This window comes from Halichoeres trimaculatus, unplaced genomic scaffold, assembly GCF_033239565.1.
Source record: "Halichoeres trimaculatus isolate MK-OKI-2021-1 unplaced genomic scaffold, fHalTri1.1 fHalTri1_scaffold_12, whole genome shotgun sequence".
NCBI lineage: Eukaryota > Metazoa > Chordata > Actinopteri > Labriformes > Labridae > Halichoeres > Halichoeres trimaculatus.
The window spans coordinates 4,366,542-4,427,489 of record NW_027437190.1 but is presented as its reverse complement, the minus strand read 5'-3'; the positions used below and the strand labels follow the sequence as shown (position 1 = coordinate 4,427,489).

Below are 60,948 nucleotides of genomic sequence, written 5' to 3'. Positions count from 1 at the left end.
TTTTCTTCCTTTTAGCTTCATGTTTTTTGAGTGACTGATGCACTGATTGGTTGGCACTTTTAATCTCGTTGTACATGTGACAATGACAATAAAGATCTATCTATCTATCTATGGTGCTGTAAAACAACAACGACCAGAAGCCTGTCTCAAGAAGGATACCCCCGGACACAATTAGCGATGTACATGTTCTGCAAGTTGACATCAGTGTAGACTCACTGATGGGGGGTTTTACAGCCCACAGCCACTCCCCACTGATCAGTTTGGGATGGAATTCAAGTGTGTAGTGGCCTTGTTGAAACAGACCCTCACTGTTACCTGCTGTTTGACCTTTGACCTCTGATGGACAAATTACACACTGCAGTTTCAAAAGCATCTTTGCTTAAAAAAAATTATTATTATTATTGTTGTTGTTGTTTTTATAGTTGTTGTTGTGGTCACGTGACTGTGATCGTGACCTTCTATGTTTTCCTGTAAAACGAGCCCATCCCATTCACACAGAGGGTGTACGCGGCGGGCTTTAGGACCTGCTCTCTGACTCACTCCGGTCCACTTTCCGCTGCTGCTCGGTCCCGCAGAGAGCTGCTGTTTACCACGAAGTGCCTAATCAAGTCCGAGTCCCCCCACACACTCACACACAGTCTGAGGATCGCAGGGCTGTGTGGAGGGGTGCCTCAGTTTTCAGTCCTGTGAAATCCACTCGACTTTACTGTCCGCCCTCACTCGCTCAGCCGAACCAAGCCGAGCCGCGCCGTGCTGGATGGGGTGAGGGAGAAGGGTCGTATGAGGAAGACTCCGAACTGCTTCTGTTTGAGGAAGGGTTTACATCGAGGATTCACCCCGAGCGGAGCCTAACCCGGTTTATACGCGTCCGGATCAGCCCCGACTGAAGTTAAGCGCTTGATCAAAGTTTTTTAACCCGCTCTTGGATCGGTCTAGGGGATTTATTCATGGATAAAATGTATTAAGACGACAGGCTGTGGCAGACCCGAGCCCAGACTGGGTTGTTTTCTCCTGGTTCATCCTCGGAACGTCTGATGCCCGCGCGCTTCGCTCTTCTGCACCTTTACGCAGCGGGAGTGGGCACGTCACCCGGACCGGGTAGCGGGTCTTTGTGAGACTCGGACTTAGATGGATTTTCAGGCTCACCTCATCAAGACTGGAGGATCGGGGCTAACGGATTTTGGGGGTTGTTTGGCTCGTAAGCGTAAATGCTCCCTGCTCTAATTTTTACGCATACTTGCCTCTGCAGCTGATTTCTGGGTCACCTTGGTGAGCCAGGTTTATTTCTCACACCAGTCCCGCCTCGGCAGCAGAAGATGAACCCGTGCCTCCTCTCTCTGCTCCTCGCGCTGGACCTGGCTGCTGTGGCGGTCAGTCTGTCCACGTGCAGCACGCTGGACATGGAGCAGTTCAGGCAGAAGCGGATAGAGGCGATCCGGGGTCAGATCCTGAGCAAGCTGAAGCTCAGCAGCCCTCCGCAGGACTATCCGGAGCCCGAGGAGGTGTCCCGGGATGTGGTGGCTATCTACAACAGCACGCGGGACCTCCTGCAGGAGAAGGCCAACGAGCGCGCGGCGACGTGCGAGCGGCAGCGCAGCGAAGAGGAGTACTACGCCAAGGAGGTGTACAAGGTGGACATGCAGCCTTTCTACCCCGCAGAGAGTAAGTGTGTGTGTGTGTGTGTGTGTGTGTGTGTGTGTGTGTGTGTGTGTGTGTGTGTGTGTGTGTGTGTGTGTGTGTGTGTGTGTGTGTGTTTCCTTTCCTGAAATTATTATTATGCTCTCATGTCTCATGTATGGGAACACTGTGCAGTCCGCTGAAGCCTCTCACCCTGAACACCTCTCCGTCTCTCTGCTGCTGGTTCACACCTACCTGTCTACAACAAACACCCCTCTGTCTCAGCTCTGCTCTGTGTGTTTCCTCTCATGACTTCAGAGATTACCCGAGCTCTGTTTGTGGAGCTGGATGAGCAGTCATTCATGATGAACAGCTAATCTGCTCCAAACAGGTTTCTGTCCAGGATCAGCAAGAAGTTTCAGGTCCGTCTGCAGAGCGGTCAGAGACCAGATCCCAGAGCTGCGTGACTGGGTAGAAATATGAAAACAAGCAGGGAGAGGTCTGCTACATACACTGAGTCATTAAGAGAAAGTAATCTGATCCACAACAGGTCGAGATCTGGATCTTACCTGGTCTATAAACCAGTCTGGTCTAATGCTATGACTACACAATAACTGAACCATCAAGAGGTCAAGAACTGGATCGTAAAGAGGTCTATAACTGAAAATAAAGAGGTCTTTAACTGAACCATAAAGTGGTCTATAACTGGTCCATAAAGTGGTCTATAACTGGACCATAAAGTGGTCTATAACTGGACCATAAAGTGGTCTATAAGCCCTCCATGAAACGGTTTTGGTCTTATGAAGTGGTGATATTGTCCAGGTCCTCAGAGTTGCTGATAAACCTGTTAACCCCTCACTGCAGCTCTGTTTATTTATACACACACACACACACACACACACACACACACACACAAATCTTATTTGGTGGGGCGCCAGGAAGTCCTGAGAGCCGTTGATGTGGGGCAAAGAGGCTGGCAGCAGAGTGGGGAGGGGGTGTCCCACGACTTACAGTGGTCTATTTGAGCCCAGTCAGCAGTGATGTGTGTGTGTGTGTGTGTGTGTGTGTGTGTGTGTGTGTGTGTGTGTGTGTGTGTGTGTGTGTGTGTGTGTGTGTGGGTGTGTGTGTGCTGCCTTCATGGAAAATTCCAGCAGCAGAGACATTCATACACTTCGGAAGGGAGGAAGGCCTCCCCCCCCCTTAAAAAAATCCCCCTACACACACACACACACACACACACACACACACACACACACACACACACACACACACACACACACACACACACACACACACACACAGCCTCAGTGTGTTGGCATGGTGCTGGCCTCTGAAAAGTTCAACATGTCAGGTCAGAGAGGAATTTGGACGATGTGACACACACACGTTACTGTGAGATCTGCTAACACTGCGGGGTTGTGATGATGTCATAGTGATGTCATCAGGGTGATCACCAGAGTCTGAACAATCAGGATGTTAAATAAGACATGAGAAGGATCAAACAGCATTTATTATAAGTGTCCACTAGAGAACAGATTATCAGGAAGCCAACACAAAGGTGAAACACATGAGGTCATCAGACACAGGTGAAGGTTTCGGCGGTGCAATCAAAAGGATATGAAGTAAAACTAAACCATACACACAAAGAGAAGAACAAGATATAACAGGAAACAGGGTGAATTGATGAAGGAGGTCAGAGGAAGAAGTTAGTAGCAGTGAGGAGGTAGATAATAAGCAGAAGGGGCCAAGGTACGAGCCCTGGGGGATACCCATGCTTACAGAAAGTGGCTGGGTTTGAAGTGAAGGACTGGAGTGCAGCAGAGAGTTAAACCTTTCAAGAAGTGTGCTTAGAGAGATGGTGTCAAAGGTCACATTATTTTTAAAGGTCAGCTTAAGACTCACTTATTTCATTTGGCTTATAACTAATGTCTTGTTTTTATTTTATTTCATTCTATTTTACTATATATTTAATTTCTCTGTTTATTTATTTATTCAATCCAAATTTTAGCCCTTTACCAATCTATTTATTTTCTTAGCCTATTTAGTTTCATGTTTTTATTTTATGTCTCTGGTGTTCCCTTAGCGGGGGGCCCTGCATGCTGGGGGCTGGGATTGGCTCTTGCTGGGAGTTCTTTGTCTGATGGCCAGGTGGGGGGTCTGTGGTAGTGCCGTGGGCCCCTGGGTAGTCTGTAGCATGGTGGGTGCCCGAGTGGAGGCGTCCTGGCCTTTGGGCTGTAAGCAGCGTCCATTGCAGATGGCCTCCTGTGAGTGTGTTTCATGACCTGGCTCCTCTGTATTCAGACACACATTTCTAAAAACATGTTATCTCTGTGATTTTTTTCCTTGATATTGTGATTCAGAGGGGATGTGAGGAGTTTCAAAGTGATCTTACAAAAGTCTCTCTTCTGGATATATGCCTGATCGTAATCCACACTTTATTATTATTACTGGTATTACAGGTTGCAGGTTATCTAAAAATCCTACTTCATAGCTTCCCAATCAGGTTGAGCAGGACCGGGTTAATTTATGGCACATCAAAATCTCTATGACAACATCACACCAGCTGACAAAGCTTCGTAGAGAGAAGAGGGATCTGTGTTTTTCTCTGCTGAAAATGATTTCTGTGATTAATTTAGTAGTGATGGTGGACACCAGAGCCTAACTGCCAGACAGAAAAAGGACAGAAGAGCAGAAGAAAGAGGCTAGGCTAAAGGCTAGAATACGGGCTAAGCTGTTTGTGCTAATGTTGATTCCAACCAGAAACTTAAAAAAAAAAAAGGACCTCATCTTGCTTGGCTTGACGTGAGGTCACCACAAAAACTGCTCCCCCTGTTGGCTGGCTGCAATAAAGGTAAAAAAAAATCTGGCTCTCCAGTCATCCCAGATGAGCTGTGGTCAAACTTAAAAAAATTCATACACCTCGTAGAAAAGTTTCTCACGTCTGATTGTTTTGGTGATTTGAAGATATCATTGGGCTGCTTTGTATACAGCTCCTCTTTTTTTCTAAAAAGTTTCTTTTTCATTAGTTATTAGAGGTTAAAAACAAGGTTTTACTTCATGTTTGAAAATGATTGATAGCTGCCGTTCTTGTGTATTTTTTTGGGATTGTAAAATATGTCGGGAGGGAGAACTCAAAAGAGATCAGACTCTCAAAAGAAAATAAGATTATCATTTTGTCACCCAGCTCCACTCAGATTCTCTCTCAGTCACTCGTGGCCTCCACTGCGCAGACTCTGCCTGCATAACAGCTATCAATGACGTGTCTGTGACAGGGGCACGCCATTGGTATTTGGGCTTCAAATCCGTACAATGGTAAATGGCGTAGCCACGCTGTCCACTCTATATACAGTCAATCATTCCAACCCACAGTCAGCAGTTATTCTGCAGTGGTCTGTTCAGACTTGAGAGTCTATCAATAAAATGAAGAGTGAGGTTATGTTAGCTCTGCTTGGATTTCCTAACGTTGCACATTAGGGACATGTCTTAGAGCACCGAGCTGTGAGTAGAGCTAAATATAGTCAGCTACTCAACTACATACAACCTTACAGTGTTAACTTGTTGTCACATTAGCCTACAGATACATTGGAGCACCGGCCTGCCGGTAGCACTACATATAGCAGCTACTACAATGTTTGCTTATTGTCATGTTTCAAACCACAGCGCTAAGTAACTGTACTGATAAATACCTTATCTACCTTAGCATGTTGTATCCAGTAAAAAGTTGACTTGAACACAGAAAATTTGTTTTGATCTTATCTCCATTTAAATCCAAAACAAACTGGATCACACCTTGCTGAAAGTAATTTACGACAATGTGTGGAGGCCTCAGGCCACAAGATAGCAAGGGAGTGCAATTCATATCATCTTTAAGATGATTATTTTTTTGAGATCCTCTTCCAATGTCTTTTTCAACAAACACAAGCAATAAATCAAACTGTATTGAAATAAAAACAAATATATAAAACATAAATTTATTTTTCTCATAGGTTGGGCTTATGTAAAGAATAAGGCAAATAAAGCATGAATAAATATGAAAGATGGTTTATTTATCTACTTCAGTTACAGTTTGAAACTTTCAAAATACTTTCATCTGCAGTCTTGCAATTGATCACCACAACAACTTAACAAAATTCTGCCAAACAAGTGTCATGTAAACCTAGGTATCTAGGGTGGCAGATACTAAATAGATATAAATGTGTAAAAATAGCATGTCACATGAAATTAATGTACTTTTTTGTCATATGTTATGAACTGAAGTAGACCAGCTGGTGTCTTGAAGTGGTTATAGCAATGCTTGGAGATGTTTGGAACCTTGCAGTAGTTATAAAGTCAGCAATGAGCCTGCACAAAGCTTTTCTTTTGTCTTCCTGTTTGGAAAAATTTGATATTTTTACATTTGGAGTTTTCAGTATTGTTTACAAAGACTAACTGTGATACGTTGTTGTGATGACAGTTTACATTCTGTTTTAAAAAACAAAGTTATATTGATAGATGCTAACTGTTAGCATATCAATGAAAATTCCCTAATATGTTAGCATCAAGAATAGGAATCTCTTGTGAGAGGGAAATATACATTTCTTTGTGAGTTCAGTTCTTCAGTAAAACTTCAAGCAGAAAATCCTGAATCAGAGTTTTATTGGGAAACTGTTATTATCTACTAAGCTAAGACAGGTGGGGCGAATAGGCCCAGTAAGGTGCAGCGTGATGCACAGAGTGGACAAGGATGTAGTTTAGCATAAGGGCTAATGATGATAATGATTCTTAACAGGAACCAGCCATCCATGCCCAGCCCTGGTTGTACAACTGGTTAAGTAGAGCATTGACTTATTTCCCTGCATGCCCTGCTCCACTCACTAGCTAGTCACATGATCAGATCATGTGACTAGTCAAATAACAGCTTTTATGGTGAGAAAATCTTGTTTTTATCATATCACGATTTTATCGCAGCAGTTCATCGTTCAGCCCTAATGAGTATGGTGGGAAGTCCTCTGGCATGAAGAGCACGTCTGTCATTTGTACCAAGCGTGTCTCTGTTGACAAGGTAGAAACCAGATTGGGATTATTCATGGAGGTTAATGTTTGAGGTGAGCATGAACCTGAGCTGCAACGGTTTGATTTGAGATAGGACTGATGTTATGTGATGAGGTACCAACACCAGAGGTAAGGAGGAATGTTGGGTTGTAGGAAAAACGGTTTAACAGAGAGGAGTATTATTGAGATTTCCAAATGAGGTCAGACGCTTCACCAACAGAAGGTTTGAAACTTGACAGTGTGTGTGTGTGTGTGTGTGTGTGTGTGTGTGTGTGTGTGTGTGTGTGTGTGTGTGTGTGTGTGTGTGTGTGTGTGTGTGTGAGAGAGAGAGAACTGGAAATGACGAGCAGTGAAAGGTGCAAGGGAATATTTTCTTCACTTTAGTGTTAAAAAACTACATTCAAAAGACAGTGCACAGTGGAGTCTGCTGTGTGTTGTGTGCTGTGTACAATGAAAAACAGAGACCTCTGTTTAACTGAACTTATTTTTTAATTTCTGAAGGAGACTTTCCCTAAATAGTGTAATTTCTTTACAAAACATCTAGTCCAGTTTTCTCACAAAGATGTTCCATTAGGGCTGGGCGATGTGGCATTTTATTTATATCTCAAAATATTTAGGCCATATCACGATATACAATATATATCTGGATATTTAGCCTTGAGATGTGGCTTTGATGCAAACAATTGAACCAGAATGGCAATACAAGAAATGTATGGATATTTTTTGTGACATGATTGGGGTTTCCCTCTAAAGCACAACAGCATTGTATTCACGTTGGTTCCTTTTATTTCAGAGGCAAACCCCTAAAGTAAAACAGTCAGTTATGGGTGTACTCCATGTGCCAGTTGTCACATAGGCTTTTGACCTTGATATTTTACCTCAAAAACAGTACTTCTTCCTAAGTACTCACAGATACAGAATACCAACCCTTACGAAAAAGAAAAATATATGTACCAATATATTCTTTTAAATGTACTGTAATTGTTGTAATATATTATTTTTCCAATACATTTTTCAATATATAATATATTTGATATACATGGAATAATATATTGAGGGCACATATACAATATATTATATATTCATGAAATATTTCACAATATATTGCAAAATATACAAACGATTGCAGCTTTCCATATATTGCAATATATTGGAAAATATAAATATCATAAATGGGAATATGTTACCTAATATATGACATGATATTTTCCAATATGCGGCAATATATTTTTTTTATTTTTCTTTTGTAAGGGAATACCACGTATACTTTTGATAGATCAAATTTAAATGAACTGTGACAGATCATTTTGAACAAAGGCAGCACAGTCACTCTGCCATTAAGCCCAAAACATAACACAAACAAGTCTTTCAGAGTTTAAGATTGTTTTTTGTAAATTAACAAAATTGCAAAAGAAAAAAAAACAACTGACAGAGTTTTACTGGTTTTCTTTTTAATAAACCAAAGTCCAAAATAAAACAGTTTAACTGTTAAAGGATAAGTTTGGTTAATACAGCTTTCACATTGTTTATAGCATGAAGTAGAACAAAATACTCACCAAGAAGGCTTTCCTGATCCAAGCAGTGCTTCGGGAGATATTTAGATCCAAAATCGTGCAGCGGACGTCCGTATAATGGGATCCATCAGGGCATAGACAGCGCCACTGCTAAAACTGCAATCGACCAAAACCTCATGTTTTTCACCAATATTCCATCATGGTCCACTCCGGGTAAGTCCTCTGCTGCAGTCTGTGTCACTCCAGACAGCGCTGTGTGGCTGTAATGACCTCTGAACTGACGAAGACTTTGTTTACCTTTGCCTCTCCGTGCATGCACAGTACTCTCTGGAGAGCCGACTCCTTTCTTTGAGGGGCAAACGTAACCAAAGTCTTTGTCAGTTCAGAGGTCAGTACACCCGCACAGCGCTGTCTGGAGTGACACAGACTGCAGCAGAGGACTAACCCGGAGCGGACCATGATGGAATATTGGTAAAGAAACACAAGTTTTTTGGACATTTAATGCAGTTTTAGGAGCGGCAGTGTCTATGCCTCGATGGATCCCATTATACGGAAGTCCGCTGCACGATTTTGGATCTAGATATCTCCCGAAGCACTGCTTGGATCAGAATACCTTCTGGGTGAGTATTTTGTTCTACTTCATTCTATAAACAATGTAAAAGCTGTATAAACCAAACTTATCCTTTAACTCTCTCTGGTTCATTCATGTTGTCTGAACAGGACCTGATGCACATTTGTTATGGTGTTAAACTGCAGCAATGTAGCGCCAACCACTGGTGAGGAGGACTTAGTGGTGGTAAGATTATTTCACCTTGAGTATCAGCTGCTGGTATCTCGCCCATCTGCAGATTATTCCACAGGAGCCCTGGCATAAAGGGGAGACTATCCCTATGCTTGTCCTTTGGTCATGTTGAGAGAAAGTTACCATTGATCATATTTAAAGGAGTGACCCAGAGAGGGGCATACTACATCCTTTACTGGTCTGTAGAGACCTCAGTGCTAGACCTGGTACAGAACCAGACTTTATAAATCCTCAAGAAGACAAACATTGACCTGGCTTAGTCAGCCTTCCCCCTTCACTCCCCCACAGAAAACAACTTTGATAAAACGGTCTACAAAGGTGGGCCCTGTTCGATGCTCTGCTGAAACGCTCTGTTTGATGTTTATGCTTTCCCATAAGTGAAACCATTTTCTATTTGAATATGAGATGAAGAAAGATACAGTGGGAGAAAGATAGAACAATGCAGAGAGAGAGAGAAAGAAAAAGAAAGAGGTTACAAGAAAGAGCGTGATAGAGAGAGACCTCCTCTAAGAGACCAGTGTAGAGCCGTTTGCTGGAACCCCCCTTGCCTATGTTTAGGAAAGAAGATAAAACAGTGTGTGAGTCTGTGTGTGAGTCTGTGTGTGTGTGTGTGTGTGTGTGAGTGTGTGTGTGTGTGTGTGTGTGTGTGTGTGTGTGTGTGTGTGTGTGTGTGTGTGTGTGTGTGTGTGTGTGAGTCTGTGTGTGTGTGTGTGAGTGTGTGTGTGTGTGTGTGTGTGTGTGTGTGTGTGTGTGTGTGTGTGTGTGTGTGTGTGTGTGTGTGTGTGTTATGGATGGTGTTTGGTCAGCACAGTGAATCTCTGGATAATCTCCTCTGCTCCATAAATAAACCCAGGCGTGTGTCGGCTGTTGGTTTATGCAGAGAAGCTTGTAAAAACACAAACACTTGAACACAAACACACACACACAGAGCTTAGCTGTGAGCAGCAGGAGTAGGAGAAGGTCCTGTCTGATGGACCATAGTACACAGTCCTGATTTCTCCTAGCTCCTCTCAGCTGTTTGTGTAAGTGAAGTACACAGGGAAAGTGCAAATAAACAATAAATTCTTCAGACACTACACAACACCAGTGCTGCAGACTGATGAAAGTATCATTTATTTCTCTCTATAAAGTCAAATCAGTCAACATGTCAGCGCGAAGAATCACAACAGAGCATGTCCCAGTGTTCATGCTACTACAGAGGAGTTTAAAACACTGTAAGCTCAGCAAATATCAAACAAACAGATGAATACTGTATCCAGCACAGATTAAAAAAAGAGCAGCAGCTGTTTGATCCTCTGTGGATTCTTCTCAAAGTGCACTCCATACAGTTGTTTCATATGAACCTGATGTCAGGATGTGTGCCAGTGTTGACTGAGACCTGATGGACAATATTGTTACTGATGATGTTGGCTTTAAGTCTCCGAGCCTGATAGCATCTTTGGCCAAAACCATGTTTATGATGTCTCTTGTTCTCATTGGTCCCCTTTTGCCTTCTGGTTCTCACCTCTGGCTGAAACGATTTGTTGAATAATTCAAGTACTTCGATTACAAAAAATGATCCTTCCCCTGATCCTTACTGGTCAGACCGGTGCAGTGTGAGCTTAAATGAGCACCATTTAAAAAGCGTTGTCACTTTTAGAAAGTTACTCGAGTTTTGACTCTAGCATGTGACTCAACTCCTGAACAACTGTTTACAACAGAGAGCGAAGAAGATGCGAGTGAACTTCTATGTCTCTAAATCACGTTATCAGGCTCTAAACACCTGGAGCTGTCAGGCTGTCCAAGTCAGGGATGGAGAGCCTTGTCAGTGCACAGTGACACCAGGGCAGTGGAGATATTTCCTCATTAATATTTCTCATGTATGATGTTGAAATCTTTTTCCATAGAAGTAAAACAGCACCTCATTTATTTGATGTAAAAGTTGTACCTGACTCTAAGTCGTAGGACCGGCCAAACAAAAAACCTATAGTTGCACAGAAAATACAGTAGGCTACTTGTCTCATTTGGGGTCAGTTTTGCTGGTCACAAGCCTCGATAAAGGCAAAGTATTTATATTTGTCATTAAAAAAATCAACCAAAAAAGGTTCATTTACAGTGTGTTATTACACCCTTTCTGTCCCTGCTACAGTGTTATTCCTCTCTCCTTCAATGACAATTACATGCAAATGACTTGCTGTGCAAATTAGGTGATTACATCATTTAGTGACTTGTTAAAACTGTAAAAAAAAAAAAAAAAAAAAAAGCTGGCTGGGCTGTTGTCAAATTAAGCTCACAAGTTAATGATGGATAAAGTATGAAGAAGCACTGGTGCATGATGTGCTCCAATACAGCAGGGCTCATCATTTTAGTCTGAACACTGCAAAGACTCAAATTCTTGTCAAGAGTGTGTCTTATTCCATGTTAGAATGTCTAATTTCTATTCAGATCTCATTAAACATAAAATATATCACCTAAAGTCACTTGTTTGTCCACTTGTTTCAAACAATTTTTTATTTGAGAAATAATTTCTGTTTCACTCAAACCTCAGTACTTCATAGAAAAAATACATGTAATTTCCTGTAAATGTCATATGAAAGGGTATCAACAGTGTGGAAATGGTGTTGATTCCTAAGTTTAGCAAGATTTTTTTTTTTTACCTGTTTTCTTGTTGAAAGGTCCCAAAGACAGATCCTGCAGCAAATCTGCTCAGAGTTGTCTGAACTTGTAGTCCAGCTTCCATCAGTGTCAATGCCTGGTTCACATTATGGTCAACTAATGTTGTACAAGTTACAGTTTTTCTCGACTGTATACACACACACACACACACACACACACACACACACACACACACACACACACACACACACACACACACACTTGGCTGCACGGTGGCGCAACGGTTAGTGCTGCAGGCCCACAGTAAGAAGGTCACCAGTGCCATTCCCAGCTTGGCCTGTGGGCCTTTCTGTGTGTAGTTTGCATGTTCTCCACGTGCATGAGTGGGTTCTCTCTGGGTCCTCCAGCTTCCTAATTGAACACTCTAAATTGTCCCTAGGTGTGAGTGTGTGAGTGAATGGTCGTCTGTCTCTGTGTCAGCCTTGTGATTGACTGGCGACCAGTCCAGGGTGTACCCGCCTCTCACCCAATGACAGCTGGGATAGGCTCCAGACACCCGTGACCCTGAACAGGATAAGGGGTTTAGAAAATGAATGAATGAATGAAAAAAAACTATGCTGTATCCTCTCTTCTGTTTCGGTCTGGCCACAGCACCTCATCCACATCACCACATGACCACATGGTCAACCAGAGTGGCTTGGATCTCATCAGAGATTACAGTCCTTGGCTTTCCTCGCCCTCTTCTTCTCACTCCTCTGACTCTCCCTCTGTTTCCAGTGTCGACATCCATTGCTCTAACACAGAAGAGCTCACCTGTTGCCCTTTAATGCTAAAGCTCTGATTGCTAATTGTAAAATGTGTAGCAGGTGTTTGCCTATGATGAGTTAGTACCCCTGACAGTGTGTTCTTTGTGAAGAAAGAGATTTTCCCCATGAAAATTCATCCAAATGCAGAAAATTTTCTATAGTGTTTTGAAAAAAAGTGATGTAATAATTATCCACCACAGATAGATTGTCCTCCCTGCACCGCGCCTTCCTCCAACGCTAAACTTGCGGACATGAGCTCAGAGCTGGCGTGAGATTTCAGCATACTCCCACCTGAGTTCAGACTGATAAATGCCGATCTGTGCTTGGAGATGAGCCCACATACATTTTTCATTCCACATATTTAATAAATGAGGGCTATAATGCATAATGAGGATCCAGGCCTGAACAAATTCATGTGGTAATTGTTTATCACAGTCAAACCATCAAACATTTCTGCATCATTGGGATCATAAAATCTACTAGATTTGTTGGTTGTGTTTTGTGAGAGGACGTGGTCTGTACAGTGCGCTGAACAACAAATATGTTATCATGTCAAAACATGGAATTTAAACTGTTCTTCTTACAAAGTCATTGCGCTGATGAGGGGCCCTAGCCTGAACATGTTCATCTTTTGAAATATTTAAAAACCAGAGGGCAGCAGACTTCAACAAAGTTTATTCTTTTTCAAGTTTGTGTAGACCTTTCTTCATGTTTCATTTTTGGCTTTTTATGTCTTGACGTCAAAGAGGTATCAACACAAAAGAATGCATTCCCCTTTTGTGCTGAGTTTGGATGCAATTTCAAGCAAGGAATTGACCTCTGGCTAAGCCGCACCCCCCTCCACTTACTCAGACTAACAGTGAACATTTAGTAACAGGAGCTATGGCAGGTGTCACACTAGGAGACATGTCACAGGATGCTGTTGTTGATTTTTGGAGACAGAAAGATCACAGATCATCTTTCAGTCACCAAAAGTCTCTAAAGTCCACATTGGAGGGAAATATGAATCATTTTATTGTTGAGAAGGTTGATAAAAAGCTTCAGTTACAGACTAAATGTACAGCTCCCAGAGCAAACCTGATAAACAGCATCTGGTTAGCATCAGCATCTCAGACAACAAGACAGAGGATCAGCATTGGTCAGGACAAAAATATAACCTCCTTTTTACCATCTTTACCAAGAGTGTGTCTCTGTTAGTTTGGAGCTACAGGATTTACACTGAATCATTCAGCACAACGTTTGACAACCTTTGTTATCTCAGCTATTACAGATAAGCTAATGAAGCTAAGCTCCAGAAGCTAACGTTAGTTTAACTAGAGCCCTTTGGACAACAGCTAACAATGATGTACGATCACCAAAGAACAAAAACTAGAACAAAACAGGCCAATGAACTCCCAACAAACAAAGAGACATGATGAACAACACAGCTAGGAGCTAACATTAGGCTAACTTTAGCTAAAGAAGACACTTTTTTTCTGTTCAGATGTGGCTTTGGAAGGAGATAATAATACACCCTGTCACCCAGACTCTCAGGATACTTTGTGTCAGAGTTGCCTGTACCCCATGAACACTGTTTGAACATTTTTGAACTTAAAATCTCAGAAAAACTTAATGAAACTCAACGAAAACCGACCCTCTCCAATGTATTTCAATGGATATGGGCAGAAAATGTCAGGGTGTATTTTAAGGCAAAACACACCGTGATTGGATCATCATATTTGTGGGCGGGGCTTAGCCATAGGTCATTTGGTCATCACACACACGGTGACCTCACTGGCAGTTTTCTCTCTGAGTTCTGTCTCCTTAAGAATTGAGTTTGGCTGAGATTTGATGAGTCTGTACCTGTGTCTCATGTTTTTTAATGAGACGTCTTTAGCAGCACGTTTTTTTAATCTCTAATATTTGATTCTCTGTCGGTTGCAGAGCAGTAGTGGTTTTAGTTTTCACTTCACACTTTTCTGCTTCACACTGTACAAATCCATCCCACCTGACGATTTTCAGTGCAAGCGTCCGTGTTTGTCTGGCTTCAGCTCAGATGTTGTCACTGATGACGTGCTGTCAGTCTTCACTCCATGTCTGCGTGATGACTATCGCTGATGTCTGTAGACAGCCAACATCTGACTGCAGCCTGCTTCTCTCTCTAGAGCCCAGCATCGCTCCTCATGAGCTGAGTGGTCACTGAGAAATCAGGTGAATCACGGATCAATCACAGACTGATCCCAGATGAATCCCTGGTTAATTAAAGAGGAAACAGCAGCTGCAGAGAGCCACTTATTTCCATCTAGATCTCAGTGTATTAGCAGAGTGACAGACCTCCTCACAGGGTTCAAGCTGCTGCTTTCTGTTTACTTACGCAAGACCTGGACCAGGCCGACTCTGAAGCAGTCAGCTGTAGTCCAACAGGATTACATAACACAGAGAAAGAGGGAGAGGGAGAAGGAAAGGGTGTGAGAGAGATCTCCCCTCTCTGTTGTTGACAGTTTGTAAGGTGATCGTTTGAGAAGGACGGAGCTGAGCAGAGGCTGATGTTTGGTTAATCTGGTTACTAAACTCCTGTCCTGGATACTAACTCTAAAGATTAGGGCTGGCAGTAGATATTAATTATTTTTACATGAACCTTTTTTTCTATAAATCCTTATAATTATTCATAATTCATAATGGACCTAAGTGTCTGAAATAAAGTATAAAATAAATCTGTTTTTTTACCTTCTACACTTATTTTACCACCATAGCACCTGTGTTTTATGGGTAAATCCTTTTATTTATTGATATAAAGCCGCATTGCATAATTTTGCCCAGTGTTTTGAGTCAATACATAAAAATGTCAAAGCGCTGATGGCCTAGTGGTTTTAGTTGCCATCCGTGAGATTCACCCTCGCGCAGGTGGCCCGGGTTTGGATCCAACCTGTGGACTCTTTCCCTCCTGTCACTCCCCACTCTCACCATGTTTCCTGCTCTATTCACTGTCCTCTCCTATCCAATTAAAGACATAATTATGGTGGACGGTAAATGTCCAATGGCAAAAGCAACAACATGAATGCAAGAGCAAAAACACAAATGCAAAAGCCACAACAATGGAAGTTAAGGGGACAGTTCAGTTTTTTTGAAGTGGGGTAGTATGAGCTCGATGTGACCACTAAGGACATTAGATATAGTAGAAAGTTGTCTCCCCTCCCTCAGTAAGAGACAATCTGTAATCGATGGTGACGAGGAAATAGACGCTGACAGGGAAAGACGGTACCAAATTCAAAGGCTATTTTCTCTGCCTACAAGAACTCAAATCAAAAAGTAATACCACAGTTCAAGAGTACGCTACATAGAATATTTTTTAAGTGCATTAAGTCTTCAGAAATATAAATATTTATCCAGGCCTAACTAACTGCTCATGTATCCTTCCGCGCAGCGCTACTGCGCTCCGTCCCCCCTCCTCCTTTCAGCTGTAGGGAATGTAAACAAGCTGTGCTTCGGGCGCCGGTTGTAGCCTCGTGTAAGTTTGATCAAGTGTCGTAATTCTTTTGTTTGTACTCTAAGGATTGTGAGGCAGCGTAGGAAATTCAAAATGAGTGACTATGACGCTGCACGAAATTAGCACTGCGTGGGCTGCGCCAGGCTTGCACCCCCTGCTCTGTGCCACAAAATTAGAGCCCAAAGGGTGACATAAGACAATGAACTGACAAGGAACTCAAGAAACACTGAGACACAGGCCTTGTCCACACATAGCCAGGTATCCACCACATATACCACATATATTTTTACACATCGAGGCCTGTCATCCACACAAAACTGCTGCTTTACATCACTGAAAATGATGTTTTCTGAAAACTCCGGTCAAAGTGAAGATTTTGGAAAACTCTGGTCTCATGGTTTCATGCAGACGCTGGTAAACAGAGTTTTCACTTCTCAGACGTCGCAGCTGAATGACGGGGTTCATTCTGGTTGGGTGGCATGGGTCTGACAAACACTGCCAAATATGGGTTTAGCATGCCTCCAGCTGCACATATCAGCAGATTTGCCTGCAGCGTGTGGACAAAAGTATTTTTACAGATAAATAAGGAAGGTATTTTTTTTTTATCCCTAGCTACATGTGTGAAACAAGACACAGGTGAAACACATGAAGGCCAATCAAACTGGTGGGAAACACATGAGGGCCAGAAGGGAAACTAGAGACAGAGGCTAGAAAAATTTAAAACACAGAAACACTAAAAATAAACATGACAAAAAGACTTACTCGTGACAAGAACCACACCAGAATCACAAGGAACAAGAACAAAAAACAAAAACAGGAAACAAAGAACACACAACAAGAATAACTAAGATTAACACAAAAAAACACAAGACATTAATCACAAAGAATAACCAAGAAACTCAAGAGTAAATCAAAAACCCAGAGAAACACCAACTCAACTGAAAAACCAAACCATCACCCCCATACCACCAGAGGCGCTAGCTTTGAACAGAACTGATAACAGCTGGATGGTCCCTCTCCTCTTTAGTCCAAAGGACCAATTCAGACATGGGTTAGACCAGTGGTTTTCAAAGTGGGGGCCGCCAGGAGGCACTAGGTGGATCTCAGACAGCTGGAGGAAAGGGGAAAAAAAAAAAATATGTATATATATATATTTTTTTTTTTTTGACAAAATTTGTCCAGAACATGTAATATATAAAGGGCCATAATTTTTGGATTCTCAAGTTTCTGATAGTACCTGACCGCACCTTATATGACAGCTGCAACTTTGGCGTGATGATGTCATGATCAGTATTGACTTGGCAGTTTGTGCCTTGTGAAAGTATCTAAAAACTGAACTGAACTTTGAGGCTCTTCTCCTGTCTAACTACTGACTACATGTGAGAAAGGAGAATCCCACCTTAACTGACAGAGCTCTGAAAAGCCTTCTCCTTCTGTGAGTCTGGCTTCTGTCTGTTAATAATTTCCTGTTCTATACAAATGTAACAGTTATTGAAAAGTAAATACACGTTAGAAAAACATTCTTAAAGTAGATATTTCTTTACATATTTTGAAGCATAGTCATTGGTAGGGCTGGGCGATTATGGTAAAAATAAGAATCCCGATTGTTTTAAGTGATATTGAAATCACAATTAATATACACAATTATTTATTTATTCAAAAACTTAAGTACTGATTTAAACACAGCTTTAAAGAACCAGCAAGTGGCACATACAGTATTGTTGATTCACATAAGTCACACACACACTCGCTGTGGCTGCACATGGATCACAGAAGAGCTATGAAGCACAGGAACTTGCATACATCTACACTGTGTGGCATATTAATTGTTTTTCTTCGAATATAATGTTTTTATGATTGTCAGATGGCAAAATTGAAATCACGATTAAAATCCGATTAATTGTCCAACCCTAGTCATTGGTTTTCAAAGGGGGTCCCGGGCCAGAGGCAAATGCTGTTGTTGGTGCTTTGGCAGAGAAAGGTTTGGGAACCCTTGGGTTAGACTGTGAAATCCAAAGTCAACTCAAATAATTGACCATCAAAGATAGTTTCTATCATTAAAGATAGTTCTCATCACAATTTCTGCCTTATTGTTACGTTTTCTGACTAAACTAATTGAAAGTTGCAGTTTCATGCTCTAAAAAGCATTTAAACACAGTGAATAAGTTTAAATGAATTGAATGAATGAGTTGAATGAATGAGGCTCCTGCGCAGATTATCAGAGAAGAGGAGGAAACGTAACAAACACTGGTCACAAGAACAAAACTGGGATAGTGTTTAAAAGAAGTCTGAGTTCAGGATCAGTCAGGTCTGACTGTGAGATCACTTTTAAAGTGTGTGTGTGTGTGTGTGTGTGTTTAAGCGCGCTTGTGTGTAAATCTGTGACTACCTGATGTGTGTATGTATTGCCAAGCTGTGTCTCTGCAGACAGCAGGCTGTGTGGATGGTCTGGGTGTATTTTTAGTGGTGTGGATTATATATGTGTGTGTGTGTGTGTGTGTGTGTGTGTGTGTGTGTGTGTTTGTGTGTGTGTGTGTGTGTGTGTGTGTGTGTGTGTGTGTGTGTGTGTGGAGTAGTGTTCAGTTTGTTGGCAGGTGATGTGCAGGGCGGAGGCAGACATACCCAGGCTCACATTTCTCTCCACAGATCCTTTTCTTCTCTCCCCTCTCTGTCTCTCCTCCATCTCTCCCCCGCTCCGTCTCTCTGTCTGTGACTCCCAGACTTCACTTTATTTCTGACCCTCCCTCCCTCTCTCCCCCTCAGCTCCTCGTCCCCTCCTTCCTTCCCCCGTCCTCTAGCTGTTTCCTTCATTTCCTCTTTAGCTGCTGAACGTCTGCAGCTGTCTGTTTCTATCTGCTGCTCTCTTTGTCATACTTTCTCTCTTTTTCATCCTCTCATCCCATCACTCTTTCACTTTGCATTTTTTTCCCCATAAACTGTTATCAAGAAATGAAACATTCATTCACTGCACACATTTCTTCAATCTTGAGCTGTGAAGCTGCCACCTTCTGTTGTTGAACCCACCTTGGTCTGAAAATATGATTTTAAAGCTGACAGCTCGGCAGGTGAGAGTCATGGAGCTGAAGAAAAACCTGCAGATTTTCATCCACAACCTGTGTATTAAACACAAAGTCAGAGTGAGGATCCTATTAAAATTCAAAGATTTAGTCTGAATCCACAGTCCGTTAAAAATAAGAATGTAAGACCATGATAAAAGCTATTCATTGAAACAAAGACAACATGTTAAATGATCTGATGTCAGAAACGCATTTCAGGCAGTCCCCACTCTGCAGCTCTGTGGATCAGATGTGGTCAGAGTCAAAAAATCAACGTGTCAAACTGTCAGGAGAGGTGGGAAAGGTTTAGTGTAGAGCAGACAGCTGCTGCTGTGTCAGGTTCAACCCCCTGATCACCCCCAGTTTTGTATTAGGCCCCCCTTCTGAACCATCCATTTTGATACGGCGCCTCCTGCTGGTAACTATCTGTAAGTCAAAGTCTAAACTCAGAGAGAGGTCCTGTACTTTTGCCATTGAGGTTTCACAATACCAGTGTCCTTGTTAATATGATTTATCTTCAATAATTACACTGCCAGTCATCATTAGTAAAGTTACGTTCATGAACGATTCATTAAAAACAAACAGATCATCTGGTGTATGAACTGAACAGAATCACTTACTGAAAAGAGTTGCTCATTTCTCATCCTCTGTTGCTCTCCTCTCTCCTGTGTGTTTCTCTCTGTAAGGGTTGCCCAAGCCTTCCCTCCCTCTCCCTCTTATGTCAGTGATATTTAACGACTGAACCTAGAGGACAGCGCTGGGAGCCCTGTGTCACTCAAACCTTCAGCTTCCTCACATGTCTCCAAAATGTAGTTAGAAGCAAATACATAGATTAAAATTTAAATGTGCTTTTTATAGCTGCTGTCAGTTTTCACACAGCTAATATAGCCTATACAGCTCAACTGAGTATCGTGTTTGTGTGTGACAGAGGCTGGGGTCTCACAGTCTCACACATCAAAGCTCAGTCAGTCGACCATTCAGTGAACGCGCTGAATGGGAGCTCCAACAGAATCACTCAGTGACTGTTGATCAGTGACTGAGTGAACTGAACGACAGCTCTGCCTCTGAGGGGCCGTTTACCAACAACGGTTTTAGGGTGAAACGCAAAAGTTTTGTTGCGGGTAGTGGGATTTTTCTGTAATGCTCTCGACAGCGTTGCCATGTGAACAGTAAGCCGGCGTTTTCAGTGGAAACGATGACTTCACAGTCTGCCTTGCGTGCGCGCATACAACAGGACAACAGTACCGTTGGTACGATCGTCACAGACTATCGTGTTGTGCTTGTGCTGCTCAATCTGCTGCATCTGCTGACTGTCTTTCAACAAAATGAGCATCTGTTGCTCCACTTTTTGACTTAGTATTCCCCAATACACCAGATGATCGGCTCAACTCTACTTCGGTGGAGAACCCACCAAAGCGGCTTCTGGACAAGACAGTTATAGCACCACCTATAGGCCTGGGGTTCTCACTACAGTGTTTTCAGTCCATCAGCGCTTCCGTGTAAACACAGATTTTTTTCACTGAGTTTTTACTGCGTTTTAGCGTTTTCAGATGAAACGTTGTCGTGTAAACAGGGCCTGAATCTCTCTCCTCCTCTGAGTCACACAGACAGTGAATGATTTATGTACTCAATGTAATGTAACAGTCAGAGAAAATATGTTTTATCAGCTTTCAGTTTTCTAACTCTAGTTTCATCCAAATAAAATCTCAGCTCATTGGCTTATTACAACATTATTGTTACTGGTGCAGTAAGTTAACACTATGCAGTCTCTCAGTTCATGATCCTGTACGTCATCAAACCATTCAAGATTAATTTGTAGGGAAGTGTTTAGTGCTTTCCTGATGAAAATCAAGGTTAATAACTATAAGGTTACTGAAGAATTAGGCCTGATAGTTGCTTTATTGTCAAAATTCTGTGCAAAGTACACAAAATGCAAAGTCCGCTACAAACAAAGCCTCAGTTGATTTCAGTGCCTTGTTAAAATCAGTTTACTCAAGTGATATGATGATCTGTTCCTGGACATGTTCACCTTAGATTATCTCCCACCTCAGGTTCTGTTCCCCGAAGCCTCTTTCTGACGATGTCAGTAACAGAGGATTAGAGGACAGACAGATTTCATACCGGGCCCTTCTGCATATCTTTTGGTTCACACATGGTGTAGTGTGTGCTACCCATTACAAGAATTAAACAATGATACAGAGAGAGAAAGAGACACAGACTGAGCAGCAGAGAGGGGTCATTCAATCAGTTGATTGGTAAGTTGGTCAGTTGGTTGGTGGATTGATAGGTTTGTAGGTAGATAGGTAGGTAGGGAGGTTGGTTGGCTGATTGTTTGGTTGGTTGATGGATTGTTGTACCAATGGTTGTTTGATTGGCAGGTTGATAAGTTGGTTTGTGGCTTAGTTGACTGGCTGATCAGTTAATTGATTTTTTGGTGGGTTGGCCAGTTAGTTGATTAGTTGATTGGTGGGTTAACCAGTTGGTTGAGGGGCTGGTTGATGGTGGTTTAGCCAGTTGGTTTTCTGGTTGGTTTGTGGGTGGGTTGATGGGTTTGCCAGATGGTTTTTTAGCTGCTTGGTTGGTTTGTTAGCCAATTGGTTGATTAGTAGGTTGGTGGGTTAGCCAGTTGGTTGGTGGGTTAGTCAGTTTTTTGATTAACTGCTTGGTTGGTGGGTTGGTCAATTGGTAAATGAGTTGGTTGGTTGGTTGGTTGGTTAGCCAACTGCCTGATCAGTTGGTTGGTTAGCCAACTGGTTGATCAGTTGATTGGCTGGTGGATCAGTTTACTGGTGGGCCAGTGTTTGTTGGTCAGAAGTGAGGGTCATTAGTTGTTAATAAATTGACTGAGTTTGGATGGTCAGTGGGCTCATCAGTCAGCTGGTCAGTTTGTGTGTCAGTCAGTCTCCTCTCCTCCTACTCCTCTTCTCTCGGTCCTCTTCCCTGTCCTCGGAGGAGCCTCTCATTCAGGAGTGAGCAATCTGAAAGTAGGTCAAATATTTTCCCTGCAATGGCTCCAGCTTTTAGTCTGAGTTTCCATTCTCACATGGTCAGAGGGATTCTGCCGTCAGCTCCAAATCTGAGTCGGAATCCTCCAGAGACACTCTGAGAAAATACATATGTTCATGTATTTAAAGTATTACACATCTTTTCTTTCCCATTCTATTCTATGCCATTCTAATCTATTCTATTCCATTCTATTCTATATACAATTATTATAGATCTTAATTCATGCAGAGTCCATGTCTGAAAAACCACAGTCACTTGTCTTTATCTCTGAGAAGCTATCTGCAGTGAGAAGCTGAGATAAAGACACAAACACAGACAGTACTGTGTTTGATGAACAGGGCGTAACGTAATAACCCATCTACGGTGAAGGAGGTAACCATGCTCAGGCCCAGATGGGACCAGAGGGAGGTGAGTGCAGGCTGGCAGGGAACGGTTACGCTGCAGCATGGATCAGGGTTCCTGGCTCAGTGCGAGGGCACCTGAATCAGGTTCATCTCTGACTGTTTACTTCTTTGATGGTCCTCTCTCTGATGCATGCACACCCATTAACACATACACACACACACAAGCGCCCTGCAAAAAAAACTGGCCAATTTTCTAGACTACCACTTATCACGTCAACTTGCTGCTAGGAGTCATTAGTACAGGTTGTTGTGTCACTGTCAGAAGAGAAAGCAAGGAGGAGCGGGGCGACTTGCCACTTCAGAGATTGTGTGTGTGTGAGTGAAGAGCTGTCAGAAGATTCATCCAGCTACATAAATAAAGCAGTGAAAAAAACTCTATGTTTACACAGAAATGCTGGGGGTCTGAAAACACTGTAGTATGCAAGCAAGTGGTCTCTGGTTGGTGATAATTGGACAGACACACCCCACATGACCACTGTTGGTTTCTCCATAGATAAGCCAGCTGCTAATAACCAAAACAGAGGAAGAGGAAAGAAGAAACTGAATATAATGGACGCTGAACGAGTGAGACTCAAGAACTTGTCTGGACAGACAATGAAGTAGAGTCACTTCTCCGGGCTTTACAAAACAGGGAAATAACAAGATACATGGTAGTCCACTGTTGTTAATGTTGTTGTGATCCGACTCAGGCATGGCAATTTAAGTTGCCACAATGAAAGTGTGATGTATGTGCACTGAAAGCTTTAGCTTGCTGTTTACATGGCAATGGTGGCTGCGGGATTTCACAAAAAATTAAGATTATGGGTCGGCTAAATAACTGGCCAAAACGCAACGATACCTTTGCATTTCATCCTAAAACTGCTGTTGATAAACGGCCCCTGAGTCTTGGAGAAAAAGCAAGGGGGGGTACACTGACATCTGGGTGATGGATCCCTGTTTATACAGGGGCAGAGCCACAGACACCACAAGAAAAACAGAAAAATCTCTGCCTTTTCAAACCCCTCCCAGGGCATCTCTGTGAAGATGAACACACCTGCCCTTGGTGCTATGCACTCGTCAACTCCGTTTTTCTGGTCCTGGCTGGTATTCAAGGGGCCCAGAGGGATGGTACCCCCAAGTGACACTAGCCAGGACCATCTCTGTGTTGTCCCATTCTTACCTGATTGAAGATTTCAGTTACTCTTCACTTCAGTGTTTATTCATGGCACTACAAATGCTTCAGTGGGTTAAAAGTCAGGACTGCAGACAGCTCAGTTTATCACCTGGACTCTTCTGCTACAGAGCCATGCTGTTGTAATCACAGCAGAGTGAGGTTTATCATTGTGTTGCTCAAGTAAGTAATGTCTCCTCAAATGTGGGCTCACGTGTCAGTCTTAAGCTTGATTAGTTTCACCTGGGGACCTGTAATAATTTGTTATAATTACAAAGGATGTCTGTGTTTTTAATCTGTGTAATTTGTACAGTAAAAACTCCAGGGTAAATCACGGACCATATTTCAGACACACACTGGTCCCACAATAATACTAATCCAGCCCAAATCAGCATCTCTGTAGTTTTGGGTGGTAAAATGTTTTTAAGGCGGCCTTAGTGGTTTTTTTTCTTATCATTTTCTGCTCAATAAATAATCAAGGCTGTATTGGCAGTATTTATAAACGAAGGTATTAACAGCACTTTGGGTAAAAATTAGATGGAAGGGTATTCACTACATACCCCTATGTCATTGATAAATAGGCTATAAATAGTCTCATTTATGAACCTAAATTTATCGATGAAAGAAAAAACATGTAACTGGTTTAATGTCACTCACAGGATCTTAGGCTGACTCAACCATGAAAATAACAAATAAAGAGAGAGGTCTGACAACACAGAGTATAAAATCTGATCTGGAGTCTCTCTGCACAGCAGGTTGGTGCTGATCGCTGTCTCAGAGCTAATGATCATATGATTGACAAAAATCTATTGGGGATGCACCTCAATAAGAACAGATTTTTTTGTGTTGTAGCTTTTAAGTTTTGGGAAAATTAAATGTATTCTGCACATCCAGATTTTTTTTTTTTTTTAATGCAGATTGTTTGACTGAAGCTGGATGTGGACGTCTTCTTTTATCAGAATGTACGGCTGAATGTGTAGAGTGAGTTGCTGTTTTCAAGGCTTCACTTATCTTGTGCGAATGTGCCAAACCATTAACTGCCGTCAGGAGGTGGTTTTGAAAGTACCACAGTTTCCTGTGAAATACTAATATTGTGCCAAAAGTACTATTTTTGCGGTCAAATGTTTGTTTGTTTTTTCTGTGTTATCTTAAAGTGTATACAGCAATACAGTTTGTAATACCTTGATCTCTTCTATGTTCAGTAGGTCAAGATAGAGAAAAAAACTACTTAACAAGTACATATTCCTCAGTCCAGTTAGTCCTTAGCTGCTGCAGCCGCAGGTTTGAATTTTCTTCTGACCAACCCGAGCAATTTTGCTACAGATTTCCTCCGTGTTTCTTGATGCTGTTGTTTTCTTTCATGCGCTTCTGAAGATTTTGCTGTAGTTGCCGCTGTTGCTGCTGCTGTTGTGTTTGTAGTTGTTGCTCTCACTGTGGGTTTTTACTGTACTTGTGGTTGTATTATTAGTTGCTAGCTGTTGTGTTGTTATTGTTGTTGTTGTTGTAGTTGTTGTAGTTAATTGTTGGTGCTGTCTCTGAGGTTTCTGCGTGTTGGTTCTCAGATACTGAATACATTGATAACTCCCTCCCCTGGTGAGCCCAGAGAAGGGTCTTTTTCCAGTTGCTTCTCAATTGATTAAAATTTGATGGAACAGTCCATTTTTGATACTCATGTAGGATATATTTTCAAAACAAATAGAGTGAAATATTTCCAGCAATTATTTCTTTTAATTGTGCTGATAATAGCTCACAGTTAATGAAAACCCAAATTTCAGTTCCTCATAAACACCTGCAAAGGTTTCCTTAAAGGTTCAGTGTGACAGTCGTCCAGAAGACAGTCACTGACCCCCTCCACAAGGTGGGTTAGACACTGAAGGTTACTGCTGCAGCAGCTGGCTGTTCACAGAGCTGGATCCAAACAGGTTACTAGAAAGAGAAGTGAAAGGAGAACATGTGGAAGAGTGGACTGCACACTCTACTTTTAAGATGATATTTGATCAAAGCTCATTTTCAGCTGTACTCTAACTTGTATCTGGATAGAGGTTAGTTAAACTGTCAAACTGATTCATTCAGTTACATGCTGCTCTGTGGCCTTGTAGTTATTTTCTTTTCTGACACCATCGCCAGTTTGTATTCAGGTGAAATTATCTCTATGTTTTTTCTTTCTCTCTCCCTCATACATGCCTCATCTCTCTCTCAAACATACCCCAAGTTCAAGAGTTCAAAGTTCATTTTGGAGTTCAGCTACATCCATCCTTTTTGACTAAGTTCACATTGTACTGAGTGCTACTCTTGGAAGAGTTAACATCTGATCCATTATTTATCATCTCTAGTCTTTCTCGTTTCTTTTTCCCTGAAACACAAAAGCTGACCCAACAGGATGAGTGCTGCTTTAAGATTCATTACTGTGATGGAGTGGAGTATACATTTCAGTAGTGTTAATAAACGTTTGTGTCCACTCTCACTGATTCCTGTTAACTCATTGTATGTGTATGGCGTAAGGTCTTTTTCAATGCCAAATAAAATTTGGCTGTGTGACCTTTCAGATGCACTGTACCTGTTCTCTGTTCTCAAACTGTACATTACTCATCTAACACTCCAACTCTTCTCTTGTCCCCACAGACATGATCCCTCCGACCCACTTTAACCCGTATTATCGCAGGTTAACGTTCGACGTGTCCTCCATGGAGAAGAACGCCTCCAACCTGGTGAAGGCGGAGTTAAGGATTTTCCGTCTTCAGAACCCAGGAGCTCGAGTGTCTGAGCAGAGGATCGAGCTGTACCAGGTACACATCTCACCTATGCAACACACAGAAGCTGTAAACACTGAGTACACTTAATCTATGTTTATATCCCTGTTCACATCTAAAACTTACTCACTGGAGCAGAGTCAACCCAAGCTGAACCTGAAATAATCAACCCTCGAAACACTGAGCACTGATCCTGAAAACAGAACAGACAGGTTCATAGAGCTGGTAGCATTAAGCTTCTCTAGTTTATAAGATATCTTAGAGGTAGGGCTGGGGGATATGACAGATGTACTGAAGAACATTATGATCTACTTTAGAGAAATAAAACAGGAACAGGAAACAGGAACATCTACTTTACTTTGTTAGTGGGCGTGTTACAGCTGATCTACTCAGACAGCATGCTCAGTTGATAACAGGAGAAAGCGCCCTCTTTAAATGAGGATTTAGTGTGTGCTACCTGCTGTCACCATGGGGGGTTTGGAGAGAAGGGGAAGGAAAAATGAAGTTTGAAGCCATGGAGGTTGAGAAATCAGACGAATGGTTTACAGGCAGCTGCAAAGGAGGTGAGAGCTGTTTCCTATGTGGCGTGCCCTCCGCTGTGACACTCAGGCCATCACTGGTCACTGTGCACACAAAGCAGCTGGTTGGTGCTGTGTCTGGGCTGACGTTGATCGTAAAGGCCCTGGTAACAGCCCAGAGGTCATTCAGTGGCAGTAGTCCTTCAACTGAGCTGCCAGTTGATGAAGAGGGAGGTTCATCTCCTGTGCTCTCCAGAGATTGCAGGAGATGAACGTTCATTAAGTAGTTTTGAGACCAGTGCAACTGGAGAAAACAGTTAAAACTCTAAACTCAGAAATGGCGTTGGATGGACAATATGTCTCCACTATTTTTATTCCTGACAGTCCAAATATTGATTAGCACACAGAAGATTCTCTCTCCCTCATCTGTCATTGCACCTCCACGCCACAATGACCTCAGCCATTTCAGTGTAACACTGTGCCAGTTTGCACCTGCCTTTCAAATGTGCTAAATATAGACACAAAAACAGTGGCTGCTAACAGTTTCAGGTTTGATAAATCACTCTGTGAGCGCTAAATGATTATATTTGCATCTCCTCCTTGGCTAATCATATGTCTGTCAAAACATCAACAAATGAATTCTATCAAGATGCAACATGTCTCATATTTATTTATTTATATATTTATTATATTTATTATTTACTTATTTCACTAATATATCTTTATCGTTATATCGCCCCAACTCTTCATTTCCTCTGATGTCACACCATCTCCTGCTTTCTGATGGATTTTCTCACTGGCAGTAAGTCAGTACACAGAAAACACACTCCCTGGTGTTTCCTGCACAGAGCCCTCCATGAGCCGCCTTCTGGGAATGAGACCCCGCAGAATCATAGGTCTCGGTCACTTTAAGTGGATCACCCTGCCCCACATGAAGACCCACCAACTGACACTGTGTAGCACTCTATTCTGACTTTGAAGACTTGTTTTAAATTTCTGGGTGAGATGCTAACATTGAGCTGGGTTCCTGTTCAGCCTGGGATTTGCTCCTTCCTGTGGGACCATCTTACTCCAGAGACACTCCCAGAGGCCTCAGCAGTTCACCATCATAGAGGTCACACAGACTAAGACAGTGTGAAACTTTTTGAACTTTTAGGCCCCATTTACACAACCTTTCACCCAAAAACGCAAAAAAAAAAAAAAAAAGGTAAAGAAAAAAAATCTGTTTCACAGAAATGCTAAGGGACTAAAAATGCTGGAGGAAGCATTAGAGCTGGGACAATACACTTTTCTTCAGATTTGATTCTTTTACAATTTTTGGGGAGCCAGTTCAGTTTAATTCGTGATTTTTTGATGTTTCAGGTTTTTGCACGTCACATGTAAGTCAGTTTTGGGGATTTATTAGGGGATCTGACATCTGAACTTTTTTCCAACCCAGCTTAAAAACAAAGACCAAAATTAAGGATTTAAATTTGAAAAAAAAAAAAAAGATTTTTGAACGAAACAAATCACAATGTTGTTAAAGAAAATATCCTGATTCCTCAATGTATCTGCTTTTTAACTACCACAGCTAGTAAGCATGCCAGGCCTGTAGGTGGTGCTATAACTGTCTTGACCAGAAGCCTCTTTTGGTAGATCTCCACTGTAGTAGCGTTGGGCTGATCATCTGGTGTATTGGAGTGCTAAGAGCAGAAGTGGAGCAACAGATGCTCATTTTGTTGAAAGACAGTCACAGATTCAGCAGATTCAGCAGATACAGTGGATTGAGCAGCACAAGCTCAACAGTTATGGTAGGCTGCCGGGATTGTAACAGCACTACTGCTGTATGCACAAAGTGAAGCGTGATGTCAGTGTTTCCACTGAAAACGCAGGCTTACTGTTGACACGGCAACGATGCAGTGTTTCAGAAAAAATCCACTCTGTAGGCTGCATTCTAAAGTTTGCATTTTAGGTCTGCTAAAATGCATTTTCTGAGTAAACGAGAGGTCGAAATGCAGACACTTTTTCGTTTCTTCTTATGACTGTTGTCGTGTCCAGAGCTTCTCAGAGAGCCGTGGTCTATCAGAGCTCTGGTCACAGTGCCTTCACTTAAGCTGCATTCACACCAGAGCTGTTTGGTCCACTTTAAACAAACTGTGCTCTGATTCTTCTGTTGGTCTAGAACGTTTTTCCTGGTGTTGAGGCTCACTCAAACAGATCAAGGCACGCAGATCAAACATGTAAACCCAGTGGTCTTGGTTTGCTTCTAAACAATCCTTTGTTTAGTTTGTTTAGTTTGTTTGAGGCGTGAAAGACGAGCAGACTAGCTAAAAACCAAAGGCAGGAAGTTGCACACATGGACAGTGCATCATAGACCTAAAAAGTAAATATTGTCAGATGATTGATGTTTCATGGATGCTTGAGGCCACTTACCAAAGCAACAAGAAACTAAACTATTTAGCAGGAGGATGGTGGCACAGGGATTTAACTGTACTGTATCCATGCTGATTCTTAAGTGGAGGTGACACATTACTACACATTAAGAAAAGGATAACTACACTGTAAGACAACAGCATGTCCTCTTTAAGACACAAGTGTAACTCCTACACAGGTTCGTGAAATAACGTGGACATTTCAGAAAGTTACCCTAAAGTTGAGGAAACTAAGAGATGGGAAACTACACTGCAAGTGCTACTGAAGTATTTAGTCAGCCACTGATTTTGCAAGTTCTCCTACTGAGAAAGATGAGAGAGGTCTGTAATTTTCATCAGAGGAACACTTCAACTATGAGAGACAACATGAGAAAAAAAAACAGGAAATGACATTGTAGGACTTATAAAGAATGTATTTGTAAATGATGGTGGAAAATAAGTATTTGGTCACCAACAAACAAGCAAGATTTCTGGCTCTCACAGACCTGTAACTTCTTCTTTAAGAAGCTCTTCTGTCCTCCACTCGTTACCTGTGTGAATGTCACCTGTTTGAATTGTTTATCTGCATAAAAGACACCTGTCCACAGCCTCAAACAGTCAGACTCTAAACTCAACCATGACCAAGCCCAAAGAGCTGTCCAAGGACTCCAGGAAGAAAACTTTAAACTGCACCAGGCTGTGAATCTACAACAGGCGAGTAGGTTGCTGAGAAAAAAAATCAACTGTGGGAGCAACTGGAAGAAAATGGAAGACATAGAAGACCATTGATGATCTCCCTCCATCTGGGGCCCCACGCAAGATCTCATCCCCTGGGGTCAAAATGATCATTAGAACGGTGAGCAAAAACCCAGAACTACATGGAGCTGATGAATGACCTGCAGAGAGCTGGGACCAAAGTAACACAGGCTACCATCAGTACCACACTACGCCAAGAGGGACTCAGATCCTGCAGTGCCAGGTGGGTCCCCCTGCCTAAGTCAGGACATGTCCAGGCCCGTCTGAAGTTTGCCAGAGCACATGGATGATCCAGAAGAGGATTGGGAGAACATCATGGGGTCAGATGAAACCAAAAAAGAAGTTTTTGGTAAAAACTCAACTCGTGATGTTTTGAGAAGGAAGAATGCTGAGTTCATCCCAAGAACACCAGACCTGCTGTGAAACATGGGGGTGGAAACCTCATGCTTTTTGCTTTTTTCTGCAAAGGGAACAGGATGACTGATCCGTGTTAAGGGAAGAATGAACAGGGCCATGTACGGTGAGATTTTAAGTTGAAACCTCCGTCCGTCTAGGAGCACTGAAGATGGGACGTGGCTGGGTCTTCTGGCATGACAATGATCCCAAACACACAGATCTTGCAAAATCAGTGGCTGTCCAAGTACTTTTTTGCCCCACTGTATATAAGAAACTAAGGCAAATTATAATATACACAAATTTGGTCTTGCTCCATCGTGTGCATGGGAAACCAGCCTGTAAAGCGGAACAGATTTCTGTTTCTGCTCAAACCAATAGATGAGCTGTTTTTTTCTTCTTCATCATCCTCTTCTTTAGCAGTGTTGGCTTGGCCCAGCCTTGAATGAGTGCTCTGTGTGGTTGTGACACTGCCCAGACAGTTTGCTCCGTCTGCGGTGTTATTCAAAACCATGAAGGTGCTACCCCCAACAGAGCTCAGAGAATCAAATGTAAAAACAACCATTGAGGTACTCTGGCCAAACCAAGACTGAACCCAGAGGTAGCAGCTCCCACCTCCTCCCAAACTTTATCTCCTCTGGCCTTTACGTCCTCATGAGGAGGAAGAGAAGGAGGAAGAGATATGGGTCTTGGTCTACTGGTTTAGTCTCGTCATTGACCCCAGGTTAGTGTACTTCAGGAAGTTTCCTTCATAAAGGACAGAAAACAAGTGTAGAAGGTCTCATCTTTTCTCCCTCCTCATCATTAAACCTCTGTCTCCGACTGGGATTCTTTCTTTCTGTGTTTGTGTCGTAGCTTCAGGGTCTGCTCTGTCTGGTTTCCCACACAGCACAGAGAGCTGCAGGAAAAGTGTTTTACACATTAGTGTGATAGGAGCCAAGACAAACACATGGATCTGAAGGACAGCAGAATAACAGCAGTCTGTCTAGCATCTGGTTACACTTTCACTGCTTCTCCCAGACCTGACTAATGGATCACAGAGAGCAACTCAGGCTCACACTCACACACACATATATATATATATATATATATATATATATATATATATATATATATATATATATATATATATATATATATATATATATATATATATATATGGAAATAGAAAATACTTTATTTATCCCCGAGGGGAAATTCAGGAGTCACCGCAGCATTTAAGAAAACAAAAGTAAAAAAGTGTATAGAAAGTGCAAAAAAAAAGTCCATAAGAAATTAGATGACGACAGCCTGTCCACCACTCGTCCACCACTCTCCAGCCCAGCCAGTCTCCACCTCCACAGGGTCCAGGACTGAGCCTCCCCAGCAGTCTGTTCAGTCTCTGTCTCCTGGATCCTGTCTGCTCACAGCAGGTGAAGTTCTTCCAAAGTGGGGCCAGCGTCCGATGTCAGCTCCGTCAGCCACGTCCGTGACCAGCACGATGCCTCTCTGCCCTCCGGCAGCCCCTCTGCCGCTGGGCTAGCACGGCTAGCTCGTCCATCCCACCGGAGATAGATCCCACGTTCCCAACAACGATGGATGGAAGGACAGGTCCACGTCATCACCTCCCAGCTCACACCCGAGAACCAGCACGTCGTCCTCACCTCCTCCTCCTCAGCTCGAGGGAAATCATCAAGCCCTACACTAGTTAGCATTGACATGCTACAGTCTGCTAACAGCTAATTTTGCATGTAAACAATGCAGCCATGGTTACATGTAGAATCTCCAGTCAAACACAGGAGAAAAGTAGTAAAAATATCACTGAAACCACAAAAAGTTTGGTGTCCATGACCGACAATGAACCATACAAAGTAATGATCCACTCCAAATACAAAGATGACGAAAAAGAGATGAAAAAATACAAGAAACGGACAAAGAAGAGAGAGCTGCTGCAACAGGCAGCTACTTGGGCAGCGCCTAGCAACTAAGTAATATATAGAAGAAATATATATATACACACACACATTTAATACTGTATAGTTTGGTGTACACTGTTGCTGTTTTTTAACACCTCAGAGTACTATATATCCCAATAATTCATTATTGACAGATTCTTTTAAACCAGTTCTGTGATGTATAGTCATACACATAGTCATACACATCGTCATAGTGTAAGGAAAATTGCTATTGGCTGTCCCAGAAGTCACTAAAGTTGCTAAATGATGGCATCTCCTTATTTGCATTTTCATTTACATGTAATTGTCATGGATACAGAAGGAAAGAGGAATAACTTTGAAGAGATAGAAAGCAGGTAAAAAAAAAAAAAAACACTGTTCATATGTTTAGAACTACAAATGAACTTTTTTCTGTTGATTCTTGTTTCTCTAAAACAGTGGTTCTTAACTTTGTTGGAGGTACTGAACCCACCAGTTTCATGTGCGCATTCACCAAACCCTTCATTAGTGAAAAATTTAATATGAATTTACTCAAATTAAAGACATAGGTAAATGCTTTTTACTGGTACACAAAATGAACTGTGCGTGAACATCACCTTGTTCCAAGAACACAACCAACACAGTGCATGAACTCACAATAAATGACATACCTGCAAATCAGTGTGACTTCTGCTGTTGCCTTTGAGAGACCAGTTCAGATATTTGTGGCTTCACCTTGGCAAGCACCACTTCCTTGAGTTGTGCTGGTGCAAGACTGGAGTTGCTCCAAAGGGCGCTGATACATTTGAAACCACGTTGTACATATTAGTTTGGATTAAAATATGGCTAAGTGGGGCGTGTCATCACAAATTGACACAATGAGTCAGGTGTGTCTTGCAGTAGAGTCTCCCTAAACCCCTGAGACTAACTCATTGAACCCAGGTTAAGAACCACTGTTCTAAAATATCAAATTATCACCCCCCCTCTGGTATCTGAGCTGCAGACCAGCAGAAGTTACCATAATGAGAAGTGCACTTGCGAGATTCAGTTGGAGTTATCTGCTCAGGGTGCAGCAGGAGGAAACTGCTGGGAATGAAGAGGACCTGACTGTCTGTTTTGGATGGGGAGGGGCTTACGGCAGCGCTTGCTGTTCATTGAGGAGATCAAGTTCAATAAATGCTTTCACGTCAAAGTCTCCAAACTCTTGTTTTATAACAGTGCACGGATTAACCCAGTTATAGGTCAACATGGTCACCAACCAATTTGGGAATTTTGGTAAAAAAAACACACAGAGATGTACTTGAAAACATTCCTTCCAACTGTTGTTATTAAGATAGAAAGAGACCAGCCTGTCCATAACCTCCATCAGTTGAGAGGTTGGTGCTGTGGTCACTCCTGGGCACTGGGACCAGGGATGATGTCAATCAGTCAATGAATCAGTCTTTATTTTCTCTCTGTGTATCTCTGTGGTCTCATTCTACATCTCCTGTCCTGATCTGTCCTCAGATTTTAGGACACAAAGACCTGACATCTCCGACGCAGCGCTACATTGACAGCAAAGTGGTGCGGACTCAGACAGAGGGAGAGTGGCTGTCGTTTGACGTGACAGAGGCAGTGAGTGAATGGCTGAACCACAGAGGTGAGAGGATGGTCTTCATCACTTCAATACTTCTATTTGTTATCCTGCTTGATCATCTTCATCTTTGTTTGTCCACAGACAGAAACAGTGGGTTCAAGCTCAGCCTGCACTGTCCCTGCTGCACATTTGTACCATCCAACAACTACATCATTCCCAACAAGAGTGAGGAGCTGGAGGCACGCTTTGCAGGTTAATCATCACGCTCTGTTTGAGTTTAGTTTTCAGAAACACGAGGTAGGGAGTGATGCTCTGAATGTCTGTTTGACAAACAAACTTCAGTGAGTCATTCAGGGCAGTCTGAAGTACCTGTCCTGGCCCTCCATTGAGGCCTGTGACTAGCAGGATGTAGAGATTGGGTGACAGCCTGTCAGGTTAAAGGTGGAGCTTGGTGGAGCTCAGCTGAAGCCAAAGCTCAGTGAGCTCTCTGGTGTCTTTCAGGTATTGATGACAGCTTCATCCATGGCAGTGATCTGAAGGTGTTTAAGAAGCGGCGACACAGCACTCAGGCTCCTCACCTGCTCCTTATGCTGCTGCCTTCATACCGGCTGGAGTCCCAGTCCCAACACAAGACCCACAGATCCAGAAGAGCCTTGGACGCAGCCTACTGCTCCAGGTATTTACCTGGAATCTGAATCTGTCACCTGTTGGGATAGATTCTGAAAAAGGTTTTGTCTGAGTTCTGCTCTTCTTAACGTCTGCAGAAACGTGCAGGATAACTGCTGCTTACGGTCTCTCTACATCGACTTCAAGAAGGACCTGGGCTGGAGGTGGATCCATGAGCCAAAGGGCTATGAGGCCAATTTCTGTGCTGGGGCCTGTCCATACCTGTGGAGCGCTGATACCCAGCATTCAAAGGTAGAGTATGAGCACGGGATCAAAAATCACGCAGACTGTGGGTGAGGGGTCTTCATTGTTTGTCTGTAGTTCTTAAAGACTCTGGTTCTTGTGTTCCAGGTGTTGGGTCTGTACAACACCATCAACCCTGAAGCATCAGCACTGCCCTGCTGTGTGTCCCAGGACCTGGAGCCCCTGACCATCCTTTACTATATTGGCAAGACTCCCAAAATAGAGCAGCTCTCCAACATGAAGGTCAAGTCATGCAAGTGCAGCTAGGAGCCCGAGCAGCCAACAGACTCTCTGTCCTCTAATCACTCAAATCCAGATCAACCAAGGACTCTGCAGGGCTGCCACAGCACCCAACGGTGACACCAGAGGTACGCTGCGGCAGTGTGTGACTGCTTCATTACAGAAGACTGGAGCTCTACCAAAGATCCTTAAGATGAAACCCGGCTGCTCTGAGCTGGTTTGTAACACACCTGGATCTGTTCACTACGTGATGCCACCGTGCAGTTTTTCACAACCTCCTGTCCTGGAGAACCCGTGTGTCTGTTTCCGCAGATGTCTGAATACCATTGCTCTCACGAGGACAAACAGACCGTTCTGAACCCGTTCTGAAATGGTCATGGAAAAACATGGACATATATTCACATATGACCTGGGGAGCTCTTCAGTACCAGACTTTGACATCTGTGAGTGAAACTATTATAGACCTGGTTTGAAGAGAACTAAATCAAACAGTTTGTTCTTTTGGAGTTTTATGGGAAGTAGACACAGACACTGCAGCATCTTCACTGAAGTGCCCACTTCCTTTTGAAACCTGAAATTCAGCATGCAGGCTGATGTCATTATGGATTTGGGGAAGGAAGTGGACATGGTGAGACAGTAAAAACACACTGACACAGACTGACAGGTGAGGACCTGTCAGTCTCAGGTGTCCCTGGTCTAACTCCTCCTCTGTTTCCTGGTGTCTGTTGCTCTAAAAGGGACCATAATTGACTAAATTAACCAACATGCTGTAGACAAGACTTGAAGCCAGAGATAAGAGCCGTTAAGAAAACGTTTGCTGAAGAAATGAATTAACTGAAAGGTAGGACTATTTTCTCAGAGACAACCAGATTGGCTTAATAATCAAAGGGATCGCCCCCTGCTGGATGTTAAAGGTACCTCTACATTGATTTCACTTCTGTTAACAGTAAGGCCTGTATGTTAAGGTGGGTTAAATTTGATGGAGGTAGAGCTAGGGTTGCCAACTGTCCCGTATTAGCCAGGATGTCCTGTATTTGGGGCTAAATTGGTTTGTCACATACAGGACCTCAGTTGTCCCGTATATTGACCATTAACTCTTGTAAACTGCATTCAACTGATCCCAGACCAAGATAAACGGCAGTAGCAGACTGTGTCTCACCCGTTAGGGTTGCAGGTATGGTTGCCACCCGTCCCGTATTTCACACTTATAGGTCCTTAAAGGCGTCCTGTTTCAAATCAATACGGGACGCAATTTGTCCTGTATTTTCAGTTGGCCTTGAATGCAGCACAACTCTGCCTGAAATCAACATGCGTTCGCGTCTGCCCACAAGAAACGGCAGTTGGTTGGTTGATTTTAATCGTGGAATAAGTGCTCATCATTAATTAGGTGAGAGAAAGCCACAGGAAATCAGAAGGAAACATGGCTGTTGCTGCATTTGGTACTCTGCCCTGTGGCCCATTGAAAAGAAAAGGTTGCAGAAACACAGACGTCAGTGGGAAAGTTCAAATGAATGGCTTGACAGTGTGAGTGAAACCGTTTCAAAGGACACTGTAAAATCTGTCGCCAAGTGTTTTCTGTGGCACATGGTGGCGTGTGGGATGTCCGACAGCATGAGGCTAGAGAGCAATGATACTGCAACTTCAGGACGAACAAATGTCACTCACAATTCTTCATACCTGAAGCATCTCCAGATACAGAAATCTTATTAATAACTAATAAAATGTGATTAATTTGGAAAAGTGAATCTTACTTAAAGAATCAACAGGATGAGATTTTTAAAAAAAGTAGGAAATATATTTAAGCTGCCCCTGTGTTTAACTGAATATATTTTGTCAAACTGGTTATTTTTTACCAATACATCAAGAATACAGACATTTCATTAGTAAGCCATGAAAAAAGTTTAATACAATATTGATAACCAGTATCATTCATGACTATAGAAAAAAAAGCAGAAGGACAGACAAGACAGAATACATTTTGAAAAAGTATTTTAAATTTTTTCACATGAAACTTAAACTAATATATTACAACAACTGGTGCCGCAGTCTAATGTTGGAAGTCAAGCCAGACCCTCCAACCCCCGCCCACCCCCCACCCCCCACTGCTGAGGGTGTCCCTTATTTTTCTGCCTCAAATGTTCCACTTCCACAGAAACAGAAAATCACCCCAGTCACTTTTTACAGAGGGATTCAGTGTTAAAAGCATATTGGTCAAGTTATACCGATAGAATGGTGATCAAGCCAATCACAGTCAACCATTTGATGAACCCCAGGTTCAGAGGAGCTTTGTAAAGAGACGCCTGAGCTAGCCTTTAAAGAAAGACAAGCTGAAGTGTAAGACACAGATTTTAATTTAACAAATGATTATAAGTTATGTTTTGTAACTTTGTCTTGTTTTTTTGTGTCAGCTTACATTTTTAATTCAACATTTTATGAAAAACTCTCCTAATCTTCCAAATATTATCATGGTGGAAGGCTTATTCTATGCAAGCTGATGTAACATATCCCTAATAAACATTTTACATCATCTCTTCCACTTTCAGTTCACACTTCATCTCTTCTCATTAAGCTTTTAAATAGTGAATTGCTTTAAGATTTTAAACTGAATGATTTGAAATAGATTTCAGAAGTGTGAAAGCTGCTGCATTGTATACAGCAGAAATGCATCAAGTCGTGCAAAAAAAGGCAAAACAAAGGTAAGGTAATGTGATGTGTTGTCAGGTAGGTTTGGCAAAAGAAGAAAAGACAGCGCAGTATACACACTTTCTGCATTTCCAGTTGAGTCAGAATCTGAATATACGCTGAATTCACACATCATGCTCACACCACCATGGCACTGAGCTCCTGTCCTGCATTTAGGAGTGAGAACGTTGGCAACCCTAGGCAGACCCTACCATTACAGCTGCTAACAGCAGGATTACAATTTTAAAGATGGCGCATGTTGAACCTATGCGTTATCATCCAGGATGAAATATGTAGAGAAAATTGATATTTAGGGACTGAACCATTTTGGAAAAGTATGACGATGTGAAGCTATACAGCAAATTTAGATTTAGGAGAAAAAACATTCTTTAGTGACCAGATGAGATAAGGGAGGCAATCCAAGCCTCAAACCAGCAATGTTCACTGTGTCAGTTTTATAAGTTTGATTTGCTCTTTGCTTTTCTGCGTCTGGGTCCCTCAAGATGTGTGTGGTGAAGCGTTGGAGTTCATCAAACAGCTGCTCGTAGAGTTATTCATCGAGGTACTGGGGCATTGCTGCTGTGTTTGTTCCTCAAAGCAGCTTTCATATCACTGATTTTATTTTTGAGCTCCTCCACCGTACGCTCGAAAACACCACACACATTTACTCTGTTCAAGATCTTTATCCAAACGTTCCCTTTCTCTGTGTTTGTGACAACTGACTCGCTGATACCAGCTGTTTGTTCGTTCTATATTCTTCTAATAAAATGTCAATTTCTTCCCCTGAAAACATGTAATCTGTTTTTATTCTGACAAGCTCTGATTTAATTTCTGAAGGACAAACTTCTATTTCAGTGTTTCCATATCTTTATGTTTGTTGAATTTTTTAGTATGTCTTTCTTTCTTTGTGGAATCTAGTGTTTTTTTTTTTTTTGTTTATTTGTTTCTTTTTGAGTACAAGTTCTGACTTAATTTTTGTTGTTTCTACTCTATTTGGTGTTTTCTTTGCACGCTTTTGTTTGTAGTTATTTTTTTCCTAGTTGTTTTCAGAAATTAGAACAGTTAATTTATCCTCACACCAATATAAAATGTCTCATCAGTCATCATGATAAAGGTGGTACACTGCAAATCTTATTTAACGTTTGCCTCTTTGCTTTCCGTAAAAGCCTCCATTTCCCATAATTCAGTGAGCTTCACATCTCCAGTTGAATAGAGGTCAGTCTCCTTCAGACAGGTCAAACTGTGAGTGTTTAATGATCTACCACAGACCACAGAGGAAGAAGCTGACATGTTGCTGACCAGTGGATGGTGTTGATGAAATAAATATTCTTGTGCAGTGACATGCTCAGATGAGTATTTGAATTACAATGCTTTTTATTTTCACTTTAAACTACGATTGGAATCGGCTTTATTTATTGTCATGGTCATTTATTGACATTAAAATCCCTTGGACCCAAGCTGAACACACAGTAGTGTGTCCAGTAACAAGGGGTCTGTAGACTGTAATGTGAAGAGGTCAGAGTGTTTTCAGACTGTAGCATTCCTTCGAGTGGCAGGGGGTTGAAGAGGTTCAATTTGCTGAGGATTTGAAGCTCAGCAGAAAAGAGAATTATCAAACAACTCATTTTCTAAATTAAATCTTACAGCAGACTAGACTATAAGAACTTTTTTAAGAATAACATGACCTCACAAAGACTCAGTGACACAAACTGAAGCCCCGTATCCACCAAGTGGTCCAGTACGGATCACTACAGTTTGGTACGGGTCGAATTGTTGAAGCCTGATCCTGTTTGTGTTTCCATTGCTAAACCTGCCTGTCTTGGTCTTGTAAGCTGGATTCTGATAGCTGCATCAGCTAGGTATCATAGAACTCCAGCACAGTGTGCCCTGCTAATGGTGCGGCCACACCAAACGCGAACACGCAAATTTACTTGCGTGAATGGCCTGTCACGCGCCGCATGAACGCCCGAGTCTCACCGCTGGACTTTTTTGACAAGCTGAGGCGCGAACTCGCGAACGCGCGGTACTGCGCATGCGGAGTAGAGAGCTCGTTCATTTAAAGACCGAAAGCCCAAAAGAGCAGCTGAAAAACAATGAGCTGTGGTTTCCAAAGCCTGACAGGAGAGTGTGTGAAAGCTTTGGAGATCACAATCAATGCCTCTGCCTCTCCCTGGTAATCCACCAGCCCTGCTTGGCTGTTCCCTGCGATCTCATCCCCGATCCCCCGAACCTCCGACCCCCCGTACCCCCGACCACCCGAACCCCCGACCCATGTTCCCGGAGGTCTCCCTGGGGATAATGAAGGGGTGGAGGAAAGAGTGGAGCACAGAGAACTTCCATCTTTTCCCTGGCTCTGCCCCTGCCCCGCTCCTCCCTCCTCTCTATCAGGCTCTAAACTCCGCTGAGGAAAACACAGTCGGACTCAGTGATAGCCCGTGCAGGCAGATCCAGCTGGGAACGAATGTTTTCAGAACTTACATTCAAAACCTGTCTCCTCAGAGACTTTCAACCAAGCCTGCTCCTTTTTTTCCAGTCTCTGTAGAGTACACACGTCTTATCGTATAACTCTGGATGATGACACACAGCACAGATTGTTTTCTCCTCCATCCTCCGGTGGAGTTGGAGCCGGAGCAGGCGGCAGTTGCCCCCCCAACGTCGTCAAAACAATGACGCCATGGGGGAATATTTTGAACTCGAGCAAATTCGCGTCTACCGCCCAAACGCGTGAACGCTCCAAACTCGCCGCGCCAAACGCGCGAATCGCGCCGCCCGAGGCGAATCGGCGGCTAAACGCGTCTTTGCATTGACTTTGTATGTAATCACGCCGCAAATTCGCGTTTGGTGTGGCCGCACCATTATAAACCCTTTGTGGAAGACATCCACAAAGAAGACATCTTCTTTATGGTTGGCATGTGGCTCTTTGTTACAAAGAACAATAAAGTTTTGTTTCAGAGAAGACTGTGAGCCATCAGGAGAAATACAGACGCTGTTGCACAGGAAGTGACAATCAGTACATCTGGCACGGCTACAGAAAGGTCCATAAAGTGGGACGGTACAGATCGGTAATTTGGGGGACCCTGTCCCAGTTTTAGTCAAAGGAAATGCCACAAAATGTGTGATGTACTGAGATGAACCAAAATGAACCACTTGGTGGAAACTGGACTAAAGGTAACCAGGTTCATGTGATAGAGTCTGAACCCTACAGTCGGACAGAGAAACAGCAGAGTGTGTAGGTTCCTGACAGCAAGCTTCCTCCCTCTCCTCTTCCCTCTCTATGGAGACTCTAAAGAGGGCAGAAAATGTAATCTGGATTTCTCAGCATGGGTCCAGTCCAGGAGGGCAGACCCAGTGTGGAGCATGTACCACCTCAGAGTGAGAATCTAAACATCCACAATGAACAAAACAAGCAGAACCCTTTAAAACACTCTCAAACATTTGGTTGTGTTTTTAATAGGTTGGATGGTTCAGATGCTTTTATGGTGTTTCATGTTGTGCCAAGTCATTTCTTGTTGTCTTACACTGTATCATGTGGTTTTATCTGGTTTAATGTTGGGTCATGTGAATTTATGTTGTGTAATTGTGACACACAGGAATGTGTGGTAACAAAAATCTTCTTTGATCTGCTTTGTTTTGTTTATGATTGCTGTCTGTGGCCGTGTTGAGTGTGTTGGAAAGACATTGAGAGACAGTGTTGTGGGCTACTTGCTGTAATTAATTTGAAGGGACAGTTTGATTCATGAACATTTCAGCACAGCATCCAAGTAAATATGCCAGAGTTAGCCATAAGGCTAATTTTCATCTGAGGTACCTGGAAAGCCAGCGCAGAGTCCACAGAAGTAGAATCTCCCCATGGCTAAGTCCCGCCTTCAAACAAGATGAGCCAGTCACAGTACCTATAGCCATTCCCATACACTGGGACATTCTCTGCCCACATGTCCATTGAAATGCAGAAAGTTAGTTTTTCGTTCAATTTTACAAGGTTTTTCAGAGATTTTAAGTTTAAAAATCATGCATGGGGGACATGAAACTCTGACATAAGGTATCCTGAGAGTCTGGGTGACAAGGTGTATTTTAACCCTTTTCTGAGACACATGTGAACAGAGAAAAGTGTCTTTGGATAAAGTTGTGCAGTAGACCAACATCAGCTTTGTGTGAATCAAATGAAGTAAGGTGTGTCCATCTGCTCTAAGGTAAACTGACATCGTATCTGAGGCAGCAGGTTGTGACTTTGCTGTAAAGAATCTCTGACGTCAGCTAAAGTAAGTCTAACATTAGATCCTAGCTGTGTTGTTCATCAAGTTTGTTGGGAGTTTATTAGCCTGTTTTGTTATAGTCTTTGTTCTTTGATGATCATACATCATTGTTAGCTATTTTCCAAAGGGTTCTAGTTAAGCTAACGTTAGCTTCTGGAGCTTAGCTTCATTAGCTTATCTGTAATAGCTGAGATAACAAAGGTTGTCAAACGTTGTGCTGAATGATTCAGTGTAAATCCTGTAGCTCCAAACTAACAGAGACACACTCTTGGTAAAGATGGTAAAAAGGAGGTTATATTTTTGTCCTGACCAATGCTGATCCTCTGTCTTGTTGTCTGAGATGCTGATGCTAACCAGATGCTGTTTATCAGGTTTGCTCTGGGAGCTGTACATTTAGTCTGGAGCTGAAGCTTTTTATCGACCTTCTCAACAATAAAATGACTCATATTTCCCTCCAATGTGGACTTTAGAGACTTTTGGTGACTGAAAGATGATCTGTGATCTTTCTGTCTCCAAAAATCATCAACAGCATCCTGTGAAATGTCTCCTTTGTTCGATTGAGTGGAGGGGGCATAGCTTAGCCATAGGTCAGTTGGTTGTGGAGGGTTTATAGCGTGGTCACCAAAAGACAGAGGATGAATGAAAATTCTCAAAAAGAAGGCGAAGGTCATATCGGACAAATCAGAAAAAACAGTCGATTACATGAGTGTTTTCGTCTTTCTGAATGGAATCTTTCTGAATGACTTTTCTGAAAACAAAAGTATACATGGAAAAGAATATTCCAATCTCTGGTCTACATGTGCCGCTATAATCAAACTGAATAGTCAATGGGACATGCGCAGAAAAACATAAACATCGCAAGATTTATCAAAGCTGGAGGATGACAGTTTGTTTATCACAGTGTTGCAATACTCCGTATTGCGAGTTTGTCGTCCGCCCAGTCTTGAAATTATGTTCATTTCTTTCACAGTTTGGATCAAAAACAAACTTTCCGCAGCAGTCCAGTGCTCATGGCTCGCCGCCATTTTCAAAGTTTAGGAACGTCTCTAGTGGTGGTGGCATGGAGCGAACTGTTGAGCCTCCCTGAGGTGGCGTGGGGCTACCTTGATGAAACAGCAGGGATGTGCTTGTGGATCTGTTGAAGGTGTTGTTTGGGTTGTGGCAGTCACTGAGGATAGGGAAGTTAACAGCAGAGCATAGCAGTAGGACTGGGTGAGAGATTTCTTTGCTGAGTGCTTCTCCTTCTTTAGGCACAGGTATGTTCAGTTCATTTCAAATCAGGGACATGACTTCACAGCCTGCTGCATGCTAAAAGCTAAATTTAGCCCAAGGACTGTGGGTAACACTACACCTCTTTAAACAACAGTCTCTCTCTCTCTCTCTCTCTCTCTCTCTCTCTCTCTCTCTCTCTCTCTCTCTTTCTGTGTAGGGGGCATCTGCACTCCTGTGAACTCTGATCTAACTTATGGCAGAGCTAAACCAATGGAGGTCTCTGCTCTGGCGTCTAGACCCAGAAGCCAACCTTTACAGACCTGGATCTATTAAATCTTAAACCATTGTCTTGGTGTTAACCGCACTGGCTGAGCAGATAAGGAAACACACAGACCAGTTTTATTCTCATGAAGGTGACACAACTCAGCCAATGAAATCTCTGCATTCCAGGTGCTAAACACTGGTACTCTGCATGCAGATGACCAATAGAGGCAAGGGACAGACAAGAAAAGAAAGAGAAAGAAAAATAAAGAAAGCAACACTGAGTCTGTGAAATGAATACATTTTTGAATGTCTTGTTTTTTTCTGATTTTAATCATTCAATCCACCAAAGAACACCAAACAAGAGTCTGTGGCAAAACAAGCTGTTTGGCATTGACAGTGAAGATCTAGGTAGTTTTTTCATGGACATATCCCACAATTGCAAGTACCTTACAAACTCGACACTTTTTAGGAGGAAACTATCCATGAGTATTACCCCTCAGTCACACAGTAAGGGTTAGCGCCACGCCGTGCACTACCCCGCGCTTAGAAACCACTCTAGTCAATCATTGCATTCACACAGCACACGCTGCAGTCTGCTGGCACCGCGATCACCAACGGCTGAGCATGGCTGTTATGCTGTAAGTCTATTTTTGCCAAAATGCGCTGCAGAAACACGTCAATCTCTGCAGAGTAGATCATACCAAACAGGAAATGAGACATAAAAACGATCAGAGCATCCGGTCATTTTTACTTCGATAAACCTCCAAGTTTCTGGCTCCCGATCGTAAATCTTATCCTTGTTAATCAAAACTACGTCTCTGACACATGGTTAGAAGTCATCAGCAGGTCACATCCAGAGGAAATTCAACACTTTGGAGGAGGAAAAGTTAATCTTGGAGGTGGAAAACTTCATAAGTCTATACGACACAACACATTCTTTCTATAAAGACACCAACAGAAAGGAGAAGGCATGGACAGAAGGTGCTGAAGTTTTGGGAGGACCAGTTAAGTTAAACATGCTAATTAATTACCATGAAAGTACGTTTTTCATGGGTAGAATTCTTATAGAAACACAGCTCTTTTGTGATCTCAATTATCCAGCTGCTATGGACACTGCCCTGCTCTGAACGGCCCTCCAGAGATACATGCAATATGAATTGGCACATGCCCCAAAACCTCTGCGCAGCGCAGTGTTCACACTTTGTGTGTGAATTTGGGTTAGGTTGTATTCACATCTGGCTCATTTGAGGCAGTTGTTCTGACAAAAACAGTGAGCCACCCAAAGAAACAAGTCTGGTTTGTTTGGTATATGTTAGGGCTGCACGATTATAGCAATCGCAATGTCAGCACATGCAATTACGTAATCCCAAAAGAGGTTATCGCAATCGCATTCGCAATGTCAGCACATGCAATTCAGATTTTTCTCCATGATAACCAAGCAAGTCTGTAGACTCATCATGACACAACTTTTTTTATTAAATCGCAAGCACAATCGCAAATCGCACCTTTTCCCCAAATCGTGCAGCACTAGTATATGTGAATACAGCATTCACACTTGAAGATGGGACAAAACAATTTCAGAGGTTTCCGAAATAGGGTGGTGTCAGCTTGCTTTCCTTTCAGTTCCTTTGCAGTGACAAGCCCTGTTTCCACCAAGTGGTTCAGTCCAGTTCGTCCTGGTATGGCACGCATTTTGTGGCGTTTCCATTGATTAATCCCAGGACAGGTCCCTAATTTTCCAACCTGTACCGTCCCACTTTTTGGTACCCTTCTGTTGGAGTGCCAGACATACCGATCCAACCATAGAAGGTGGAGCTACAAACACTGCAGTCCATTGATAAGAGAGGAAGAATCGTCGCCTGGCTGAATGACGTGGTGGAAGAAAGAAGGCTTGAGGCAAACAGAGAGGATCCTACTGGGTTCTGATAGAGAATCACCGCCTCTATGATCTCTGCCAACAGGACACCAGAATGGGGCTTTTGGCAGTTTCCAACCCTGATGCCAGGAGATTTTTCTGATTGAGGTGGACCTGGGCAGACCGCCCCTCTTTCCTGGTGAAACCTGCAGCACAGTCCTTTGTCCAGACTTGGTGCTTTGGTCCTGGGCTGGAAGATCATTGAATAAATTGCGTGTTAGTCAGGATAATCATAGGTTACTTTTGGTTACCCAGATGTTACTCTCAGGTGAATCACAGGTAAGGTCAAGCAGATCATCTTGAAATCTGAATAAGTTTTGGGTTCCAGTAAAAAAAAGTTACAAAAATTGAGCTGAAGCTGTTGCAGGGAGAAGCTACAGCTCCTGTTCTTTGCTTACTGTGTGAATGAAAACCCATGTGTGAGGTTTATAAATCTGATGTTGATAAACTCATGTTTTGACCTGCGCAGAGACCAGATTACATAATAATCTAAACTGATGAGTGAACAATGTCTGCTTGGATAAAAGTAACCTGTTCATTTCTCACACCTGGAGCCTCCTCCCCGTTACACATCTCCTCTCAGTCTGCAGGTTCACCTGTGTTCAGGCTTCGCTCTGAATTAATCTACTGCTTCCGCTCATCTGCTGCCTCAGGGGGACTCAGGTGAGTCTACTGACTTGAGCTTCCTCACAACCAGGTGTTCTCCTCGCAAAGCAGGCCACAGACAGCTGCAGGGCTGAGCAGCTGTCACCATACATCAATATCAAAACTTCACTGCACAAGCAGACATGCATAACACCTGACACCTGAGGAAGAGATGCAGGGGGAGGAAGATGCTGATGAAAGTAAAAATCAGACCCAGCATTGAAGGAGGAGCAGCAGGAGAAGCAAAGGCAGGCATGCTTAAGCATTTTGATTTGGCGTTTGCCGATTTGATGCACAGATACAATGGGCTGAGCTCTTAGCTGGTAGCAGCTGGCCTAAACAACAGCAGATGTACCAGGAGTCCAGCTCCAGGCCTTCCTGAACTGATGCTGTGCTCAATCCAGTTTTTTCTTGTCAAAAGGAACAATCCTTTGCAGTGCAGTGTTTGGCAGTAAATGGACGCCCACCAACCTGCCAAATGTGGGTGAAAGTCAGTTTGGCGAGTATCAAAAAAACTCACCACCATACTGGGCAGGTGTTAAGTAAGGCACCATGGCATCTGCTTTATGGGACATGTGAGAGCGGTTTCTATGTGAATGTGTATATGGAACCACGCACTCCAAACTGAGCATTAGATTAAAACAAGAAAAACATCAACTGGACAACATATGTGCCCGGAACTTAGTCAGGTAAACCAAACGATTTGGATTTATTCAATAAACCGTTCTACCCCCTAGTACAAAAGATCATCTTGTACTAAACGGGGATGTAGTATCTGCAGTGGTGTTGAGAAAAAAAATAAAAAAATACTTTGTAACAATACTTGAGTAGGTTTTGGGAGGATTTATATACTCTACTTGAAAAAGTCTACTTTACAGTTGTGTAGCACTGGGGTTTGAAATGTGACATTAAGCAAACGTAGTAGCAGGCTATATGTAGTGCTATTGGCAGCCTGGTGCGCAGACGTATCTGTAGGCTAACCTGACAACAAGCAAACACTGTCAGATATAAGTAGTTAAGTAGCTGTCTATATTTATATTTAGCATAGCTGACAGTCAGGTGCTCTAGGACATGTCTGTAATGTGTAACGTTAGTGAATCCTGGAATCCAATCAGAGCTAACATAACCTCACTCTTCATTTTATTGATAGACTCTCAAGTTTGAACAGACCACTGCAGAATAACTGCTGACTGTGGGTTGGAATGAATGTTATCACAAATAGTTTAGCTCCTGTGTTAGCCTTTAGCTCACACACAAAATTAATCACAGAAATCGTTTTCAGCACTGCTAAACTTTGTCAGCTGGCGAGGTGTTGTCAAAGAGACTTAGATTACTTTGAAACTCCTCACAGCCTCTTTAGGTACTTTTAATTTGAGCTGCTTTAAGTAGGGTGACCAAGCGTCCTCTTTTTCCCGGACATGTCCACTTTTTACGTCCTGTCCGGGGTGTCCGGGCGGGTTTAATAAATTCACGAAAATGTCCGGTGTTCACTGATTTTCATAGGACCATTACGTCCGTAAATTGACCGGCGCTTGCAAACAATACCATCATGCGCATCACTTACCGAGAGGCTGCCTTGTGGGCAGGTCTGCTCTGCGCGTGCACACACACGCATAGAGAGTGAGAGGGTCAGAGAGAAGGCGAGAGAGAGAGACATAGACGGAGAGCGGAGAAGACAGCGGAGCTGTATTGCACGGAAGATGCCTAAGAGTAAGTGCAGCTTCACATATGAACTGCAAAAAAAAAATTCCGACATACCATCCCGATCGGGACAAGTGGGAGGCGGAGTGTACCGTGTGCAAAGCTGGCACATATGTCTCAGTGTCCAATAAAGGTGCTGGAGATCTCAAAGCTCACATGGACACCGAAAAACATGACATGACAATGGCATTTCATACTGTAAAACACCACAACAGCAACAGGTCCATGGATTGCACCAGTGCCTTGCTAAGAAGACATTTCCTGACTCTGACGTTGCTAAAAAGTTTAGGAGTGCTGGCACCAATGCCCGGTACCTGGCAATCGGTACCAGTGCTCAACGGTACAAATTTTCGGTACTCTTTTGTAGTTATGTGGTAAAAATTTCGATTTCTTTGACAATATTATATATATATATATTTCAATTTAACATATATATCCTTCAGTATATACCCTTGCAATGCTGTGTTCATGTCCATCATGGAAAATCGACTATTCTTTCACTTCCTCACAGTCACAAGGATGTGTTCAGGTACCTAAACGTGGTACCTTTTGATTTTACATGAATCGGTACTCGGTACTTTTGACAGAATTCGGTCGGTACCTTTTGAAGTACCTGATTCGGTACCCATCTCTTGGTGTAAAAGCCCCCCGTTCTGTTAGAGTCACTCATGAAGCACTCAAAAAAATCCAGTACTGTGGTGTTTCCACAGACGGGAGTAGCCACGGGGCAGTGAAAATATTAAGAATATAAGAAGCCTGTCTGAATTTGTGCCTCGAGGCCAGTGCCGTTGTCCTCTTTTTTGGAAACCAAAATATGGTCACCCTAGCTTTAAGACTTTTACTAAAGTGATTGTTTAGTGGGTTCTTTTACAGGAGTAGATTTCAAGTGAGAAATTGTTTCTTTTACAGAAGTACTTTATAGATAACTGAGTACCCGTGACGTCACCCTTCTGTTTTTGAGGTGATAAGCAAATTGTCTGCAGGACATTGGAAGTGGGGTGAGCTTTTAGCCTCCTCCCTCAATGTCAGTCACCTGAGCTGTGTCTCTGATTCAGCAAACTTATGATCTTGATATTTACTCAACTCCTGAGACCCAAACTCAGAGCCAAGCAGGTTTTAAACTAAGTTTTAAACCAGGTTGTAAACATGTTTAATCCAGCTGTGAAAGTCATCTTTTTTGGCGTGTGTGTGTGTGTGTGTGTGTGTGTGTGTGTGTGTGTGTGTGTGTGTGTGTGTGTGTGTGTGTGTGTGTGTGTGTGTGTGGTTTCTGGTGTTTCTACAGCCAGCCTCAAGTGAAATCTCAAAGAATTGCATCTTTTATGACTTCTGTATGGGTTCATTTCTCACAGCCGGAGCTTGCGGCGTGTTTAACACCCATAACAAAATAAAGTAGGCTCTGACTAGGAAGACCGGGAAGACTGGGAAAACTGAAGTTTTAAATATATTTAAATGTAAGCAAGAGGATGATCTGAACTCTGAAGCAGGAGAGTGAACAACAGCTAACACCTGAGAGGGACTGGAACACCTGGAGCCTGAACTGAACTATAATAACACACTCACATAGTCACTCAGAAACACTCTCTCTCTCTCTCTCTCTCTCTTTCTCTCTCTCTCACACACACACACACACACACACACAAACACACACACACACACACACACACACACACACACACACACACACACACACACACACACACACACACACACACACACACACACACAATCTGGTTTTCATTGAAGAGGAATGTGGAGGCTCCTACCATGCAGTGTGAGATGAGGAGATGTTGGTCAGGTAGGCGGTCGATGTGCTTCATCCTTCTGTCAGAGTAGAAACAGATATGTCCAGCCTCCATTTCTGACATGAGGGCACTCTAGTTTCTGTGTGGAGCAGGATCCAGTCATGGAGGAGTTGCAGCAGTCAGATGGAGTAAAACTAAGTTGTGCTTTTCTCACGAACATGATGTATGGAAATGAGAAGCGCGAAATGACCACGAGAGAATGCGTAAGGCTTTAATACTCTGACACCCCTGTGGTGTCTGTTCTCAAACTGCAGGAGGTGTTGTATCATAAATGCACATCTACTACAGAACTAAACAAGAGTAGAAGAAGTTGTTCACACAGTTTAATAACTCCATTCTCCTGTTCCTCTTCTCTGCCAAGTTAAGCCACAATTTCACACCGGGAATTGTTCATCACAGATCATGGTGATCCCTCTGATGAATCATATGAATAATACTATGTCATGTACTTTGGACACTAGGAGCACCTGTTGGTCTGCGCATCTCCACATGGAAGTTAGAAAATTTCAGAAGTGCACAATGCAGAAATTTTCCGCTTCAACAGTAGGGGGCGGGGCTGCTAAAAGTTCTTCACCTGCACGCAGCCGCACGGAAACGTCATGGAAACGTCAAGCATAAACCAAGCTAACCTGGTCCCAGGCAACCGTTTTATTGTCTCTTGTTGTTAGTCTGTGTTTTTATAATTATTCTTAGTATTATTAAAACTTTCATTTGTTATTACTGCTGTATATTTTATATGAGTTTATTCTTCATTATGTGGTTCACAAGTTCTTTTGTCATTAATATAAGGTTGGGTCTGTTGGTTAATTTGTTGGTTGCTTTGGCCCAAACCTTTTCTCTTCAAACCTTTTGTCACACTCAATTAGGGCCAACACCAATTCTACACTTAACCCGTTTTTTCACGTGCACATCCTTTATACGAAGCCAAACAGGGACCTCACTTGAACACAAGGGGTATGACAAATTTCTCATGATCAGATATCCAAGCCTTTGGTATTCCATGTAAATATTAGCCATGTTTTAAACTGTACTTTAAAATCCCTTGTTATAACGATCAAGCTAATGCTGCTGCAGCAACAGCTACCGCTAATAATAGCTACACCGCAGGTACACCCTCTGGCTCTGTCTTCTCCACTCGCCATGTAAACAACTGTCCTGCTATACTCCTTCGCCTCACGTTAGGTATGCATATATGGAACCACACACTCCAAACTGAGCATTAAATTAAAACAAGAAAAGCATCAACTGGACAACATGTGTCCCCGGAACTTAGTCAGGTAAACCAAACAATCCATCCAGGATAACTCTGCGACAACTCGCTGAACTTCACCTGATCTCCATCATCCAGATCTGCTGTACTACGAAGCTCGTTATCAACTCGATAAGTGAATCTGGCTGGGATCTGTGCGCGCACACATAAAATGGGTGTGGTTAGCGGCCCCAGAGCATTTTCCACAATGGAGAAGAGAGCAACCTACTTTACAGCAGAGGAGCAGCAAATAATCCTGCAAAAATCGAGGAGTACCACAGTATAATCCAGGCCAGGAGCAACACGACTGCGGTCGCGAGAAGCCGGAGGGATTGCTGCAAAAAACTCTGACTCTGTGAATGCGTAAATTTCCTAAATGCTGATATCAATAGACCCATCTCATCATGTGACGACACGGGCAGTTAGGTCCTTATTCATTTATGTTGTCAGTCAGTGTGTGTGCGATCAGCATCATATCCGACCTCATAATTAGAAAGAGTCCACTTTCCTACAAATCCCAAGGAAAACGCTCATTATAGGCAGTTTGTATTGCAGATGCAATAGCAGTGGGGAGAAAAGGACGAGGGAGCAAATAAAAAATAAATATAAAAGCATCCTTCAAAGTGGTCAGTATGAAAGATTCCATTTGCACACATTTCTACTTTTCCCTGACAATGTCTCAGTTATGATGATCAGTAAGATATTGTTTGTTCACAGCCCATAAGAAAAAATGTTGGGCCAAAAAGACAGGGGGTCGTCCCACGCCGGAGGACTTCACTCCGGCTGAGCAAATTGGTGACTGAGCGGTCTTTCATGCCCGCCCGAGAGAACTGATTGGTCAGCGGGCGGTCTGTCACACCCCGTGAGCTCTTATCCTGGAACTTAACCTGCTCCAGACCAGATTTGGCGTTCAGTATCAGTTACTGGGGCAACGTGTCTGGATAAAAAAAGATTCGCATTCGTAGTACGGAAAACCCAAAACTTACCCTGGAAGTTATCTCTCTAAGAGCTAATCCAGCTTCGTAGTACAGGCCCCTGGTTGACAAATTCAGAGCAAACAGACTTCACTACAATGAACTGCAGTTCATGAATGATCAGACAGCTGAACTGCATTCAGGAGCTGCATTAGCTACATAAGCTATGATAAGCTATGATGAGCTAACATTACAGTATTCAGCTTCTTAATACTGTTTTTAACAAAGAGCTGATGCTAAAGTAAACTTTTCAGCAACAGCCACACAGCTACCTGTGTGTGTCTGTGTGACCTGCAGTCAGTGAGGATCTCCCGCAGCGTCTTTGGATCAAACCAACTCCAGGGAGAGGGGTGGATGCTTTTTAGAGGTTTGAATGTAAGCCACAAGTAGCCAGCTGAAACGCCGTTTCTGTGTAAATGCGAGGCTGAAATGCAACAAAACTTTTGCGTTTCAGCCTAAAACCGTTGTCGTGTAAACAGCCCCTTAATATGAGTGAGTGCTGAGTGGTCTGTGGAGTTGAAACTGGCATTTTGAGGATAGGGTTAGGCCTACAGGCTCTTAATTAACGACATTTTCAGGATGGAAGTAAACAGACACCACTTCAACGTCAGAGATGGAAAAGGCAGAACATACATGAACATTATTTCACAGATAAAAAACCAAAAGCTGAATTCTTTAGCAAAATTAAAGTTTATTCAAAAATTTAACGCGATAATTTCTTTCCCTGGTAACTAATTACATTTATGAAGAAGTAATTCAGTTTCTAACTCAGTTGCTTTTTGGGGAAAGTAACGAGTAACTGTGACAAATTACTTTTTTTAGGTCATTTGCCCAGCACTGCTCATGTAATGCAGTACATGGTCGTGAAGTTTGTTTGCTGTGAGTTTGTCGCCCTATTCTGACATCAGTTTATCATCGCTTTGTAAAAATGTTTTCGCTTTGTAAGTGAATTAACAGTCGCTCTGCCTACAACAGCCAGTGAGTGGCTAGAGGCGATGATGTAGCAGGGATCCAGTGGCATCTCATTTCTAGGGATGTGTTTTCAGCCCTTCCCCTTGGCCCTTAGAGCAGAGGGGGGTGATTAAGGGGAAGGGGAGAGAGTGACAATTAGTATTGACCCACACTCTCAGGGCCAAACACACACACACACACACACACACACACACACACACACACACACACACACACACACACACACTCACACACACACACACACACACACACACACACACACACACACACACACACACACACACACACACACACACACACACAGAGCCTTGCTGCAGTATGTGTGTGTCCTTCATATTGTGTCTTATCTGTCAGCTGTCCTGTATTTTTCTGCATCACTAGATAAAAAATGAGGTGGGGGTCAAAATATTCAGGGAGCGTGTGTGTGAGTGTGTGTGCGCGCGCGTGTGTGTCTTTGTGTGTGTGTGTGTGTGTGTGTGTGTGTGTGTGTGTGTGTGTAAAGTGAGTATAAAAACACATGGTCCTGGGAAAGTGCTGAAATATTATCTCAGTAAATCATAACATTTGGTCATTAGCTATAAATACTCTGTGCAGTCACTCAGCAGTACCGTGTACCCACAATGCACCTCAGCAGCTCCACAAGTTTCCATGGAAAAGATTTAGCGGTGACTGCTGGTGAGGGGAAACTCTCTGATGTCTGCAGGTCAGTGAGAGTGAGGCTGAGTTTCATGCTGAACACATGGAAACTCGGTCTTCTTGATTTTTCAGTGAGAAGGAAAAAATCACCCTCAGGATGTTCTTCACTTTTGATGTTTCTTTTTTAATGTTTAATCTTTACATATGTCTTCAGATATTACTTAAAAGGGGCTGTAAGGAGTTTGAAAGTGATCTTGAAAAAGTCTCCCTTATAAGTCTGATCATAATCCACACTTAAAACTAAGATTATCAGCACTAGTATAGGTCAAACTTAAATGCTACTTCTTAGCTTCCCGATCAGGTCAAGCAGTACCCAGATTGATTTACGGTACGTCGACAACACCACGCCAGATGATGAAGTTTAGTAGAGAGGAGAGAGATCTGTGTTTTTTTTTGCAGGAAACGATTTCTGTGATTAATTTTGTAGTGGTGGTGGACACTGGAGCCTAACTGTCAGACAGAAAAAGGACAGAAGAGCAGAAGAAAGATAAACAGGAGAGAGATAGAGCACGAGCTAAAGGCTAACACAGGGGCTAAACTGTTTGTGCTACTGTTTATTCCAACCATAGACTGTATACAAAGTGGACAGCGTGGCTCTGCCATTCGCCATTGTACGGTTTTGAATCTTAAATTCCTCCATCACAGGCGCAGCGACTGATAGCCGCTGTGCAGCCAGAGTCTTTGCTGTAGAGACTGTAAGAGAGCCTGAATGGAGCCAAGAGACAAAACAATACATTTTTTTTACGAGAGAGAGAGTCTCATCACTTTTTGACTCTCCCTCCCAACAGGTTTTACAATCCCTGAAAAAAATACACACCATAACAGCAGCTGTCAATCATCATTAAACGTAATGTAAAACCTCGTTTTTAACCTCTTTAACTAATGAAAACAAAGCTTTTCAGAAAAAAAGGGGACTCAAATACAAGGCAGCCAAAAATCTTCACATCACCACAACATACGGAGGTGAGAAACATTTCTACCAGGTTTATTAATTTTTTAAAGTTTGACCACAGCTCATCTGGAATGACTGGAGAACCAGATTTTTTTTTACCTGTACTGCAGCCAGCCACCAGGGGGAGCAGTTTTCATGGTGACCTCAGTTCAAGCTGAGCAAGATGACGTCCATGTTTTTTACAGTCTTTGATTTCAACCCACATGCAGCAGTTATTCCGCAGTGGTCTGTTCAAACTAAATAATAACAATGATAGTTATAATAATAATAACAATAATTATAATAGTAATTATAATATTAATACTTTATTTATAAAGAATAATAATAAAAGCAAAACCAATAAAATCAAGATTAACCAGATTAGTGGGAATGAGATTTTCCAGATTTTGCGGTGAAATGATGGACCTGACCTCAGCTTTCTGAGCTGAAAAAAAAAACTTGACCTAACTATTTTTTTATTAACATGTGGCTCAAAGAATAAGTCCTGATCAAAATAGACACCAAGGTTTCTGGCTAGAGGATTGATATGCTGCTAAAGGGTACCCAGTTTGATAGAAACAGAAATAGAATAGAAATAGAAATAGAAAATACTTTATTTATCCCAGAGGGGAAATTCAGGAGTCACCGCAGCATTTACGACAAAAAAAAAGTAAGAAAGAGTGTAGAAACTGCAAAAATGTCCATAAGAAATTAGATGACGACAGCCCGTCCACCACTCTCCAGCCCAGCCAGTCTCTACCTCCACAGGGTCCAGGACTGAGCCTCCCCAGCAGTCTGTTCAGTCTCTGTCTACTGGATCCTGTCTGCTCACAGCAGGTGAAGCTCCTCCAATGTGTGGCCGGCGTCCGATGTCAGCTCCGTCAGCCACGTCCGTGAACAGCATGATGCCACTGGGCTAGCACGGCTAGCTCGTCCATTCCACCGGAGATAGATCCCACGTTCCCAACAACGATGGATGGAAGGACAGGTCCATGTCGTAACCTCCCAGCTCACACCTGAGAACCAGCACGTCATCCTCACCTCCTCCTCCTCAGCTCGAGGGAAATCATCAAGCCCTACACTAGTTAGCATTGACATGCTACAGGCTGCTAACAGCTAATTTCACATGTAAACAATGCAGCCATGGTTACATGTAGGATCTCCAGACAAACACAGGAGAAAAGAAGTAAAAATATCACTGAAGACACAAAAAGTTTGGTGTTCATGACCAACAATGAACCATACAAAGTGATGATCCACTCCAAATACAAAGATGACAAAAAAGAGACGAAAACAATGACACGAAACGGACAAAGACGAGAGAGCTGCTGCAACAGGCAGCTACTTGGGCAGCACCTAGCAACGGAAAGATGATGATGAGCTCTCTCTTTGCAGAGGGGGAAAAAAAAAAAAAAATAGTTTTGGTAAGTTAAGTTTCAAAAATTTGTCTAGCATCCATTATTTTGTTTGGGCTACACAATTAGTGAGACACTTGATACTTGGATGACGAACTTTACAGTCAATCAATAAAATGAAGAGTGAGGTTATGTTAGCTCTGATTGGTAGATGACTGACAGGACATAACCAGGATTCACTGATGTTACACATTACAGACATGTCTCAGAGCACCAGGCTGCTGCATACAGCCGGCTACTAAACTACAGTACAAACTATGTTCTTCATGTACTTTGTACATCCTCATGGTTCGGCCACACCAAATGCAAATTTGCGGCCCGATTACATACAAAGTCAATGCAAAGACGCGTTTAGCCGCCGGATCGCCACGGGCGCGCGTTAGGCGCCGCGAGTTTGGAGCGTTCACGCGTTTGGGCGGTAGACGCGAATTCGCTCGAGTTCAAAATATTCCCCCACGACGTCATTGTTTTGACAACAATCTGTGCGGTGTGTCATCATCCAGAGTTATACGATACGACGTGTGTACTCTACAGAGACCGGAAAAACAGGAGCAGGCTTGGTTGAAAGTCTCTGAGGAGACAGGTTTTGAATGTAAGTTCTGAAAACATTCGTTCCCAGCTGGATCTGCCTGTACGGGCTATCACTGAGTCCGACTGTGTTTTCCTCAGCGGAGTTTTGAGCCTGATAGAGAGGAGGAAAGAGTGGGGCAGGGGCAGAGCCAGGGAAAAGATGGAAGTTCTCTGTGCTCCTCTCTTTCCTCCACCCCTTCATTATCCCCAGGGAGACCTCCGGGAACATGGGTCAGGGGCTCGGGTAGTCGGGAGTACGGGGGGTCGGAGGTTCGGGGGATCGGGGATGAGATCGCAGGGAACAGCCAAGCAGGGCTGGTGGATTACCAGGGAGAGGCAGCAGGCATTGATTGTGATCTCCAAAGCTTTCACACACTCTCCTGTCATGCTTTGGAAACCACAGCTCATTGTTTTTCAGATGCTCTTTTGGGCTTTCAGTCTTTAAATGAACGAGCTCGCTACTCTTCATGCGCAGTACCGCGCATTCGCGTGTTCGCGCCTCAGCTTGTCAAAACAGTCCAGCGGCGAGACTCGAGCGTTCACGCGGCGCGTGACAGGCCATTCGCGCGAGTAAATTCGCGTGTTCGCGTTTGGTGTGGCCGCGGCATAAGACATCATAGGACCATCTCTATAGACATGTCTTATGGACATGTCTTGACTTAACCAAGATGTCTCAAGATATCTTAACAAATGTGTCTTCAGACACATCTTAAGATGTATTGAGACACTTTGACAGCTGTGTATAAAGTAGCTCTTTGTGACTGTACTTGTAAATACCTTACCTCATTGCGTTGTATTCAGTAAAAAGTTGAAAGAAAATCTGATCTGTATTAATTTTCAAAACAAACACAGGCCTTGTTAAGGGTTGCATCTTTAAAACACCGTGCATGAGACACAGTCTACTTAAAACAGATCCTCAGGACACCTGGACCTCATGTACAAAGGGTACATACGCAGAAAAACATGGCGTACGCTCTTTTTCAAGGCAAAGTTCAGATGTATCAAGAGTGAAATGACCGTGGAAATGTGCGGGGCATAGCGCCAACTTTTGGCTGGCGTACGCACATTTCTACAGCTGTTGGTCTTTTGGGGACACCTAGAGGTGATGCTGGTCAATAGTTTACATTGATGAACACACAAGTCTGCAGTCACATGAGTGGATATAAAAGCATGTGCACAGTGGTGTAAAAAAATAGCGTTAAAACAACGACAGCGTTATCAGATTTGGAGGAATCTGTAAAAGGTGGAATAAGAAGAGAGCGCGTGTTCAGAGACAGAGGATTTACAGGAACATGATGACAACTGGTTCATCAGATACTTTAGGTTTCTGAGGGTAATCAAGACTACAAGCTGGCACTGTGCGCGATGGACAGCTTCTTGGTGAGTAAATTTATTGGTGTATGTGTTTTAATATTAATTTCCATGATGCGCATTGAGCATGTGTGTCCCTAAATTCTATCCCATCTTCACAGCATCGTTAGTCAACGGTTAAAGTTTGTGACTTGCTGATTTTAGTTGGTGAAACTAAAGCTCAAATTTCTATCTTTTTGAGTAATTTTGTGGGTTTTTATTCCTTCAAGAGGACAGTGGATAAAGCAGGAAACGGGGAAAGAGCAGGAAGTGATTTGCGGGAATGAGGTCACAGGCTGATTTGAACCTAGGCCGCCTGCTTCAGGACAAACTTTAAAGGGTACAACCTAGTCCACTAGGCCATCTACACTCAAGCTCAAGGTTTTTCTAACAAGGCCCCAGATTGTCTCTGTGTGTTAAGTACTCATGTTAATAACCCCATGATGTGTATAGTTGTAAATGTCTTTATCAGCCTCAACTATTCCATGGTGCACATCTGCACCCACACACACTCTCACTCACTCCTCTTGTGTGTGATACTTACAACCTTAGAATATGAGTTAATGCTGAAGTGCTAAAATCTGCTGTTTCTCCAGCATCCGCTTGAGGCCGGCTCCAGAAGTACTGGAAGTCACACACACACCAAGACAAAAAAAGCAGTTTTCACAGCCGAAATCAACCTATTTACAGCCTGGTTCAAAAAACGTCTCCTGTCTGAGTTGCCAATATCTCTATTAGCACACACTCTACTGGGGTAATTTTTTTTCTAACTTAGAGGATATTAAGATTGCGAGCTTGCTTAATCAAAGGTACAACAACGTGACTGACAGGTGCCCTATAGTTGTAAGCAAAGCCCTTGCCACTACCAATATGGCTGCAATAGCTGGTGTGCTTCATTATCCGTTTCAGAAACAGACGGGTGTCATCTGGGAGACTACATCCATGTTTTATACAGTCTATGGTAGCACCCTGGGTCACCACATCCTAACAGTTTTCCACAGAGTAAATCACTAAGATAAAACACTAATCCTGACACTCTTTGCTCCACCAACACACTGATCTAAAACTGTACAGCTCTGAGGGAACATCCAGGATAAAAAGAATCATGTTTAATGCACTATTCGTCTCAAACCTCTTACTTGATCAAAATGATTTGAGATGGGTCCCTCACGATTTTATTGAACCAGTGAATAATAATAATTACAGTTTAAGATTAAATTTGATGTATAGGGTTATTCAGATGTTACAAACTCGCCTTCAGACAGTTAAGAGTGTCATCTGCACTGTGTACCGCTCCCTACCTACTGATCCCTCTCCCTCTTTACTTTACTTCAGTTTAGAATTTAAAGTCCTCCACATATCTACTCCTCCTTCTTTATCTTCTTCTTTTCCCTCGTGTTCATAGTTTTTCTTTCTCTTCTTCTCCTTCCTACTCCTGTCCTTCTCCTGTCTTCTTTTCCCTTTCCATTTTCTCTCCTCTGCCTGGCAGGTTTTCCTCCCCCTCGCTGGCTCTCCTCTCTGACAGGATGATGGGTATGTGCACACAGTGTGCCCAGATGTACCCAGATGTGTGAGATTAAGCCTCAGATTTATTCCAGGTTTCTAAAAACAGCTGATGATGTGGAATGAGAGTTTCAGGGGTTCCAGAATTTTCCACCTCAGCTTCACTGAGCTGCTGCAACAGGTTCAGGGATTTATCCTGGTGCCGTTACACTCGTTAAACAAACAGCTGATCTATGTTGTTGTGGGTGAGACCATGGCCCTAAATCTGCTGAGTCAACACCGCCCTGATGTTTGTTCAGATCATTATTGATCAGATGTTATTTCAGTGATACTGGTCACACATGCTGTGTCCAACTCTCTTTGGTATACAGGCTTAGTCTGTTCTCCCCCTTTTTATCTTTATACCATGGGGGCTTTGTCAACTGAAGAGTTGGGGGGAGTTATGGTCAGACCCCCTCGGTGTGAGGAAGGGGGGAGAGGGGAGGAGCTGCCAAAGCAAACAGAGCTCAGAGGCTCTGATTACCTCCAGCTACGTGTTAAAGAATGCTACTGTTTAGCTGCCAGCAGAGCAAACACCCACAGACAGAGCACACCAGCTCTAAGGCCGCGACAACACACCTCTACAGAACACAGTGAGTGTGAGTGGGGGAGTGCGAGTGTGTGTATGAGTGTATGCGTGTGTCTAAGTTGGATATGAAGTAGCCTCTGTCTGTGCAGTCTCCACCTTGTGTGTGTGTGTGTGTGTGTGTGTGTGTGTGTGTGTGTGTGTGTGTGTGTGTGTGTGATCACAGATGTGTATAATATAGTGAGAACTCTCCAACAACAGACTTACTGAGGTGGCAGTGCAGCTCTAATCCGATACCGAGACTGAACTGAACCACTTGGTGGAAGCAAGGCACAGATCAGTGGTCTGTGCTCCACATGGCACAATCTGGTTCTGTGTGCCCCACATGGCAAAGACCAGCAGTTTGTGCTCCGCTTGGTATGGGCTGACTCTCTGTGCTCCACATGACATGGACTATCCCTATGATATTTACATTGTGTTAATGTTCTGTATATCATTAAATGAGATTTGTTGTTGGGCTATGCTATATTGGCCAGTTTTAAAGATTAACTGAGGTTTTTTTTCCAGCTAACTTTAAATGATCACGACTGGGACAGTATTTAATCACAGACAGCCGGTCCATGCCATGTGAAGCACACACAGCCTTCAAGCCTTCAATGTTTCTACAACTCAACCCCTGTAGTATCAGCTTGTGTGAAAACTATGGTGGTACAAGGCAACAGGCTTCCACACAATTTTCTAGTAAAGTCACTAATTTGGGTTAAGAGTGAATATATTTTTCTTAATGTCATCGTTAACATTGTTGTGTTTGGGCGCACTCTACAGATCGTATTTGTTCTATGGGCTGATTTTCACAATTCAAGCTGATTTTTGTGCAGTCTAGTTTTAGTCTTCTTTCTTATATTTTGATTTAGAGATAAAGGATTAAAAAGCTTATAGGCTATAAACTAGCTATACAAAGTTAAAATTTCTGACCATATCTTAAATGTTTTTTAAAGCATAAAAACAAACAAGTGTTCATGGAATTACAAAAAAAACAAAACAAATCAGAATATTATGATAGAAACTCAAGAAAATGGGACACTACTGCTGTTTCCATCATCCAACATGGCACAAGTTTGACTGAGGTGAGATCTCTCCACATTTCTGCAGCATCATGATTCCTGCTTGTCTTCATGTCTGTGCTTCACTTCAGAGGCACTAACTAAAAATGTCCAGCAGATGGCAGCAGACACTGAGACAAGGAGAGTAATGACATTGATTCCTAAGTTTGAGTTTGGAGTGTGCTATTCACCACAGGTTGTGCTGAAGAGCGTCCAGGTATCAGATGGTTACTGTCTTATCTCTGTGCTTTGTT

General features: G+C 42.8%; 1 protein-coding gene across 1 annotated transcript; it reads left to right on the top strand.

Annotated features, from left to right (window-relative positions):
- The first annotated feature begins 601 nt into the window (after positions 1-601).
- tgfb2 (transforming growth factor, beta 2) lies at positions 602-38,354 on the top strand. Its single transcript, XM_074683562.1, has 7 exons — positions 602-1,662; positions 26,070-26,233; positions 33,674-33,806; positions 33,885-33,995; positions 34,245-34,419; positions 34,508-34,661; positions 34,761-38,354. The coding sequence occupies exons 1-7, from the start codon at positions 1,317-1,319 to the stop codon at positions 34,917-34,919; spliced, it is 1,242 nt and encodes a 413-aa protein (XP_074539663.1). The 5' UTR covers positions 602-1,316; the 3' UTR covers positions 34,920-38,354.
- The last annotated feature ends 22,594 nt before the right edge of the window (positions 38,355-60,948 follow it).

Excerpts from the sequence above, each read along its gene's own strand:
- tgfb2 (XM_074683562.1), top strand. The coding sequence starts at position 1,317 with ATGAACCCGTGCCTCCTCTCTCTGCTCCTCGCGCTGGACCTGGCTGCT. Across the intron at positions 26,234-33,673 it reads AGAGGATCGAGCTGTACCAG|ATTTTAGGACACAAAGACCT; the intron begins GTACACATCTCA and ends ATCTGTCCTCAG. Across the intron at positions 34,662-34,760 it reads CTGATACCCAGCATTCAAAG|GTGTTGGGTCTGTACAACAC; the intron begins GTAGAGTATGAG and ends CTTGTGTTCCAG.